This window comes from Ischnura elegans, chromosome 1 (assembly GCF_921293095.1).
Source record: "Ischnura elegans chromosome 1, ioIscEleg1.1, whole genome shotgun sequence".
NCBI lineage: Eukaryota > Metazoa > Arthropoda > Insecta > Odonata > Coenagrionidae > Ischnura > Ischnura elegans.
In genome coordinates this window covers 163,744,175-163,816,263 of record NC_060246.1, presented here as the reverse complement: position 1 = coordinate 163,816,263, position 72,089 = coordinate 163,744,175, and the positions used below count along the sequence as shown (strand labels likewise).

Sequence of the window (72,089 nt, the reverse complement as noted above, 5' to 3'; positions counted from 1 at the left end):
GTCAAACGGATGCTATTATTGACAGTTAATTTCATAGTTAGAATGGATAGATACCATAGACACGGATGGTAACGAGGAGAAAAAAATCAATATCTTACCGAGGAGTGTAAGAGAGAAATTCACAAATGACGTTTGCACTAAAAATATTTATAAAGAACAGTTAGCTGTGTATGAAAGTCGAAATTGCTCATAAGAGCAGCAATTAAAAACCTCTCTTGGACTAACTACGTGAATAACATCAGACACTGGGTTGATAAATATTACCTAATTCTGGCTCATTCTACGAGTGGACAGCAAATATTGTCCTGCACACCGATAACCAAGGAAAGGCCCGGGACAGAATTTGGTTGAAATTACCATGACAAGCTGCACAAACCAAACGATACCACACAAAGCTTTCATTTACTCTAAACGTCCAATAAACAGTATTTTGTACCTGAATGACCCTGACTGTTCGCCATGAACTGATATTTTGAAATGCTGTTTTTACTGAACAGGTTCAAAGTGAACGGTTCATCAAAATGAACAGTTTAACCCACCCTTATAAGCAACATTGCTCATCTTGACCAGTCTCCTCCGTGAGATATCAGCCAGTAATCCCTATAAATTGGCCCGTACCCCCTCGTTAACCCTCACCACGGGTGTAGCCACTTCTTTCTCATCACCTCTCGTTCATTCTATCATCTGTAGCCTAACTACCGCCACAGGAGTCCTCTCCTCTTGAAAGCAACACTACGTTGAATTAAGTCTCATAATCGGGAATCGGAATCTTCTAGCGCAGTGTTTCCCAAACTCTTTTGAGCCACCGCCCCCTTGGATCCATAAACCTATACTCAACGCCCCCCTAATCGATATCTTTAAAATAATAATCAGAATCATATACTAACTAACCAAATGAGGAACATTGATAACTATATTAACAATAATGACTAATTAAATGTTTATTTAGAATCCAATGGATGTATAGTATTTTTAATCATTTATCCTAATGATTTAATACACAATAAAAGGAACTTAACTGAGAATATACTTTTACATAAAAATAATTAATTTTAGGAAAACTTTTTTTAGAATTTTACCTTTCATTTTTTTACTTAAATTAAGCAATTATATAGCATGAAAATTTTCAATTTACAGTAATGGAATGACCAATCATGTTTTGCTTAAATTATTTTAAAAATTAAGTGACTTTTTATTATAGCTGTTCATAGTTTAGAAGTCATTTAAGAAGATTCTATTGCTAAAATTAATTACATATTTCTATCAAATAAAATGTTAATGAGAAGGTTGAGCCATGGAGTTGAGCTTGATGACATGATACAAATTTTCCAATGTTCGGTTTAATTTCACTTAGCAGAAGTCTTAAGTCACCGCGTTTGCAAACCTTTCAAGTCTTAAATGCGATGGTGGTTGGCGTAACATGGTGAAACTCCTTCATGATGCACAAAGGTTAAGAAAAGACTTAGCTGTTTCACAAAATAAAATATATTTGTGACCGGTTTCGATACATCGTATCATCATCTGGCCAGATTAAGTTTCTTTGCTTGGAATTAAGATGAGTGACTGCACTAAGACCACTTCCACCAAATATGAAGTCGGAAATGCAAGAAGGAGTTTTTTAACCACCATCCATAATGCAGGATAACGATTGGAAATCTCCTTCTGATGCCAAAACTCTTGACAATTTATCTTTAACTTTGGTTTCAATTCAATGCCATTTGGTAGTCCAATTAATTCTTCCTCTAATGCCCCAACTTCCACAATATCTACAAATGGATTAATCACCCAGTCTGGAATTTCCAACAAAAGAAGATCTTCAAATCTTTGCGTCACATTTTTATAAAAGGTAGCTAAATGGTCGCTAAAGAAGCTCAAATCATCATCACATAAACCAGCTTGCCCTTCTAGCTCAAGCAGGGAAGGAAATTGATAAAGCTCTCGGTGACCTATGTAATTGTGCTTAAATAAAATCAACTTGGAAATAAACACAGTCACCACAGATTTTGCCTTTATAAGATTTGTGTCGTTTCCCTGCAATTGTAAATTCATTTCATTAAAATTTCCAAAAGTTCAGCAAAAAATGCAATGTCACTCCTAATCTCTCGAAGGTTGTTGCTGAGAAAATCATATTTCTCCTCAAAAAACGGCACGACGGTGTCAAAAAGTTTATAGAAGCACCTTATACAATTGCCTTTTGACAGCCAGCCAACGAACTTCTGTATGTAGTAACAAACGTTTAAAATCTTCTTCATTCTCATCACACAACTCTCAAAAGAGTCGATCATTAAGAGCATGGGCTTCAGTTTTGTTAACTGCTGTAATTACAATGTTTAAGGACTTGTGAAGGCGATCACTCAGTTTTCAACTCTGGGCAGAACTAACAAAACATCATCTATTCCTTTGACTTTTGGTGGGCATCCTCTCAGAGTTCTGCTATTTAATCCTTGCGTTATATTCGCTTTTCCTATTGTATCCCGAATATGCTCTATGAATGAAGATCTCTTCGCTTTACCAACTCACGGTTCCGAGTAGTAGTTCCGAGCAAGTGCTTCAACGTGAGCAAAAGAAATACTTAAAAACTCTGCCTGTTTTTTTAAAGAATGGTTCTACAATTCACTACAATAATTTTTAAATTTCTCGCCTCATTAAATACCTTTGTATCTGAGCCACTTATTCTATGGTGCTTCCGTTTTTTAGGAGCTGGATTCGCCTCAAGTATTCCATTAAAATGGCTAATTAACTTTGAAGGCTCTTGTATTTCATAATTATTTTTGTTGGTGGCTATATTTTTTCCTTAGCTGATCAAGGCACTATTCCTTTTGTCGATGGGTTCGATTTCTTGAATTATTTACTATGCATTCTTTTTATTCAAAGAATTATTGTGAATATTACCCATTGTTTGAAAAAGCTATGCTCCAAGGAAATGCACAATATCAGAAAAATTGTGACAGGGTGACTTAGATCAGTAAACCGGGAATTTATTGAATTGTTATCCAACCAGCAAAGGGGAAATTTAACCTTATGTATACGAAGTATGAGAGAAAAGTTCCTCGTTTTGAACAATTTAGTACCATTTCATGAAAACGTAAACAATATACTGGCCGTTTATTTTTTAATGTACTTTTCGATCATAAAGTAATACAAAATATTATATCATATGTAGTACTATTACAATATCATCTGAAGAATGAAAAATCATAAACCATAATAGCCTCAATAATATCCCTGGAACCGACTTCTTTGGAAAATGATTATTCTGATACTTATTTGGTGTAAAACTACCAAATCTAGATTCCCTGATTCCTCTCCACATTCACTACCGTTTTATTCACACTGAACTTAACTGCCGAAGTTCTTTGTGTTGTGAAGTTGTACCAACGATAGACCAAATGACACTAAACCCCTTCAAACGTTTCCCTTGGGCAAGAAAGGCTTGTAAATATTTTTCAACCGTTCTTACTATAAAATGTTAGAAAACACATGGTTTAAATTACTTTCAGATGCGGGAAAAAAAGTAAACTTTAAAAACGAAGCATAAATGAAGGTTAGGGATCCTTTGCATTTGTCACATTGTCAGGACCATCCCGGGTACCCCCCTGCCACCCCCATAGACTACAGCAACGGCCCACTTTGGGAACCACTGACCTAGCGGATAGTTGAACAACAAGAGCTTTAAGAATAAGGCAAGAATAGGCACTATTGTGAAAAATAAGACTAAGTTAAAGGAGGAGAATATAAAAAAACAGTATTCTGAAACAAAACAAATTTCATTTCGTCGTGAGTCAAATGTCGCTGACTCATGCCCCAATAGAGCGGCATTCTGTCCCAGTAAGTGGAGGAAATGCAAGGATATTCTTCTATTGGTAGCTGTCCTTCAAGATCTGCCCCAATTAAGCAGTCTGCTTCGCAGACTGCTTCTGCCCGGCCTTGGTCGTGCCTCTTAGTCTCTAATATTTGCCTGAGTGTAAGGTGGTGCTAGCCGACGTTATTAAGGTGGTGTTGTTGGTATTCTTCTGGTGGTTTTGGTGGTATTCTTTGGTGTTCTTCAAAATGCCTGCCTGTTCCCAATGCAGCCAAGTTCTTAAGCGCACGCAGAAAACTGTAACCTGCCGCACTTGTGAAAAAGTGTTCCACCCTGCTTGTGCCTCGCTCAACGACCCGGATTTGCAGCTGCTGGAGGACACTAGTCGTGCCTGGAACTGCGCCACCTGCATAGTGAAGTGTCGCTCCACCCGCGGTGATGACACCCCGATCAAAGCCCTAGACCCTGGATCTCTCTATGACAAGAGTCAACATGAGGTTTCCAATCCCATATTGAAGGAGTTATTGGATCGTGTCAAGGTAATCCAAGAAAACCAAAGTGAGTTTGTGAATTCTATAAAAAACGACATAAGTGAACTAAAGGAAGTTATATCAACCTGGGAAAGCTTAATCAACGAACATAGCAAAACTATTTCTCTAATTAGCGAGTCACTATCAAATATAAGTGGTAAATTCGACGGTATGGTGGCTGAAAATGAAATTTTGTTGAAGCGAGTCGCTAACCTTGAAGCTCAGTTGAACACATGGGAGCAGGACTCTCTACGGAATGTCGTAGAAATTCACGGGATCCCATTTAAGTCTGGTGAGGTATTGGAGACCCTTGTCTGTCAAGTTGGGCTGGGCCTTAAGGTCAAGTTAGATGCCAGTGATGTCGATTATGCATATAGACTGAAGGCCCGTTCAAACTTACCTAACAACAGACCCCCTTCCATCCAGGTTCGGTTCATGAGATCGAATTTAGCACGAGAAATACTGGAAGCTCGAAAAGCAAAAAGGAGTTTCTCAACAAGAGATATTGGATTGAGTGATTCCCCTAACTACCCCATCTATGTCAATGAATCACTCAGTGCTTTGAATCGTAAAGTTTATGCTAAGGCAAGAGAGCTTAAAAAGAACGGTAAACTTAAATACTTATGGATAAGAGGGGGGAAAATATTTGCAAGGGAATGCGATGGGAGTGAGCGACTTCTTTTACGCACCGAAGGCGATCTCCATGCCCTTCAATGACATAAAATTGAAGGTTCAGGAGGTAGAGTGCCCGCATGCAATAATGTTGACAATTCCAACTCGACTCCTGTATCCTCTAATACTCATGGTAGTATCGTATACCAAACCCTGAATATATGTCATGTCAACGCAAAGTCGTTACCAGCTCATATTGATGAATTTCGTAACCACTTTGTTTGTGGTGATTATCATGTGATAGCAATTTCTGAATCCTGGTTGAAACCATCTGTGCCCACTGAATATGTTAATTTGGATAATTATATATTGTTACGAAACGACAGGTTGGAACGAAGTGGTAGAGGTGTGTGTGTATATATCAAAGAGAATCTCAATGGAAAGATACTGTCCTGTGTCAAAGAAAACTTCAAGCCTGAATTTATGTTTGTTGAAATAACATGTCCCCTTGGAAAGATTTTACTCTGTGTTGTATACAGACCTCCTAAGGTTGGTTACTTGAGTGAATGTTTTGAATGTACGCTGGCAAGCTTCCTTCCGTCATATAATAACATACTTACATGTGGTGACTTTAACTCGGATCTTTTAAAGATTACGCAAGACAGTAACTACATAAGAGACCTATGTTTCAGGTTCAATCTGTCTTTAGTACCATCTCATCCAACTCATCATCGGCTCACATCAAGTACTCTATTAGACAGTGGCGGCTGGTGGTAATTTATCTAGGGTGTGCATTAGAGCAGATATGGGATGATTTAATTATATTATGTTAATCCTAATCCATGAGCGTCACATTTCGTCATAATAGAATACATAGCAAGAAAAACATATCACTGGTACACTCTACACTTAAAATTGCATGAACAGAAATAATATTAGCATGTATGAAAATAATTATTCTCAACACACCTTTACAAGTGACGGTAGTTGAAATTCATTCTCTTTTCCTTACACCCTATGAGGAAGTAGGGTAGAAAACGGCCATACAGATGGCTCTGTAGACGGACTAGGATCCTGGGCGCAGGTAGTGTAGGTGGCGGCTACACCACAACACTACCTGCTAGTCAGTCACCAAAAACATGCGCGTGCGCATTCGCATGGTTTTGAGTCTGCTCCCATCACCCATTCGAACTGTTCATACCCCCCCCGCTTACCTCGTCCCGCCAGAGCTCCCTCAAGCGATCGCACAGACCGAAAATGCGCCCGGCATGATGCCACGGGATCGCACACTTGTAGAGCGGTGAATTTGAAAAGGAGATAGCTGTAGCGTTTGGAGGCTCATGTTTCTTGCATATGCAGACAGTACTTTTATCCTTCGCGTTGCAAAGGAATAGTTTTCTTTTATAATTCATTCATCTTTGGGTGTGCACTTGCTAACATGCGTATACGCACGCGCCGCCACTGCTATTAGATATATTTATTATAAATGACCTTTCTAAAATAAAGGAACATGGCCAATATCCAGTTCCTTTCTTATCTGACCATGATTTAATATAGGTACATAAAATTTAATCTTAAGGTGCCAAAAATGAAAGAGAAGGTAATTTGCTACCGTGATTTCAGTAAATTTGTTCTCCGTAATTTTCAATAAGAATTTGATAATATGCCATGGGCTGACTTCATGTCCACCAATTCTGTAGATACCAAGGTATCAACCCTTATGATTAATTTAAATCAATTATTACAGTAAACTCTTGATTTTACGAAGCAGGATTTTACGAAGTTTTCGATTATACGAAGTGATATTGCGGTCCCGGTGAAAAGCCTATGCTAAATACATGGCGCTATTCGATTATACGAAGTTTCGATTATACGAAATGTTTTGAATTTACGAACCTCGGCTCGGTCCCTAGGAGCAAATGGCATTCGTTTATACGAACTACGGCGAAAAATTTGTCAACAAAACTAGTTACGCCGGCGTAAGTAGCTAAAAAATCAGCGCTTCCAACTGTGGTCCATCAAAAGTGCGAAATCGTAAATGATAATGCAACTTTGGAGAGAAATGGGTCGCCAAAAACCTCACTGTGGGAATTTAGGGGAAGTAGGAGTTCGGTAAAAATATCGCGGCTGACATTATGCCCCTATTTACGTGCCCGTTCGTAAACATAGCATCGACAATAATTCGTAGTTTAGCATGTCAGGAAGGTCGCGCGGAGTATTTCGTACCCCCCTAATTAACCCTTTGCACTGCTGTGAACGTACTTCGAAGACTACTTGGCTACTTTTCGCCGAAGCACTTCGAAGGGTCCCTAATCCGGGACCCTTTCCTCGACGAGCTCACCCTCGCTGGTCCCTGAAACAGGGCTATTTTTTAAAGCATTACCTGACGCAACCCTGGGTTTCAAAGGGTAAAGGTGCCATGGGGGGAAAAAGAGTAAAGTGCGTGTTACTGTGGGGCTGTGCGTCAACCAAACGGGCACGGAAAAAATCAAGCCCGTTGTCATTGGGAAATTTGAAAGGCCACGGTGCTTAAAACATGTAAAATTGGAAGCCCTCCCAGTTTTTTACCATGCAAATAAAAACAGCTGGATGACCCGAGAAATTTCCAGCAAACGGTTATACGTCTACAGAGAAAAATTGCTGGAGAGAACCGCAAAATTGTTTTAATAATGGATAATGCCACCGTCCATAAATACGTGGAAGATCTAAAATTGGCTTATGTTCGAGTCCTTTTTCTACCCCCGAACTCGACTAGCAAGTCCCAGCCCTTGGACCAAGGCATTATCCAGAATTTTAAAGTCCTGTACCGGAAGAAGCTTGAGCGGTATTACTTGCGATGGATCGGTATGTATATATTCATCTATTTTGCTCATGTGCGTTTGGATATCGATTTAGATATTTTTATTCATGATTATCATTCTTACAAATCTATTTGCTACTTTTAGAAATGGGAACAGAAATTAATAACATCCCGAAATGGACGTTGATACATGCAATCCGCGCCATAGCCGAGTCCTGGAGGGAGATTTCCTCCACTACCATCGCAAATTGCTGGAAATCGGCCGGATTCCCTCCGATAGCGCATCATGAGGATGTTCCCGAGGTTGATATTTGATACAACTAACCTCATAGTAATTTTACTGATTTAATATCACGGCGCTGGTTGAATCGTTACGTTGTACCTTCAGGAAGCTGCGGCAGATGAAATCGCGGAGGAGATTAGTGGCTTAAAAGAAGATTTAAAAAAATATTTGGAAAAAGCAGGAGGAGCACAGCGCGCAACATCAAGCGATTATATTGCGCTGGATGATGATCTCCAGGCTTGCGACGATTCGACGCCGGTGCCTGTGTCGGAAGAAGCAGCGGCCGGGCCTAGTCAGAATAGCAGTGACGACGATGATGAAAGTGAGGAAGTAATTCCACCTAATAAAAAAGAAGTAAACGCTGCCTTCCAAACATTAAGACATTTTGATCTGGCTAACGATTTGGACCCCCAATTTAATTACCACTTATGCAAGTTAGAAACCATGGTGGAAGCGGCGATGAAGAAGGGAAAAAGGCAAAAAAAAAAAAGTTTTTTTTTGGTAATATAATTTCGTGTATATATTGACCTTTGTGAATAAACAACTTAAATATCTTAAGTATTGGGCTCTATTTACCGCCAATTTATATTTCAGGCTTCTCGTAATGAAGACGCACTTCCAATTCTAACCATGAACTTTCTTCTCACGCGCTTCCCAGTTCTCCCATGCTGAGAGTTTTTTCTTTCCAAAGCCAATTGTTTACTCCCTCCTGCCGCCTTTGGCTGATCTTGCTGACACCCACCTTAAGCATCCCAAACCCCTCCTTCCCCAGCATTTCCCATTCATTCCCTTCCTAAGGTCACTGAGCTTGCGTGCGTCGTAACAAAATACGGCCCCCAAACGTGGTCTGAGGCAGAGCTGAAGGACCTTTCCCCACCCTTCTTTCTCCTGCCCCCTTCACCACTCCTTATGCTGACCACACTTCTTTCCTCAGGCAATCCCTATCCCACTCTTTATTCACCCCACCCACTGGGAATGTTCTCCGACTGTGGAGAAGGGCATGGTTCATCTTTACCGGCAACGGGGGTAAGTTTTTAACCGGAGAGAGGCTGGAGAAGTATCTTCCACTATCGGGGAAATGGTGCCGTGCTTATAAAATTCTCTCTTCTTCCCTGCTGACTTTAAAATTGAAATTTAATTATTTTCTCTTCGCTGTCCACTCTATATTTATTTACGATTATGGCACGCCTATTTTTTAGTGCTAAAACTAAGAAAATCTTCGCTCTATGTCAATGATCCTTTGCATAACTTTCAATACGGCGGAAAAAGAAACACGAAAACTAAATGAGGTGAAGGTACAGGTTTTTGCGTATCATTTTTGGGAATTCACGCAAGTGAACCAATACGTTACCACGTTGAGAAATGATAAAACGTCTCTTGTCGGAAAACAATCAATGTGGATAATAATGTTTCTCTCTCTATTTCTCCGATACTGTAAGATGTTTCTCCTGTCGTTTTCCGGTTGGAACCTTGCTCCTGTCGGCATAAAAGGAGAGAAACATACTATATGAACAGGTCACCTCACACCCGGTATGAAGAATATGGTCCTGGTGAAGAATTGAGTCTTTTATGGCAACGTCTGCAAAGATGATGGAACACAGTAGTCGGACGGAGAACAGAATTTACTTCAAATATTCGCCAGAAGATAATCACATCCTACTTTATTTATGATCGTAATTGAATCTCAGTGAAAATAGAGCACATTCTGCTGAAAATACGAAGTAACTCGAAATATTAACTTACAAAGGTTATTTTGGAAACGGGCTAAGACCCTCGTTTTTCTTTTTTTCTCGTCACTGAGCGATAGAGGGCGACGTAAATGGCGGTTAGGCCGGCGGCAGCTAAAATTCCGTGGGTGTCAGAAACAAAAATCTATCTTCAGCATACTTAATAGTTGCTATTCGCTTCTAACCAAAAATTTATAACATTACTTTCTTATAATAAACATTGCAATTCACTATTTGATTACGTTTTCTAGACTGGTCGGGAATTTCTTTAGCGATCGTTGCTGTTGAAGTATGAACAAGAAATGGGAATTTTATGGTGGAATAATTATTTAACGATTTTTCACATCATAAATCGAAAAAAAAAGCCTTTTCTATGAATTATACCAAGAATAACCACCGAAAACATTTAAATAAGACCGCTAAAGACAAAAAACGGCGGAAGAAACATAAGCGAACATTTTTTTCGTGACTTATGAAAAAGGTTTGAATTTACGAAACTCGATTTTACGAAGTGCCAATTTTCCGGTCCCACTGACTTCGTAAAATCAAGAGTTTACTGTAGATATTCATGCCCCACTAAAAAGCTTTACTCCGAAACGAAACCAACTTCCATGGATAACCCCGGAAATAAAAAATATTATCAATAAAAGGGACATAATTCGCTGCAGTTACACAAAGAGTAAATCTAAAAAACTTTTTCTGGAGTATAAAAAACTGAGAAATGAGGCCCAAAGTATTATGAAAAAGGTTAAGGAAGACTATTATAACCAATGTTTTATGGACAAGTGGGATTCTAAAACAATATGGAACGAAATTCGAAGACTTGGACTGATTAAGTCTCGAAATCAGGGTACAACACTCGATGTTCCAATTGACACATTAAATGATTATTTTATCAGTTTATCAGCCAATATCACCCCCGGGACATCAGTAAGTCCAGCCACAGGTCGAAATAGTGCACTAGGAGTCAACCTGCACAAAGTTAATGAATTTGGAAATGATACGTTTTACTTTCCGAATCTAACTCCCGAGATCATGCTAAAATATTTCCAATGCATCAAGTCTAATGCTGCTGGAAATGATGGCATTAATAATAAAACACTGAAAGAGGTTATGAGTGTGATATTTCCAGCATTGCTTGATATTTATAATTGCTCACTGAACTACTCTGTTTTCCCCGTTGCTTGGAAGAGAGCCATTGTAAAGCCTATTAAGAAAATCCAAAACCCTACACAACTCTCTCATTATCGCCCTATTTCACTGCTGCCTATCGCCTCTAAACCACTTGAGAGATTCGTCTACAACTCTGTGTTAGATTTCCTTCCGTTAATAATTTGCTGGATAACTATCAGTCTGGTTTTCGTAAGGGACATAGTACACAAACGACCCTCATTAGAGTTACCGAAGACATTCGCTTCTCAATAGATCAAAAGAGAGTTACCATTCTTGTACTTTTTGATTTTTCGAAGGCTTTTGATTGTGTTAATCACGATTTGTTGCTGGATAAAATGAACCAATTAGGATTTTCTACCCCAGTGATTAATTGGTTCCGTTCTTACTTGTTCCAGAGAATTCAAGCAGTAAAGGGAGATGACGGAGTACTGTCTAGCTTCTCGGTAGTATCATGTGGTGTGCCCCAGGGTTCAATATTAGGTCCCCTCTTATTCTCAATTTTCATAAAAGATCTACCACTTTCAATTACCCATTCGAAATATCACCTCTACGCAGATGATTTACAAATTTACCTTGACTGTCACCCAACAAACATTGATAATGCCATTGAAAAATTAAATGAAGATGTTAATCATGTTTGTGATTGGGCCAGAATGAATTTACTAAAACTTAACCCCCACAAAACTCAAGCTATTATTATTGGTACTCCAATGAATGTCAGGAAACTCAACTATGACAGAATACCGAAAATAAAAGTTGAAGGCGTTGATATTGGCTATTCAAGCACGGTAAAAAACTTAGGGGTCATTATGAACAATACGCTAACGTGGAACGAACATGTATCAACTATTTCTAACAAGGTACATAAAATATTGGCACAGATCAAACATTTCAAACGCCTAATCCCGATAGAAGTACGAAAAAAATTGGCGAATACCTTGCTGGTTCCACATATGGACTATTGTTCCCTTGTTTTTTCCGATCTAACTGGTGAATTATATCAGAAGTTACAAACACTGTTAAATTCTGCCATTAGATATATATATGATATAAATATCCGGGAGCATGTCACTCCTTACTACATAAAGCTGCAGTGGTTGAAACCCCAACAGAAAACTAAATTCCTGCTATCTGTTTTTGTTTATAAAATATTGTCATCCAAAACACCTGACTATCTTTACAATATGATTATATGTAACCAGAGTGAAACCAGTAGAATAGCACGAGCTAGAAGGCGTTTTAAAATACCAAATTGCCGAACTACGGCGTTCCAGTTGTCCACTTTAAACTCTGCTATAAGATTTTGGAATGAAATACCGGATGATATTGTTAATTGTAAAACTGTTAATCAATTCAAAATGAAAATGTTTATTTACTTGAAAAATATGATTGTAATTAAAATACTGTAATATATTTGTCATTAATACTGTTAAATTGTATTTTCACTCTTTTCTATGTTGTTCACTGCTGAGACTTAACTGTAAAATTTGATATGTTCCATAGGACAAGGTCCTAGGACAATAAATTTATTATTATTTTAAGCGGCTGTCCCAAGTGACCAGTGGACCCATCAACCAGAGTCTACCGAATATAAATTTTTTTTCAACTTCATGAGAAGTTTTAGAAACTAGAGAAAAATGCTTCTGCAGGAAATTTTTTTGATGCAATTTGACAAATCGACACAAAAGAACATGCACAGCATATTCTCCTCTCACCTAATTTTTAACACACGTGGCTATGACACCCCATCATAACTTAAGCAATCATTGCCACCAGCAATACATAGGAATTATTGCACAATGAGTTGCAATAAATAGGATCAAGTGATTTATAAGTTACCAACATCATCAATACCTATGTTCACCATGATGCATTAAAATTGAATTCGAAACTCCTTTACGAACAGAAGTATTTGGTGCTCAACAGAAAAATTTGCTGAGTGACATCATAATCTCTCCAGGGTTGTAATCCAAACTTAATATGAAGCGGTGTGATCTCTCCTGTTGCATCTTTTAGACTTGTTAATTTCATAGTAACAAAGACTATAACACCTTTTTGTGTTAAATATGAAATAAGATTAATATTATTCTAGGCACGCATGGATATGTCCCACATCTAAATGAGGGTTTGTAGGGCTAACTCCAAAGTAACTGGCTCCCAATGGGTATTCTATATTGTCCAAACACTGGCTGTTGGAGCCACAAGTCCACCAAAGCATCCATCTGATCACAAGTCATGCCAATGAAAAAATTGCATATGTAACAATATATATTTAATGTCTCATTACATCAATGTAGATGTAAATAATGAAAGTACAAGAACATATCAATATACACATCAGCAAACAATTGAGCTGATTCAGGTATGTATGTACATCTGTCTAAAATTTCAAAACTGCAACAAGGTTTGTATCATGCATGCAACCTCCCAGGCCATTTGCCCAAACACACCGTCAGCACTCCTCATTCACAGCAGCCGCGACAACAAGACAATGACTAATATATATATATAACAAACATATAGATACATGCATATATAATTGTATACATATAAAATAACTGAGGTGGCTGATTAAAAGGAAAAATAAACAACGTTTTACACTCAAGGCTGAGTCAAACAGGTACAGATTCACCATTTCCATCACTGGCATTGATACAAAATGAGCAAAGTACATACTTCCATTGGTGAGGATGCTATCAAAACAGACTACAAACATTGAAATTGCTGCAGAGCTCACTGACACCAGTGCAAAACGCAAATGAGTCGCGCACGGTACACATGCTGTGTGGATGCCTCAGCCTCAGTCACCATCTACGCGCACACTGGCGCAATGACTTTCTCAAAACAACAAGGGAATTCGAAAGGTGACACAGGGAATGCAAAATGAGGAGAGGATTTTATAATATTTGAGAATGCTATTCCAACGCACCTGCAAGAGATTCGAGTTCAGCCAATGCGCAAAATACCAAAGCAAGTGAGCACACTTCGTAGGCAACGGGTGAGCACTCTTCGATCCACCAATCGGTAAGACATAGAAATTGAAGAAGTCCTCTCCCCAAAATTACCATCACATAGTCAACAATGTATTGCTCCTTGTTCCATGACATGTGAACATATTTTAGAAGCAAAAATATTATTAGGGAGACTGAAATGCTTTCTCAGGAAGAACTGAAACCATTCGACTAAGAAATTTGACTAGCAAGGTGAATCCACATTCTGGGAAAACAAATCCATGCTAAACTCTTTTATATATATATACATTTTTTATTTTTTTTACTTTCAGTTTTGCTAATTATTTAACAATGACCACAGGGCCTTCAACTTTGGTAGAGCAATCAATTTACAGCAATAATTATATAAGGACAAACAGTCAGAGCAAATTCATATGAAAAGAGGGCCTTCAAAATTGAGACACTGACCAGAAGCAAAACAGGTGAGGCAATGTGAAAAAAATTTACATGGCGGCTACTATAGTGGAAATAGAAGTAAAATTTTAAATTACAGCCCCAAAAGGAGTTTCACTCAATACCTTGAAAACAGAAAGGAATGTATCACAGGAAAAAATAAACTATAGTCATCGAATGTGTGACATCATATTTGACCCAATGGTGACGTTAAGGAAACGGTAGCAAGAAGTCAAAAATATTTTTTTTTCTCGAGAATGACGTGGCGGCAGTTGCAACATTGTCAAACCAAGACGGAAACATTCCAATTGGATTCCCAAATCAACATGAAGAGGTTTGAAAAGGAGGGTAAAAGGGTCCTCACGAATACCAACCCACAAACGTACACGAGAAAAACTAAAAGAATGTTCAACATTCTTTTGCTCCAAATGAATTATTATATTTGGAGATAAGTTTCCGATAAAGTGAGCGGTGTCCACTGGAAATCCCAAAAGTCATTTATTCACAACAAAATGTTGAGTCACATTTGGTCAAGAGACAAGCATAGCAAGAGACAGTGAAGGTCATGTAGATATAAATAAGAATTTCTTCTAATTGACTTATGAAATGAGAAAATTCATGAAATTTCAAATAAAGACCGTTACCCTTAAAATACCATTTACATTTGAATGATTGGAACTCAAGCATTCAGGGTCTTGCACCACTGTAATACAGAGTGATATTTCAAGTATTTTTTACCAAAGATTTAAAATTTTCACTTGAAATTGAGAAAGCAGCAGAGGGAAATCTTTATCACGTCACTTCACATCTACCTTTAATCTCTTACTAGACAAAGAGATAAAATATTCTCTCAACGAAGTGATATTTACCAGTTCAATCATTTGGTCTGACACAGGCATCATTCCGTAATTTCTGATATCAGCCACCGTACACTGCTATGAAAAATATCATCTGGCCAACGTTTATTTGCAATTTTGATATTTTATTGGCATCAATTTTTCACTAATAGGGATGATATCAAATTTTTAACTTAGGGGTTATTTTTTTAATCACAATTTTATCATTTGCAGCATTATCAAGTTTTAGTATTTGAAGTGATATTTAATGATATCATATCAGCCAAGGGTTGTAAACAAACGTAAGAGAGAAATTGTTGACGTAAAAATGACACGAGATGCTGCTTGGGTTAATACAGTCCACAACATTCACCCTCGTGAACCCATGAACAGAGACAAAATGTGAGCAACAAATGCAGTCTTTGAAGGGAACACGAGATTGCGAAACAGAATTGCAGTATGCTTCGTGGGGCTAAGTGTAGTGGTAGATTTCAGGAGCAAATACGCATTGCAAGAGCGATGCCACTCACGTTGGTCACACATTCATTCCAAGTTCTCATCAGTGGCCATGAATTTAAATAAACGTCTAATAATGAAAACTGCACTGGCTGATTAGGCAAGCATTCACTCCACAGCTCCAAGTAATAACACACTCGAATTTATTATGATCCATATTAACCAACCCAGCTTTTAACAAACCATGTCATTATCAATGTATTGGCCATTTGACAAGGTCATTAAATGATGTGACATGACCAAGTCAAGATTTGTCAGAACCTGGGTACTGGGTAAATATCCTTGGACCTTAAAAATGTTTGCCTGTGATATAACTAAATTTCCAAAAAATATCGCCATTTGCCCAAAAGATGGTTGATTCAAAAACTCTAAAAAACAGAAAATCATGGATAGCCAGAGAAAAACCTTAAGGCATTTGCGACAAGCAGTCATCACAAGGCATTCTAAGGGCTTCTGTGAATTGCCCAGGCATCTATTTGTTGCTGCAACATTCAATGATGAGCAAAACACGCAAGAGTCAGCGTAGAACCACAAAAGCCAACTGATATCCCAATGTTTATTGGCTTTATCAGCTCCCAACTGATAAAGCCAATAAACATTGGGATATATGAAATCTGCAGACCTCCCTTCTCTCAACTGCGAAGAATTAACAAAACACAGGCACACATCTGGAAAAGAATATCCACAAGTCATACACATCCAGTGAAGAACACAATGTCAACGCAATGACCTAACCAAAGTGCTATGGCCTAGATAAAGTCATTATGAACGTACTGAGTAGAAGGGTAAAAGGACAATTTGATAAGATATTTCTAAGTCTGGGAAACAAAGTGCGCACCACAGAATACTGGAGGAGCTCCGCATTCAGATGTCATCCGACACTCCTTCCCTATAGATCAGACAAGAGGGGCGGAGAGGAATTTTCTCCAGGAGTGAGATATTGTTTGCTGAAGCCAATGGCAGATGACGGAAGCCAAAAGCGGTCGACACCACTCAACAGCCACCCCACCAACAACATCGCCAGCCACACAGCATCTGATGGTCCTCGATTTCGACTGACAGTCTGCACGCAGAGAATAAATATGTGCAGCAAGGTCACGCCTGATAGAAGGTTCACTCATGTGACATGACAATCACGCTCAATTCTTGCGGTGCAGCATGGAAGAAAAACTGGGAGAGAACTGACCAATGGAGGCAATTAAATTAAACAGTTCAGCTATAATAAAATAATTAACATATACCGTTGCATTTCTTATGAGAGGAAGAAAATTTGAAGAAACCATTCAACAATAGAAGCTGCATACGTGATAAAGTGGCTAACTATTGATAAAATTCATGCAGCCAACAGTACATATGTAGACACCGTATGAAACAAAATGTCTCCAAATATTGCCTCCTGCAATGGACAAGCATTGCACATCGGAAGAGAGAGCCTTGAGCCGTAGTAATTGATCCAAAAGCTCTTCACTGAGACTGCACTTCATGAACAAATCTATTACTCACACAAATCCATAAATATTCAAAATTCATGTGATATAGCTATTATTTAAATTCTCTTCTTTATAATCTCCACAGCACTGGAATAGTATAAAAATACCCAATGCACTTTCCAATGGAAAACCAAATACCACATCTGTTTCTGACAATCTGAAAATTTCCTTTTATAAATATTGATTAAAAATGAGGTTTGAAAAATCCCATCTCATTAAATTGGAATTACTCGTGTAAAGATTTAAATCTCTTGAAAATATCAAGTCACAAACACGGCACTGTAAGAAATGCCGTCGAGGAAAATGAAGGAAAAAGGCATGCAACCTATTGGTGGAGTGACTAAGTGACAATGAGCGCCAGCGAGTGCAAAACGCCTCTGCAACACAACACGCAAGGAGTCAGTGACGAGATGTGCAATCCCCCCAATGTGTGGAAGGCAGAGACCATATGCGCACACAAGAACGGCCTACAATGCACAATATCAGTAAGACGTCTCATTCGAGGCAGCCTTGGGAGATATACACGAGGGCAGCCGAGGAACAATGAGGCACATTCCCACGCTGCTGCACACATGCACACTTGATTTCAGCATCAGCCTTATAAAAATGATAAAACCATCACATCGTCTCAGAAAAACCTACAAAGGTCATTTAAAAAAGCATTTAATAATCTCCAGAACCAGAGAAGACCTTTACAATTTGATCATAAAAAATAATAACATTGTGGATGATGAGGAGCGCACCGACAACAGTGCGGCAATTAAGGCATCTTTGGAGGCCTATCTCACTACGATCGAGAGAGAGAGGAAATGTACTTTGGGTTGGGGGGAGAGTGAGGGCATGCGCGCTTTGTTGCGTGCCACCGAGGAAGGAGGGGAGGGGAAAGACCAAAAATGCACCAACAACGCACACAACTTCAGCTGCAATTCAAATTGCCGCCAGGGGGAATGACGTGCGCACAGTCACAATATCACAGGCCTCCAATCACACAACGCAGTGAGAGGAGAGGAATTATTATTCGCATATTTACGCATTGGCCATTGACCAGAAAAACACTTGCGTTGAACGCCAGGCGCCACGCAAGGACGCCACTGAGCAATTCCCATGGGAGATGGCATTGTCCGTCCACCACCACGTCGCTACACGCTTGACTCGGCAATCACGCTGGAAGACTCGTCACTGGGTGTGTCCGTGGCAGGAGGGGGGGAAGGTGGTTCTCCGAGGTCGTCCTGGGTCGTACCTTCGGTCGTCACGTGCACAATCAGAGGGCTGGAGGCTGAAGACTGGAGCGCAGGCTGCAAGGATAGAGCGATTGGGCAAGAGTGAGCAAGGGACGAGAGGCGAGTGCGAAAGATGAACAAGGATTTGGAGCACCATGCATGAGAGGCAACCCACCACTTCTGATGACTCCTTTAAGAAGAGAGATAGAATCTTTCACAACTTGTGACACTAATTAACAACGAAAGGGGAGATACCTCAAATCATCAATGAACCCTCAAACAGGCTGTACTGACTGATATGAGAGGGGTGAGTATATGAGATTTCAAGAGATTGAAAATTTCCTGTAAAAAATCTACACACAAGATTACAAATCCTTTTTAGAAAGAAGTCAGAGTGTGGGCTCAAGTTAGGAAAATGAGGTAGAAACTATGATTTTAAAATGCGTTTATGCACACATTCACTTTAACACTCATTATTTATTATTGCACATATTTCACTTCCAAATTCCAAATTCTGGATCTCCTTATTGTGACCTATAGGCTTCATTCCATGTATTTACATAATTGGGTGAACATCGGAGACCTACGCAAGAATTACTGAGAGTCAAAGGAAAAAGAAGTATGGCTTGAACTATGCCTAAATTTACAGAGGTTGGGATGTTTGGGTGGTGGGTATCTGTACGGTGGCAAGGTCTTGAGGGGAGGGTTGGGAAAACACATTAAGAATGGGGGAATTCCAGGAGTGTAATTGTTAGTTGACTGATGGAGCTAAGCTGGATGTTTGGCCCTAAAGAATTTCCAACTGCTCCATGGCATATGAAATCAAATCTAGTATCTCTTTAAATATTTTTATTGTTAAGTCTAAGTAATTTAGAGTAAGGATGAGTCGGTTCTTAAATTTTTTGGTTCTTGGTACCAGTCCAGTTCTCCCCCATCGGTTCTCGATACTCGGTTCCAAGGATGAACTCCACAAATGACAAAACGACTTTGTTTTCTTTCATGGATTTATTTTCTCAACGCAACATGTTTCAAGTACTTGACCTCTTGAGGTTGAAACATGTCGTACCGAGAAAATAAATCCGTGGAAGAAAACAAAGTCGTTTTGTCATTTGTGAACTTCAACTTCCACCAAATTGAGCCTGAAACCATTGAATGACTTCAGATCATCTCCATAATTTTATTTGCCAAGTAAAAAAGTTTCAGTATCACGCTGTTAAAGAATGCATGATCAATCAATATGTCACATTACATTAGTGCATCAGCCACTGCTTCTCTCTTCAGGTTTTGATTGTAAAAAAATCCAACATTTTTACCTCATCTGGGTCTAATCTATTCCTTTTTTGACAGAAATATTGCCTGAAGTGCTGAAAACAGTAGTGGTCGAAGTAAATTTTGAAAGGCCGCGTGAAATATGCTTGGATCACAGTTTACACACTGCATCGAATCAGGATCAATTGTGAAACTCCTCCAATTCTGATGACATCTGTCAATTTGTTGCAATTTGTGAGTCCCTTCTAAATCTATCTGTATTCTGCAATGTAGCTTGAATTGTTACTTTAATTGACTACTCATTCGCATGCTTCACTGTCATAGTTCTTATAACCTCAACAATAAACTGCTCAACTCAGCTAATGCAAAATTGTAAAGCGGTGTTGCATTCTAAAGGGTAACTCCAATTTTCGATGCCTTGCATAGGTTCATCAACTTACGAACAAGTTCTCAGAAGGTAACTTGCTCGTATGTCAAAGAATTACTGTATATTTACATGATTCAATCATAAGACCACTTTCGGACAAAACGATTTTCTGCCGGCCATTCACGGCACAGCACACGGCATTGCAGAGAGTCTGAAAGCCACCTGAAATTCAGGTGAACAGCAGCTGGCGAAAAGTCATTTCATCTGAAAGCGGCCTCACCGTAGAATTGTGCCTATTTCCTACCGCAGACAGTGCATTACCGGGCTGGATTGAAATGGGTGCCGTGCCGTCAACAGTGCAATTTGCTTAAAGACATCCGTAGGGACCTATGGTAAGTTGAAACAATGGTGCCGTGCCGTGAACGGAGGAAGGCGAAAAGTCAGCTCGTTTGAAAGCAGCCGTGGCTACAGAAATGTTACGATGTTGGCGAGAGCAACAAACTGATGAACACTTAAATGCACGTGTCAGCAAGCAACTCTCAAAAGAAAAAAAACATGGATGCCATGCAATCAGAAACAATGAATGCATTTAAAAAATCATTTTTCCACTTTTTGGCCTTGAATACACAGCAGACCATTTAGGCTTTGGGCACCAAATTCAAATCCTCGCCACTGTTCCAAGCACCGACTTTTATGCGATCGGTTCTCGATACTGGTTCCACAGGCCAAGAACCAGCAGTACCGAGAACCGGGTCTGGAACCGACCCATCTCTAGTTTAGAGGGCCTTCTGCCTCGTTTTACAAGTGAATTTGATATTATGGTCTACTATATTTAAAAATGCCACCAAAATCTTCATTTTGGATTGAGTAAACAGCATTTGAGAACTAAATTAAGAACTGCAGCCAAGAACAAAACCAAAACATAACCGACCCATCCCTAGTAAAAAGCAATCCTACTTTAACATTTTGCCAGTAACCATGCATTATTCCCAGGTGATTCGGTCACATCGGTAAAAAAAAATTAGATGTCACTTCTTAAATGGCAGGTCAGCAATACCGTGGGAAGTAAACAGATGAGTACATTCAGCGGAAAAAAAGTCACAGAAGCAAAGAAGAAGAGGGAATGGCTTTCAAGAATAGCAAACCATTTGTTTGTTGTGTTGTGCCATGGCGAGGGGCACTTCGTCGTCCGAGTGGTGCTCGTCTGTGCCTCTCCTCACTTCATGACGGCAGCTGGGCTGCAGCGTAGAGTAGCCCAGACAGTGACGTGGAAATGGCTCCTGCAGCTTCTTCACTGCAGTCAGAGGAGAGAGAGAGATTGAATCAAAAAGATGTTCACAAAAATAGATGAGGGGTGGGTGATATGTGAGATGCAATGCACCAAGATTGCCGATAATGCTCACAGAACAGCAAAAAACGTTGCATTTAATAAGCCAAGTTTCATCATTTGAATGTGATTCTGGTATTTTTTCCCAAATTCTTAGTCTTAATCATCTTAATTTTTAAGTACACTTTTTCTGCTCCACAGCATGTTGTCCATTTTTCACATTTTATGAATGCTCAAAGAGTAAAACTTAAATACCTGAACCTTACCCTAACCCAAGGAAAGCCATTCTCTGCAAAAAATTTTTACCTCTAATGAAACAACACTTATGAAGAACAGAATCCATTATCCACAATTAGAGTCATCATTTCCGTCAGTATACTGAGACTAGCTACCGAGATAACTTCATGGAGTGACGTGCAATGCACAAATTGCACGAAAATTCCACAGAGAAAAAGGCATTTGTGTTGACAGTAATTCAAATCAGGATTCCCCAGCATACTGAAATTAGTCAAGAGCGAACACCTTTAGTGTTCAAAGTTTGGACTTGCTCTCTCACTGTGGTGCGGTGCGCATGACTTGGGCTGCTAGTCCTGTATGCTCAGCAGTTCAGAAAATCTTGCCAGGTATAATCCACACATTTCCACTGAGGGGAATGGGACTTTAGTACCTTAATTGGCTGAAGCACTCAACCAGAAATTTGGGAATCGAAATGGTTTATTTAATTCGCACAGTAAAGTCCTTATGTTTATACTGAGATCTATGAAATGGAAATCGATTTGTAACATATGATAAATTCAAATTACAAGACGCTCAAAACAAGAACCAAACATTCCAAAAGAACCACTTCAAGAGGTACAACAAAAGAGAAGAGAACTAAATACTCATTGGAATCAAATTGCAAATAACAAAAGGGATTTTTAAAACAAAAAATACTACTATCCAGATGGATTTGTTATGGCTTATCATTGTTTATCTGTTGGCTGGTGAGGAGGAAGACTAGTAGAAATGAAAAGAACTCTAGCAGTGGGAGGGGAGCCCATCACTGACATTGTGTCTGCACCGATTCCATTCCCTCCAACAATGAGGAGAGGGAATGGACTAAATGGACACTTTCCCCGATCCACTCCATATCCCATGGGTTTTCCCCAATTTCCCCGATTGCCCATTTAAAATCCAATGACTATTCCCTGAATTGCATTGCACTTGAATCTTGGCCTAGCAAACTTCCTCTCCAACACCCGATGCAGACTGATGAGAGAGGGGAAAGCCCTCTCTACAGGAGAATGCACAGGATGAGGAGAGCAGCTTTGCCCACCCCCCCCCACCTCCCAACACAAGCATGCATCAATTCACTACGTTGAACAGGAGTATCAAAACATTTACAGGCACATTGAGGACAGGGATTCTAGCATACAAAAACAATAAAAAATAGTGCTGCAATTTGGCAATTGAGCAAACGACCCTTCAATTGTTCCAGCAGGAACTAATTCTTATTTATTCAAACCCAATTTGTCATGCAGTGGCCGCAGTGTCCACCTTCCAGAGATAGATCTTGGTGCACAGTTCATTTTAAACCAATTTCAAACGCTAGATGAGCTGTGATTGTGCACTTGGGTCATTTGCTCAATCTGGCAAGCCTTAGAGTAGCACAACAGAGGAGAGAGGGGAAGCAAGCAGACCGAGCGAGTGCCGGGACCCACCCTCGTGGAGGAAGCCGCCACTGGAAGGTGGCACGCCACTACTGCCAAGCACCTCCTGCGACTTGCTACCTTTGGCCGACGCTGGACAGAACTCAAAGGCCGGCATGCGATACACCCAGTGGTCCGTGGTGCCGGAGGATGTCGATGCTGACGACTGCTGGCCGCTGCTGCCGTTGTTGTTGCTTGTGGGCGTCGTGGCACCCCCACCTGATGACGAGGTCGTCGACCCACTGGTGCTGCTAGCGCCGCTGCCCAGGCTGCGATGCTGGTAGAAGAGGATGTAGGCGGCAGGCGTGACCAGCGCCTCCTCACCAATGCGCTCCACCCTAGTGTCATCAAAGGCATACCACTGGCCATCATACGGGTTGCGGCAGTATGCTGCGGGGAGAGAATGGACGCAATTCTGTTCAAGCTTGGGAGGCATGTCCAAAAGAGCAGAGAAAATCATTCGATAAGATGCCAACGAGGATGTACCCAAAAGCAATCAGAATAGACCTATGGTTGTCGGACCTCATGTAGATCACATTTCTCCTGCTAGGAGAAAACTCCTTCCAACTGTGGCTGTGAGAGGCCACCTTGGTGCGAGGCTATGAGCACTACTATGATGCAGGCTGCTAGCAGGTAGCAGAGTACCCAGCTAGCAGGTAGTGCTTGGCTTCAATAAGGATTATTATCCCCCTATCAAACGAAGGAAACTTTCCGAACATAGGCAATTTTAATAGGTGATTATTAAGGCATGTTTCCCTGAGCTCTGTGCCTCATGCATGCATTGGTAATTTCAGAAAATGTAAAACTCCTATCTACTCGTATATAAACTAGGTCCCTGTGACGTCACGTGGAATGGCATCGCATGGGTGCCAATCTGGCCTTTTTCAAATAAGGTTAAAATTGGCCATTAACATTCGTCTAAACTGGGATTTGTAAAATCAAATAATTTGCATACCATAAATTCACTAATGGTGGGTAATGAATCGCAATCAATGCCTTTTATCTTCTTTGATGAAGGAAACTACCCTATTCCACTTGAGACCCATTTTGGAAATCAGATCTCTACCTCTTTGCTTGGGATTCAAAATTGTGAACAGAGCTGACACTGAAGTATGAGAGCCATTAAACATACCAAGGGACAGGTACATATTAATATGGATGTGGATACTAAGCTTCCTAATGAGCACTGACTGTGACAATGGAGAACAACACAACAGATGAACATGAAGTCATGAGAAATAACATTTTTGAATTCGGACAGTCCAAATAACCTAGAGACAGAGCATATTGCTTCAGAAGACCAAAATTCCCCATTAGATGACAGAGCGACACCAGTGATCCATCCATAACCATTTTGATAGCTGTTTTTCAAAGCACTGAGGTTCACTCAAGAATCATTTCATGCCCACCATTCCACAGTTACCATTTTGGTAGTAATAGACAACCTATAGTTAAGTAACAGTTCAACCACCTTTGTATCTGGTCACCTCTACCAAAATTTGTTAACATCTGGCCTGTAAACTAAATTATTGTTGAAAATCAAATTCCAAAAGTGTAATCCTTTCAACCTTAAACAGGGCTGTTACAAGATACCTAAATTCAAATTGCCATTCCAAAATCTCTACTTCCCCTTTTACTTGCCTGCACTCTCATTTCAACCAATACATAACATTTTTTTAAAAACTTCACCAATCACAGCCCCCTTTACCAGAGATTCCAGTTTGATTGGGAATACAAATCGCAGTTCTTACAGCTTCCCCAGAATAGTTCACATTGCAGTCAACTTTTCTATGAAAGAAACATGTTGAAGCTGAGTGCTGAGCGGAGGAATTCTTTTCCAGAATTTCTTGGGAGCTCAGATATTCAAATAAAAATTTGGGGAAAAGGTATAATGTAACTAAACAATGCAATGTGGCATTGTCATTAGCGTAATTTTTCCTAAAACAATGGTTAACATGATTTTACATCAAAGTGATGCATTTCCAAAGATGAAGTCCTCAGCCAGCAGACAGTATCAAGGTTATTTTGATTTACTTGTCATGACATCAATTTTTCCACACGCCATGAATGACATTCCTGACTTATGACAACCCTGCTAAATAGACAAAGCTCTGTTGGTTGCAATGGTGCAATTCGCAAGCAAACAAAAATAATCGAAAACAATCTTCTTACCTGTGTAATGTCCTCCTTGCAGGTCTTGGCCGTGGTGGTTGCAGATGGCATACAGGTCGTACACGTTGTCTTCATCATCGCGGCGTTGCGCGTGCCGACTGCGTGGCCGCTTCCATGGCGACCAGCCCAGACCTCCCAGGGGTCCCTGCTCCCCGTTGAGACCACCCCCGACCACTACGCCATTGGCCGATGATGGCAGCCGATCTGCCAGGTGAGGGCCCATGTCAAATCCGTGCAGCGGAAAGTCCACCAGCGTGGTCAACTTGGCTGTGGAGCGCTGCTTTGATGACTGAGAGAGATTGTGAGAGAGAGATAGAGAGGGGGGGAGGGGGAGGAATGTTAGAAGACTTTACTACGTACCCAGAGGTAATGCCATCTGGTAGTCAATATATGAACCTGTAGTCTCCGACGACCCCAAAAAGTTCATTCCTTTTTTTTCATTACCCACAAAGATGACATTTACAGCCACTTTTGTGCGTACATACTTGGGCAAGCCATTTTTGAACTATGTAAAAATTCAGTTACCAATGTGTGGGGTGTATCCCACCTGGTTAAGATATTTTATTTTCTCAAAATTTCCTCCTAATATTTGTTTCAATTGAGGTACCTCAGGAGATGGCACTGTAGTCAGTAACTCATAGAATCCCTACCCTTGGAATGACTCAGGTGGGGTCAAACATAAGGCATACATGCAACAAGATGCCCTTTCCATTGGTTGCAATCATCCTTCTCATGGCGAGAACAAAAGAAACTCTCACTCAAAGCTCTTCTGGACATCATGCACACAGACAGCACAAGGCCCTTTGGTATTTGTCCAAGGACCCTCACAAAAACTTTAACAATCGTTGAGGGAGCAGAATAAGAGTCGTTGCGTAGGCTTTGACAGTGTGGTGAGGATTCAGCATGGAGGTTTTTGGGGTTACTGCCGCATAGATTCATCTCTGCAGACAAAAGTTTCGCCGGCATTGCAGCAGGCTTCTTCAGGTCAATGAAGTGGTGATCCATGGTATCGCCCGTCTCTTATACACCTCGTCGCAGGCCAGTGTTTTCTCATTGGCTGGTTCAGGAGGCCCGGGTGGCTTCTAATTGGCCCGCACCTTCCGGCTCTTTCCTGTCTCTCTGGGTTTACTCTTGAGGACTCTTCTCCATGTGTTAGGGAGCTGGTATCCATTCTCCCTATTGAGGTTTTTCGGTGTCTTCATAATCTCTATAGCTTCCCTAATGATCCGAGGGAAGTATCTCTTTTCATTGGCAATTACTTTTGCATTGTCATAGTCAAGATTGTGATTCGGCCCACTCCATGTGTGCTCTGCTATGGCCGAGAGGCGCAGTTGTTGATTCCTTGTGGCTCTTTGGCGTTCTTGGAGCTGATGTCGCGAGGACATTGTAGCCGCGTCAGCGTCACCCGACCCGCTGCGCCGTCTGAGGGCGGCTTAGGATAAAATGTTGCGGAAAGCATATACCGCATATACTGTTGCAAGGGACATATAATGTTGCATTGGCGACGGCCGACCCACCGTCTGGAGGGGTATATAAATCCTGTGAGTCCCTCGCTCAGCCCCACTCGTTCAGGGCCTCAGAGTCAACCGGATCGGTTCGCCTGTGTCACCGCTGCCCAGCGCAGACCGACGGCCGACTCGACCTGATAGACCCAGCCCTCTGGGCTTGCATTGTGAGTGTGCCGCAAAACTGTGTCCTTATAATACTTTGTGATTTCTCTGTACTTGTGATTATTGCCATATTAAAACTACCAAAAGTAACACCAACTGCTTCTTGCTTATTGGTTATTTTTAGGCATGGCGTGCCTAAGTACTTATTGACTGATCGAGGATCAAATTTTACTTCTCAGCTCATAAACAAGGTTTGTTCCTTGCTAAACGTAAAGTCGATTTTTACCTCCCCTTATAACCCGTCCGCCAATGGCAGATCAGAAAGAGCGCACCAATCATTTGCAGCTGTCATTTCGCATTATGTGTCGCAGGACCACTCAGATTGGGATGAACATCTCAATTTTGCCCTTTTTGTGTACAGAAATAGTAAGCATAGAATAACAGGGTATTGTCCAGCTTATCTTGTACATGGAAGAGAATTAAATATGCCATGGGAGGATGTTTGAAAACCCATCCGACCGTCATACTCCGAAGACACACCTTATGATTACACCCATGTCTCGTATAGCGCAATTTCGATTAGCGCAATTTCGATATAGCGCAAATTCGTTCCTCGGGGAAACATTGCAACGCAGTGTAGCCTAATCAAAAATCTTAAACGCTCTCGTGATAAAACGTGAACTTGCGCTAAGTACACACGAAATTTCTATCAATTTACGCATATTAATATTATTTCTTGCCTCAAATCTTCTTTTTTGTTTATATATTAATCGAAATTCATTGCTGCGCAATTGCCAAAAGTATTACTCGTCATTGGGTCTAGATAGCCGGCCTACCGAAGATTTATCTCGTCTCCTTAACAGAATGATAATAAATAATTTAGATCGTTAATTAAGCGTGGGGCTAGTGGAAAAGAGTTTTTTTTCAGCAATACGGTTTGAGACGTATTTTTGCCGTCGTAGGTTATAAAAAAAAAATACCGGGCGATTGCCTTCCAGGTAGAGAGTCTACGCTAAAGCCTTCAAGCCACCAATCGGTATTCACGGGGGAGAAATGGAGCGGTGACCGAGTTGCGCATGAATAGCATCAACACATAAAAGGGTCCGCTATAGTGTCTCAAACACAATGGCTTCGTTCCCTCCCCGCAGTCATAGCCCTTCTGCGTCTCAGGAATACAGTTCAGCAGAAGAAGGTGATTTAGATAGAGCCATACAGGGTAAAAACCAAGAGAATATGGCAAAAAATAGGAATGCGTGTAGAAAATTCAAGAATTTATCAAGAAAAACCATTAACCTAGAAGAGGACTTGAGAGAGGTCAATTGCTTTGAAAATGGAGAGCGTCAAAGCGATATTGCGCGGAAGTTTAAACTCACGATGCCTTATTCTGAATAAAGACGAAGCTAAAATATCAGTGACCTCAGCCGCACCAACTTCAACCAAGCGGTCTACACATACGGAAAGTTCATGGTGAATCAGTACAAAAAGACGAGAGTGGTAATCGCTCCGAGACATTAAGTGAAAGCTCCGGTTGGTTCTAGAATTTAAACGGCAAGCAGGTATTTTCAGTGCGGCGATATCAGGTGAATCTGCAAGTGTTGATAGCGCAGCCACCACAACATTTTCTGATGAACTCCAAGCTGTTATTGAAAGTGGCTCCTTTCCCCCTCAACTAGTTTTTAGTGTTGATGAGACGATATTCTTTTGGAAAAGAATGCATTCTCGTTCATTCATTTTCAGGGAAGGAAAACCTGGGTCAGGTTTCAAGGCATTTAAAGACTGTTTCACGTAGCTGCTAATGACTCGGAGGACTTCAAATTAAAATGATTTATCATTCATAAACTCCGCTAGCTATGAAATGGCATTTAAAGTAGCATTTTCCTGTCATTTCGATGAGCGACAAAAGGGCCTGGGTGACACAATAGTTGTTTTTAGACTAGTTTGAAAAATCATCAACTGCCGGCAACGCATTACGATCCCCTGAGATAGCAGATGTTAGCCTACCCGCACGACAGGACGGAATTTCGAAAGCACGTAAGAATTTTTTTTAACGTGAATAAAAGTCTTTGAATGCGTGAATACTATCTTTAAAGATGTTTTAAACTATAAATATTTATAGAAATAATGTTTTCTAAGGCTTTTTATGGGAATATAGATGTTTTAGAGGAAATTCAATACCCAAGACCTATGCTACCAGGAACGCATCCCTATCTTCCCTATGTTAAAACGCTCTCGTATAACGCAAATTCGTATAGCGCAAAGACCCCAAGGAACGCATCCCTTGCGCTATACGAGACATGGGTGTATATCCTTCAGCGTAGATTGCAGATTGCCCATGCCCAAGGTGCTGAATATAATGCAAATAATACTGCTATCGAGCATGAGAGAGACAATGCAAAGTTGGTATTGCCTTGCATCGACGTTGGAGAGTTAGTATTACTTAGGAATATGTCATTATCTCAAGGGCAAGCCAAGAAACTTGTTTCCAGGTGGATAGGTCCATACAAAGTCATTAAGGTGAGAAGCCCTGTAACCTTTGACATTGAAAATATTCAAGAACCTAAAAGAAAGCACGCAAAAAGAAAATTCAGGAGAGCCTCCGTCTCAAAATGTAAATAACTCGTATGAGACCGAATATTCACCCCCAATCCCAGAACGGGATATCACCCCTTTGACAATTGAACATAGGTACAACTTGAGGCCATTAACGGGTAGAAATATAAAATAGTATTTTCCCTCTCTCTCCTTCAGCAATTTTTTCAGAATGGCACGAGTGATGACGTATAAAAAACTCCAGAGAATGAGGCAACTGTTCGGGAGCCCCCTGTCATCGCTTGAGGAGTCGCTTCAAAAGTCGGCCATAGCCCGACGGTTGACTATTGAATTTTGATAAGTAATCAGGGTGAGACGCTCCCACTTCAGACCATCAATGGCAATGGTATAATGTAAGTGGCAATTGTATAATGTAAATGGTAATGGTATAATGTAAATGACAATGGTATAATGTAAATGACAATGGTATAAAGGTATATGGTGAAAATAACTGACGAATTTGTTATTTTTGTGGCACCAGCTATGAGTGTTTGAATATTTTCCAGTGAACTATGTATAAAGTGAACTGCGTATAAAGTGGACTGTGTATAAATAGCACTGTGTATCAACTGCGCTGTGTTTAAACTGAACTGTTTCTGAACTGTTTTTTGAGAAGGACAACTTTCGTAGCCCCAAGTGATTGTGAACACAGACAAACATCACACAACTCATACCGCAGTGAGTACAGTGAGTGAACAATATGTGGAATGAGGTGAACAAAACAAAAAAAATATTATGGCACATGTGAAGCCAGAAGTGATATGAAAATGAAGAAATATGACAAGTGAGAGTGAGAACACTATAAATATGATGTGAATGATTTTTAATATGTGATACATTTTTGGTAATATGTCAACACCGAGATTAATTTGATGCTGTAGGATAGGGGTTCCCAAACTTTTTTGTACCACGTCCCCCCCCCCCCCCCCCCCCCCCCCGCTACACATATCAGCTTTCCATTTTGCAATACCCTATTTCCACGGTGCCATACATACCAACTCCTACTTGCACAAGTACTTGTACTCGTACAAGTATGTGCCTACTTGATACAGTGAGTAGGTAGATTTTTTGTTCACTGTTGAATGCAGGAAACGCAGAATGGAAAGATTACAATTATGAAAACTTAGAAAGACTTTATTTCAAAGATCTGAGGAAATTATTTTTGTAATTTTTTTATTTATTTCATTTGTGTGTCACGCCCCCCCTGGACTTACTCCACGCCCCCCAGTTTGGGAACCCCTGCTCTAGGACATGGATTGAGTTATTTAGAGGGCACAGCAACCAATGAGCAAGTTGAATAATTTGGATAGTGCAAGCGAAACAGTATTATCGGGCCCTCGCACCACATTCGTGAACTTCGGATTGAAGTTATTTATAAAAAAAGGGTATTATTGCAGATCTTGGCCAGTTAACGACACCTATACTCCCACGTGATCAACTCCTGAGGGTTATAGAAATAATCTCTCGAAAACTAACGCCAGATACGGCACATAGGCAGTAGCCTAATCTCATGATATGATAGAGCCAGAGTGGAACTGGTGAAGCAACGCATTATCTTGGTCTTGTATACTATTTACTTCATTGTCGGAAAGGGATGAATCATGATCCTGATAGATAAACCTTTTTCCTTCCAGTAGCAGTGGCGGTACGCCATGAAATGTAAACATGATTTGCCGTACCAGCAGTGTCGGCAATGCAAGACCATTTTGTGCTTTTACCTGTGGGGTAGAGTAGCAATGCGTGAAAAGGAGCGTGACAATATCCTCTCGTGCATATCCTATCCCAACTAACCGTGTCAACTCCTGCAACATATCCTTGTTCTTAATAAAACTAAAGCAAAAGGTGGGATCAACTAGCACAACAATCTCGCAGAATGTTGTTAAAGGCCAGAACGCCGGCCAGTCAAGTAAGCCTAGATTCCCACAAAATCCGGTTAGTTGCCCATCCACGGGCAAGGTGATCTGAAGCTCGCTCCTGGTTGCTTCCCAAGTAATGGTAATCATATCCTAGAGAAAATTAGTTAATTCAGAAATTGAATGTGTCCACTTCCCTCCACTCACTGGTTGAACATTATCTGTTTTTAGTAAAAATTTTACTGATATTATGTATCTTGATTTAGCCAATTGTTTAAAAAAAAACTTAAGAAATAACTTTTTATTGTCAGTTAGGAAATTGGATGTTCACCATGTCTAAAAATAATGTGGAACATAGTGTTCAAGTGTATTATTCCATTAAATTTTGTTTTCAACGATTTTGATATGAAAATTATTCATTGCACAAGGAGTGTATTTTGTTTTTGTGTTGTAGTACTTTATATGGTTGGGTTCAGTATGTATTGAATGTTTAAATGTTGAATATTTGTGTCTGCAAACTTGACTTGAACCAAGGTTTCAGTATTTATTTGATAATTTTTCCGTTAATAGTTCACATTATTTTCCTTGCTATGTGTAATTTTGTGTAATAGCAAAAGTATAATTGCAAACGTAGGATATCCCGGTGGGTTTCCCCATGTTGCCACCTAATTGCCCCCTCTCTTTGAAAACCCGGGATGATGTCGCGAGGACATTGTAGCCGCGTCAGCGTCACCCGACCCACTGCACCGTCTGAGAGCGGCGTAGGATAAAATGTTGCGGAAAGCATATACCGCATATACTGTTGCAAGGGACATACTATGTTGCATTGGCGACGGCCGACCCACCGTCTGGAGGGGTATATAAATCCTGTGAGTCCCTCGCTCAGCCCCACTCGTTCAGGGCCTCAGAGTCAACCGGATCGGTTCGCCTGTGTCACCGCTGCCCAGCGCAGACCGACGACCGACCGGTAAGACCAAGTATCCCCTCACCATCGGCTCGTCTGTGCCACCGCTGCCCAGCGCCGACCGACGGCCGACCTGAGCTCTCCTAAGTGTCTCCTCATCCCGGATCGGCTCGCCTGTGTCACCGCTGCCCAGCGCAGACCGACGGCCGACTCGACCTGATAGACCCAGCCCTCTGGGCTTGCATTGTGAGTGTGCCACAAAACTGTGTCCTTATAATACTTGTGATTTCTCTGCACTTGTGATTATTGTCACATTAAAACTACCAAAAGTAACACCAACTGCTTCTTGCTTATTGAACCCTCCTATGTCCCGTGCGACACTGCACCTTGAGGGGTCTGCAATAGGGTCTTACGTGTATAAGAGACGGATCTCCACTTCATTGACCTGAAGAAGCCTGCTGCAATGCTGGCAAAATTGTCGTCAGCTGAGATAAATCTACCCAGTAGTAACCCCGAAAATCTCTACACTGAGCAGAACAGGAGGGACTAGTGCACATATCTTCAGTCAAAACAGAAACTGATTGTAGTCCAAAAGCTGTTTTGTCCGTCAGTTTCTGGAGAAAAGTAGAAAAGGGGGTCTTAAAGCCAAGAGCAAATGACTAGAGTGCATTATTTGGCATGTGGCATATTATTGTCAAGGTGTACATAGTTGTGGACATTTTTATTCACTCTCTGTCATTTTTAAAGTCTATTTTTTATGATTTTTATTGTAGCTTGACTCCAAGGTCAAATCCTGTCATGTCAACCCTTTAACAGCGGAGTTTTTTTTTCGGAGTTTTATTTTGTTTTTCTGTAAAAAACCGCTTAATTACTGCCCAAGCATCCAGATAAACACTTAAGTTTTAAAATTCTGTTGATTCGTTCTTGCTAGAGGGGGTGTGCCCATATGGGCACGCTAGCCGTTCCAGCCACCGGTCTGCATTCTGCAGAAGAATCGCTCGAACCATCACAATTCTCATTTTTATTGTGTGATACGCCATATGTTTTTGCATTTACCTATTATACTTTTTTATTTGGCAATTTGAATTAATTCCATAATACTTAATTTCTTCGGTTTAAAAATTTTTTTGACTGTCCAAAGAACTTAACAGTATAAAACTCGGTTTTGAAAACAGTTATTGAATGAAAAAAACACGTTATCAATGAGTTTATTAACAAAATTAGTCCTATTGAATACTATTAATTGGGTTTTCAATTGCCGAGTACGATTGTCTGAATTTCATTGAAGGCAAAGACCTGGGCACTTAGCACATTCTGAGCGCACGCGGGAAGAATATTCTTCATAAGTACATTGGCGTCTGTCAAACGGGACAAATCGGTTATGTCTTCTTACAACCTTATGTCTTCAGACTTTCTATGATTGGTTGCACTTGATAGGGAATGTTAAATATGACTACCAGGTCTGGGAAAGGTACATCTTTGTTGCAAAAACACTTGTGCAATCTCTCGCCTAAAGGCTTACAACGGTATATTTGAACCAGAATTTTCCATACATATCCAGGCATTTCCAATGATAGCATCAAGGAGATACCTTCATGTGGACCATCACCATTTTTTCCTCTGATAACATTTCTGTCCCTATTGATATTTTGATCCGTGAGATCAGTTCCGCCCATCTAAATACTGTAGCTAGAGACATTTTTGAGGTAACACGTGGGAATCTCGTGACCTTTGTGAGTGGGTGTACACATTGGCAAGGTGACTTAACAGTCACTACAGTCACTACTGAATAGCCATTCTATCTAACAACAACAATATTCTCTTTTTTCTCCCGTGCGAAAGCATGGGGTTGGCACATAGTTGTCTGAACAAACGTACTTTATCATATTTATGAATGGCCTAAGAGTACACATTTTGCCGTGGTTCATTCAGCAAACAGCTATCATTAACTTATCATGTAATCCCAATGGTTTAGCATTAGCATAAATTTCAAAGAATTTATATCTGATAAGGACATTGAGGAAGTTCAATAAATTCTCATTGTGCGTTTATTACAGTAAAATCAAACCTATTCTAGCGTTTGAAAGGAATGACGGAGGGGGGTTGGAGGCCCAGAAATCCTCTTTAGCTTACTCGGGCATTTTCAAGGGCTGAGAAGCCATTTTCGGCACCAGTATCCATACAATATTCTGTCCCTGCGGTGGGCACTTTAATCGGTAGAATACTATAATAAATAAAAAAGGGGTGTTATGGAGGGCCAGAGCATAGAGCCAAATTGCCAAAATCTCATATTTTTAATTGCATTTTTCGCGATGTTCCGCCACCTAAAAGTTATATTTTCAATACGCCAGCCGAAAGGTATTAAAAAACACCTTCAGAAAACATTTTTTTCTTTTTGGCCCTCTCAAGCATATTTTATGAAAATATGCATTAGAAATTTTCAAATCGACGCCATATCTTCTTGTCCAGCTCGAAGTTCTTGAAAACAATTGGAAATCTGCTCCATTAAATAAGGTTTCAAATGCCGCAAACTGCATTTAAAAATATGCATTCTTGACCGAGGTATTTAAAAAAGAGTGAAAATCGTATTTTCGATCTAGCCGGCCCTGGTGGGCCTCTAGCAGGATAGAAATGTGGGGAGGTTTGTCCTATTTGATCCCAAATCGCATACCCCGAGTACGGGAAAAATCCCGGAGGGGAGACTTTTCACCCTCTTTATCCGGCTATGCCAGTAAAGTAATTTAGATTAGAGTAAGGGGCAATTCCATGTATGAAATGATGGTAGTTGGAAAGCATTTACCTAATAACAATACATGATTTCTATCTCGAATAAAACTAAAATAGCTGAGAAACCACTATGATATGAAGCACATTCACCATGGTTTCCACTCAAACTAAAATATAAACTTCACGGTTATTTCCAGGTTTTCACGGTCTGAATGTTGTCAAATTCACGGTTTGTAGATAAACCATTTTAGGCAGAAATATTGATTATGTAACAATCACCACCCTCATGGTAACTAAAAATTTAACAAACACGACAGATGCCGTGCATGCAAATGCAGCAATGAAAGTGCTCTCAAACCTGATGTTGCATATCATTAGCAAAATTCAGCTCCTGCAATGTGAGCAGGAAAATGGAGGGACCAGGGTGCCAGGGAAATTAAGAAGTGCCTGAATTTTCGCAAGGGTTAATGAACACTTTGGTTTCCAGTCTTCCAGGTTTGGTGCAGGTTTTAGGTCAAATTATCATCACGGCACACGGACCAATAATTGCACTTTGAATATACGTGTGCAGATAAATCCGTGGCCATGTCTGCGCATGGCTGACCTTGAAACATGATCAAAATATCAATTTTTCTTTTGCTCTTTCAATCGTAGTTTTAAAATCAAGTTTGAGAGATTTTTTTAAAGGTTTTATGACGAAATTCACGGCTTATTCACGGTTTTAAGGTTTTCACGGTTGAGTGGGAACCCTGATTCAGGTACATCTATCCTTTTGATCCAACGACTATCAACAGTTGTAATTCAATTAGAAATATTAGCAATTTATTACTCTGATATTACAAGCTTCTAAACAAAGTCTTGCATGTCATTCCTAAGTTCCCAGTGACACATTGAAGGCCAAGCAATTGATAAGCATGTTACTACCATGATGCTACCTCACCAACATGGTAGCAATTGCTGCAGTAATGCCTTCTATGTTATACCTCAATCCACAATGCTTTAATTCATTCCTTGACAGTGATGTACAGGCTGCCTAATTTGCCACTATTGTGGCTACTATTGTGCTAATATATTCCTCCTAAAATCCTCTTTCTCTTCAAGATTTTACAATAAAAGGAGTTTATATACCCTTGAGATGAACAATAGTTCAACTACCTCTTCAGAGACACTTTGGAAATATTTTTTGTAAATTAGCAACAGAAATTTTCTACTCACTAGTACACAGGGTCACTACCATTGACGGCATTTGTTGACCACTTCACTCAATGTCAAATAAATTCGACTAATGCCACAGCGGCACTTGCTTACCTGTCGGAATCTTTTCAGGTGAATGACGAGAATATCGGGCAAAGACCAGAGGCCCAGCTTCTTCACCACCTCCTGCTTGCGGTTGCAGTACGGACAATGCCACGCATCCTCCGCTCCAAGAATCTCTGCACGAGTGTACAACTGGAACGACATCAAGACAAAATGCCTTACACCACTGCCCTTAATTCATTTGGCATCAAAATACGAAGTTGGTGAGAATGAAATCAAGAAGGTAAAACTTCCATCGTTGAGGAGAGTGCAGAGGTCAAACAAGGATCCAAATGGCACATGAGATACAAAATGAGAGCTTGAGAAACTTCCACACAATTTTTATTCAGCCTACCAGGGTTTTGTCACTTTATGCACCATTTCCACCATGGAACATACCACCTATAGCATTTTGAGAGACACACAAGCAAAAATCAAGAATTATTTAGACAAAGGGGTGTAATTTCCCATTAAATGTCATTTGGCTCAGCCGGAATTAATACCCAGAGATCCCAATTGTTAATCAGGTAAATCAAGGCCATGATAAAAGGCCAATTTCAGCATGCGTCTCCCAAACAAGGTGCTTGTGTCTGTGCTAGTGTAAATTGATCAAGCACCACCAACTTTAGGATACTTCCGCCTTAGACATAAAATTTGAGAGCACAAGTAAGTTCTCCTAGCACAGTATGATAAAGAAGAAATGTATGTGGATATAACAACTAACAGCCTCCTTTGCCACCCTTTCTGATCGGATGAAGATGAAATTAATGTCAAGGCATTACGAGTGGAGCACTCCTGCCACCAACTGCCACGCCCCTTTGAATACGGGAACTGCAAAGAATTAGTTTGTCGTAATTAAAACTTCCTCTGACCCTCTCCCTCATGGAAAGGATATGTAATCAACATCATATCATTGCAGAAACCCTTTGGAATCACCTTACGAGTGGACATTACACCAAACCAAAAGCCACAGTCTAAACATATGTCTACACTGAGCAAAACCCATACCCCTGTGAAACAGACAAAATAGTATTTTCATCAGAAAAATGGCAATTTTTGTGTTCCTGATTCCCAGCCTCTAGATGTTGCCCTATTGAGCCCAGATATTTTTTTGTGTTCAAGTTTGGACCAGATTGGAACCAAGATCACAGACTGATAAAATTTTTAATGAAGTGATTTTGTAATCGCCCTAAAGGCACACAATATATGCCATCGCGACTAAGCTTTCAAAAAGTCATCCTTGTTCCTGTGATTCAAATCATATTCATGAGAAACTCCATTCATGGCCAGCAACCACATTTGTTGGAGGACTTGAGCAATGCCATAATGTTCTGAGCAAGAATAAAAATGTTTCGATTGTGGCATACTCAGTGTGGGTGTGTTTGCAGCAGCCGTGAGCACAAGCAGCAAGTGAGACGCAATCACAGTCACGAATGATATTTGTCCACGTCACGACTCACTCAGTCACTCACCTCAAAGCATTCCTCGAGCGAGACAGCACCGGCACTCTCGGGGCTGTTCTTCATCTGTTTCACGCTCGCCAGTTCCTCAATTTGATCTCCATCATCAGCTATCGTTCTGGAAAGGAGCAAAAGAATCCTTCCTCAATCAGTTCAACACAGCCACTCAGACAATCACCTGAGTCTCACATCTCCCCACGTTTTCAAAAGCAAAGAAATGAGAGGCTTAAACACTATTGTGAAATTCTATTTTTCATCAATTTTATCTCACTCTGCATTCATTTTGTGTTTATTTAATTTTTGCAAGTGTACATCATTGTAAACTTGAAGAGGCTGTTCGATATTGTCATGTGATAAACTAATGTTTGTGCAGAGTATTTCAATTTTTCAGCACACAATGGTCTTTGTCTGTATGTGGCTTGCCAAAGAACGTAAATAAATGTATTAATTCTATTATAGCTCAGAGTATTGAAAATGAGGCAACCTCACTCCGAATCAAGGTCATTCTCTCCTTCTGTTTCTAGAAGCTAGAAAACAGCAATCCAGAGCTTGCATGGAAGCATATACCCTGCAGTAATACTATGATCATTGCCTAGCAAATGGATGCCAACATACCACTTCCTCTTGAAGTTCAGGAAAACAGGATTTTTCTGATACATCAAGTCTTTGAAATTACAGCAGAATCCTGATTTAAGGTTTTTCAGTGAAGGACAAAATTTTGAACACTACATGAGGACCTGTCACTCGTTTGAGGTTTAAGAGTCTGCAATGGTTACAACAGGTTTTTATAAACAGAAAATATACTTTTTAAGCCATTAAAATGAGTCATATGCAACAGAAAAAAATGTCATCAATTTAATGTGCTCTTCACAAAGGTCAGAAAACCTTAGAAAGATAGGTTAAGTTAGCCAGCCAACTTCCTCAGGTAACCTTCTGCATCTGTTGTTCAATGTCCTTCAATGTTTCGACAACAGAGTATACCAGTCAAAATGTTGGAGGAGATGGAATAATTTAGCCAGGATATTCTGTGAGAAATATTTATGAACATTATCCAACAGAGAAGCCTGAGAGCATTCAAGAATACGAGCGATGATTTGATTGTTGGAAAGGACGGAGGGGAGAGGTATAAAGAGAAGAAGAACGTACGCTTCCTTGGCATGGAGGTCCCACTCGAGGACGAGCTTGACGTGGGGAGGTGCTCCCTCAGTGCACAACGCTAGGGCCTGCTCCACGGCTTCCATGTACAAGGGGTGGTCGAGCGTGGGGTCCAGGTACGTGGGGCCTCCCTCCAGCTTGCAGCTGCTGCTGTCTGCCACCATAGCACTGATGCCGTCCAGCACACGCATTCGGAAGAGGGGGATCTGGAACAAAAATGGACATTCAATGATCCACGGTTTGCCACAAGGAGAAAGGGATCCGACAATTCAATCAGCCCAGTTCAAGAGCGAAGCCACAACTTGCGATAATGCCCCTTTTGTCCATGCAAAAATTATATCTTTTTCTATACTTCAAATTCATACTTAATGTAAGTGAAACAATATTTCAGGGCATGAAGATTAAACCCTTATCCACATCAGCTAATTTCTTTTCAACTATACAAATTTTAGAAGATGAAAAAATGAGACTATCAAGATGGCAGCCAAAGTTGTACACAAGCGATATGTCTCAAGAAAAAATTGATCTGATGTAGCCTAATGACAAGATGGTGAATGGTGAGGCAGAGGCTCAGGCTTGAGACCACAGTTAAAACCAGTACACTAATTGATTTGTCTGCTGTATATTTTGTCCACAAGGTCTTCTTAAATGGAATACTATGGCCAGAGTGATTCAAGGGGTGGCAAGGAATTACAGATCACCAATGACCACATGGCCTGATATAATATCGTTTCACACTCTTCCACCTGAGCTGCATTAGGATCAGCTTTATAGCAAATTTCCTAGGTCTGATAAATAGAAAAAAATACAATCATAGGGATGCACAGTTTTGAACACAATACTGATCATTTCATAAAGGAGACCGTCACCCTCCATGTTCGCATTATGCCCATTTTAACTCAAATACTGGCCATAAAATGTGAATGGTGTGGCTTTTTTAGGGTAACCACATGCATACTGGTGCACTGACAGCCTCCCATTTACAAACCCTCTGGATTTAAAACATGGGGAAGTTTTGGGCCCCTTGTAAATTAGATGTTCATGAGAATGCAGTGGCTCACACTCCGTTAAGAGGGTGTGAAACAACAATAGGGTGGTTTCCTATTATTTTTTTATTGCCTAAATCGAAAGATTATTACTCCTGGAGTACGTATTTCACGCTTTTAGATTTTTAAATGACGATATCTATTTTTCGCGATTAAATGAAAAGTGAAAATTTTCAAGCGCGCGAAAACGTGACGCTTAAGTATGAATGTCGGGAAGTCTCTCCGCGTGACGTATTTCTGGTTCCCCCTCCCGCCCTGCGAGGTGACCTTGAGGCGAGGCTTAGCGCTGATACGACGCAGGCTGCTAGCGGCTAGCCTAGTACCCTGCTGACTGGTAGCGCTTGGCTTAAATAAGGAATATTAATACCTTATCAAACGAGGAAAACTTTCCGACCTTAGCCAGTTTTAATAAGTGATTGTTAAGACATGTTTCCCTGAGCTCTGCGCCTCATGCATGCAATGGTAACCTCAGACTACGTATAACTCCTATCTTCTCGTATAGAAACTAGGTCCCTGTGACGTCACGTGGAGTGGCATCGCATGGGCGCCAATCTGGCCCTTTTCAAATGAGGATAAAAATGGACCATTGCCATTCGTCTAACCCGGTATTTCTAAAACAAAATAATTTGTATATTATGAATACACTAATGGTGGGTAACGAATCGCAATCAATGCCTTTCGTTTTCTTTGATGAAGGAAACCACCCTATTATTATATTTTTTCTTGCAATTTAAGCCTAGAGTGATTATATCAATGATAATATTAGTGATTGATACATAAATTTGAGATTTCAGCCAACACATGCAAGAAGAAAGCAAGAAAGCACTTACGTCTTGGGCATTGACGAGAACGTCGTCGTGGAGCACAGTGTTCATTTCCTTGAGAATCAGCTTCTGCAAGTCTTCATACGATGTTTCACGCCCCACCTGCATCGTGTATGGACTGCCAAACCTGTGGAAAACAATGAGATAATGGAATCGACAGTGACATTGGCCAGGTCGAAACACATGAAGGACCACAAAAAGGCTTCCCTCTCCATCTCACTCACTCACTATTCACTTGAGTATGAGCTGGTGGTGAGCAGAGGTTAGCCTTGGCACAAAAAATTGATAAGCAGCAAGCAAATCATTCCTTTCTCCTTCAGAATGAACTATGACAAATGTTATTCAGCATCTCCTACGGTTTTTATCTCAACTGATTAGATTGGAAAGAAGTCATTGCCTAACAAGTTTCATTGCTATTCATGCTATTGCTGACAATAGAAATCAATGCACAAAACATGTCGCAGGAGACAAGTATTTCTGAGCTTTTCCCTCATAAAGATGAGAAAAAGTCCAATGGCAAAGTTCATCCTTCACAGGACTCAATTTTTGAAAATACACAGCTCCAAGTCAATTGAAATGCAATGCCATGGGGCACTGAATGCACCACAGGCTGTGACCGAGACTGGCGCTGCAGTCGAGATGAATGAAAGAGTGGCACACCTGGCGACGTGGTCATCGAGCACAAGGACGTTGACCCAGACAAGCAGCAAGTACGCCCCACTCTCCTCACTCGCATCACGCAACTGCGGAAGCTCAATGCAGTACAAGGGGTCCTGCTCCGTCACTATGGAAATACTCTGCGAGTCTGCAAAATAGCAATAGGAAATGATTAGCCAACATTCCAAGGTATCATAGGTCAGAATGAATCACTCTCGTGATTGAAACTGCACAGCAACTGAAATTCATGGCCAAACAGAAAATGAGGGCCATTCCAATTCCATTCAGACAAGTGCGCTAATTGGTTCATATAACACAAGGCCAAAAGTGCAGAAACCCACAAAAACCTACATTAGGTCCTCAAATTTCTGTTGTGACACACGTTACTCTCCAAGTAAAAGACATTTGCCTATGATCACATCTTCACCTAACTGTCAATTGTTGAGCTTGTAAATTACAGCTATTAGCTCGTAAAACTGTTTCTCGGTCTTTGCACCTGGTGGTGCTTCGAAATAGTGCTGACCACTTGATAGACTGGCATGTCTGACAGACCCATGACATGTTTTCTTGTCTTCTCTTACATTTTGAGATTACAATGGTCAGAGGGACACGCCTGTCTATCACATGGTTGCTGGGCATAGAAATGGTTTCTTTCAATTGATGAGAATCCTTAGAGAGCACAGAGAACAAGTCTTGACGTTGACAAATGAGTTATTTTTCGAAACATCCACAATAAAGCATCACCAGTAAAAGCTTGATTAACATTTCAATGTTCTCATTTATAAAGAATATAGTATACAGAACTTCAATTATGCGTCCCTCAGAAATGGAAAGCCCAAAAAATTTATCTGAAAAAAACAAAAAATCCATTCACGATCAACTTCTTTTCCAGGCAATATTACTTCATTACTTTCAACTAACAACAATTCATGATGCTAAAAAATCATAACTTGTTATTTTCCACAGCATTTCATTCAGACTCATGCAATAAGTTTCACCACACTCCATTTCACAGTAGAACAAAAGTTTCACAGTGTGCCAAAATGCACTCTGAAAGTTCAAAGAAAATTTTGTGGAAAATATAAAGTTTTGATGATTCAAGCATGAACGAATACAAAGTTATTTCTGTGGACAATTGCACCTTGTTACTCCCACACCGACAAATTCCAATCAATCTGAATAGTCTTCGGATTTTATGATATCAATCACAATGCAAGGAAATGAGAGCAGTTGGAACCGTAGATTCCGTTTAATGGGTCCACCGGTTACTTGGGGCAGCCGCTTAATTGGGGCAGATCTTGAAGAACAGAACCCAATAGAGGGATATCCCAGAGTATTCTCTGCTTATTTGGTATAGCATGCCGCTTTATTGGGCCATGAGTCAGCAACATAGACTCTATACTCGCGACAAAATCAAAATTTTTCGTTTTCAGAATACTATATTTTTATATTTTCCTCCTTTTATTTACTCTTATTTTTCACAAATTTTCCTATTCTTGCCCTATTTTGAAAGCTCTTGTTGTTATACTATCCGCAAGAGGATAGGACTTTTCTTTAATGGGACTTAATAAAAGAGATTCAATCAGCGTCGCCCGAGGCTGTGAAAAATATTTTTAACAAAAATGTTATTATTCTTAAAAATGATAATAAATTAACAAAACTCACTAATTTATGGATCAAATTAATAGTTAAATAAACTTATGTTGCATTATAAACATTCTTTAGTCTTCTTTCTACAATTTAAAAGTTTTTTATGCCCATATACAAGAGTTCCCTTAATTGGGGCAAAGTGCACAAGTCCCGATATGTCCCAATTAACCGGAATCTACTTTATTTCCTCAAACGACCCCTTGTGTCCACTGGTGTGGAGCACGCACTGCCTGAGGAGAGCACTCACCAGCAAAGGTGCGGTGGAAGCCGAGGTCATCCACTTCGGTGAGCAGCATATGAGGTGGCTCAATGCCCGTGTCTGACGAGAGGGCGTCTCGCAGTTCCCGCACCTCCGCTTGCACAGGCAGGGCAAGACCAAGTCGCACCTGCAAGAGACGATCACTCGAGTAAAGTAAAGCCCCTGCAATTATCATCACAAACTTCGTGCTTTACCATGAATGGCAATCATTACATGAGCCATCTTTTTCACCCAACCAAAAATTCTTGAAACTTTACACAAGCAACATTTTTCACACAAAAACATGGGTACCTAGGGATACCATCATTACCTAAAGGAAGTCTTCAACTTCAATAAATGTAGGACATAATTATCATAAAAGGTAAGACCAAAATCCTCAGCAATGAAAGCAATATCTCAAAATGACTACCAGCAAAAAATATATTTGCATATGGGTCAGTTCCACCTTCATCCCAGTTCTTGCATTGCTTCATAGCATTGATTCTCCGTTTCTGTTTTATATTCAGCACTTATTTAAATAGCTCAATATTCAATAGCAAAAAAAGTTTTTCATCTGATTAATATGCTCATCTGGGATTTCAGCCATACGAAAAATTAATCAGAAACACATATTTCTAAAATATTAGAGAATCCAGACTGCTGATAGCAAACTTATGAAAGAAAAGTTAGCTTCTAAAATGGAGCAGTTAAAATTACCATCTAGTAAGCAAAGAGTGCCACAAAACAAGCAAGAAATTAATTGCAGAGGGAGATTAATCAATTGCACCCACCTGCCGAGGCTGCTGAGACAAGTAGAGGACAGTGGCAAAGATGGATCGCCGCTGCGTTTGCGGCACGGGCACTGATGCACACAGGAACGGATCAAACGTGTTGCTCTGTCGGAGGCACTTCGGGCACGTCAGCGACGAACGGAACTGAGCTTGGAACAGGTCGTGCACGAAGCTGTTGTTGCAGCGCTTGTGGTTGGCCAGTGTCTCTTCAGCGACAGCCTCGTCTGGCCGACCAAAGGAATTCTGGGAAGAAAAGACAGATATGCTGAACACAGAGAGGAAAGTCAACAACCTTCACCCTAGGCACTCACTTGAACACTGAAGAAATATTATACGTATAACAATAATCAGTAATACCAGGTTTTCAAAACTGTATTTTCTTAAATTTCACACTCATAATGCCATGGTTTTTTTTTAAAAAAACAAGGTGATTTTTTCAAGATTTAAACTGAATAGACAATTTATATCTTAGAAAGAGAAAAAAGTTTTATAATTCTGGGACAAAGTCCATTGAAGCATAAATTTTCAAAAACATGCTATACATATTTATTTAAATGCATTTACAAAACCTTGCATCATGGGGAGTAACGTCCTTGAAAGGTCTCAGACCATTATTCACGTATAATAATTAGAGATATATATATCAGGGGTGAAGCAAAATAATAGAAAATGGAAGCTTAAAGGAAAATAGTTAAGTTTAATAGCAAAGACAAAGAGCCTGAGTCATATAAAACAGAGATAATCTGCGGGAAAATTTGGCTAAATTCTTCAATAAATTGATGGAAAAATGTCCAGAGACAATCTTTTTAATGCAAGCATCAGTAAAAGCACTTTTTGAAGTTATCCCTCAAGTTTCAATACGCTCAACTATCCCTTTGCACCAGCCCACATGTGATTAAACCATCAAATATGACATTTTTACTACTTCAGAATGATGAATAGACTTGGAAACCGGTGGTGAAATAAAAGTAATAGGGGAACATCGGCAGTGTGTTTCAATTGCGAGAATGTTTCAGCCCATGGTTAACGTACGTCAAAGACAGTGAAACCATTACAAGTCATGCATAGTAACCACGCAACCACTATGTCATGATTTTAATGGTGAAATTTATTTATGATAAGAAGATGTTTATTGTGCAATGCCACTGGGAGGACATGCACCTCTTGTCATGAAGAATTTTGGAAAACGATTGCCCCAGCTATTTTTGTAATTTGACTATGTCGGACCAGCGCATATAGACAAGGGAAACATTAAAAATCAGGCGAACTACAAAAAGTTCTTCCCAACAAAACTACTATTATGCTACTGTTTCAACAAAAGCTTCAAAGCCACACCTGGCAGCCTTAAGCCCAAAGGGTGGGAGTGTATAAACCCCCTCTGGAAATTTTTCTACAGGCATCCCTGGTCTTGAAATACATTTTCATTGCCAACTCAAGAATAGAAATTCACGAATGATCATTTCACAAGCATTTCCTGGTGTTTGAAAACTCACAGAAACTATTGGGGTTTCCCACATTTCCATCCCTGTGCACATCCTGCCTTATGTTTGAGAAGGATAGCTTTAAGAACAGCCACAGGAGCTTCAATTCATTTCACAGATCTTGTTTCACTAAGAGGCAGGCCTCAGTTTTTGGGGAGGTGAGGGAGGAGGGCACATGACTTCCTGAAAACAAACTAGAATGCGATAGGCGGATATCCAATCACCTCCGGGAAATTCAGTCTCTTTCAGACCTCCGTGGGGCACACTTTATGAGTAAGTTTGCAGTGCTGTCAAGTGGGAAGAGGGTTTTTGAGACAGTCTTTCGTTCTATGCCTTGGAAAAGACTTTGAGAAAAACGCCCACCTCTCTCTCCCCATTCAAAATCCTTTCAGTTGTACATCCCACCGCCTGCCACAAATTCAGACCAAACACTTGAATCCTTTACCATAACAGTTCTCCTGATTCACTCCCAAATATGAGCTCTCAAGTATTTGAATAAGTGAAGGATACTTATTAAGCAAATATTCGAACAAAGAATTATTTTGATGGGAAGTAAAGAGAAGAGAAGCTTTCATTGATGTGATCAAGGTTTCTGGAATAATTATAACAAAAATTCCAAAAATCAAATTTATTTTTTGCAATACTTAGGGTGCAAAGTGAGAATTCAATGCATTTGGTTAGGTGCGCAATGCAATGCATTAGTCGCTGTATTTATCACAAACAGCTTTATCCAGGACACACTCGCCATATCCCTCAATTATTTCCAGCAGATCAAAAGTTCCCAGAGCATTTCTGGTTTCCCAGGCTTGTAAACACCTCAATTAAGCAAAACTGTTGAGTATCACATCTAAAGAATTGAATGCAATAAATACCTAAGCCAGTAAAAGGAAAGAATTCAGATTTTTGAGAAAAAATAGCAAAACGACTTCATTTTCTTCTATGGATTTATTTTATAGGTACACCATGTTTCCACCTCAAGAGGTCATTTTTAAGCACAAAAATGTTTAGCATGAAGTGCAAATTTATACCCAGAAGAGACTTGAAGGTATAAATTTACACGACATGCTAAAAATTTTTGTACTTAAAAATGACCTCTTGAGGTGGAAACGTGTGTGCCAAAAAAATAAATCCGTGGTAGAAAACGAAGTCGTTTTGTCATTTGTGAACTTCAACTTCAAAAAAGTTGAGCTGGAAACCATAGAACGAATTTTTGAGCACATTACCGTCTTAAATGAGAGGTATACTACTATAAATAAATTGTAGTACTTAATGGTTGTATTAACCATTGTGAGCCTTTTACTTCCAGTCCAGATTGTGATTGTTTTCCTTTGATTGCATAATATCAGCAAGAACTATCATTTAAGCATGTGTTATAATTCAATTTACTGTCATCCAGCACATTAATTATGGCAGCGTACTTTATGGTGTATGGCTGTGGCTCATCGTACACTCAAAAGAAAAAGAAAGGGGAGCTGAATCTCTCAATTCATAGATGCACTAACATTCACATAACCAGAGTATTAATATATATACTTACGAATAAGGTACATGTAATTAACATCATGGATAATTTTCAGCTTCCCTGAGAAAGAAGACCACAGAAACTTTTGTATTCAAGCTCTTAGGTGTGTAAATTGGTCACCCAATGACTTTCTCTGGAAATTGCTCTACGTACTTTTGCCCAGAAGACTGATCTAACAAGACCTCTCAGAGCTGGAGCCTTAGAATGAATTTTCTTCCCATATCCCAATCATTTGTACGCAGCCGTTACACCTAGAAAGCCTCTCAAAACTTGGAAAATATCACAGGACGATGCATCGCTTAAAGGTTTCAGGGGCACCTTGCATTTGGCCATCTGAAAATGTGCCTACCAAATTAAAAGCCTGTCCCTGTTGGCGAAGTGTTGGTGTCACCACGCAAGAGAAAAATGACTGATCTACCATGTGAAAAGAGTGAGCAATCAAGTAGTGCTCAGAAAGGCATTTCAGTTTTGCAACAAAAATTCAGAAGGCAACAAAATGACATAAAACATGATAAGGAAGTAATCAGTTTGCTACCACAGAAGAGATCAATTTCCAATCGAAATGCAGAAATGTTATGCAAAACATTACCAAGAGATGCCAGCTGCATTTTGCATCAAGCATATTGAAAGGCAAGATGGAAATTTACAGGGCATTTGAGCTTGGCTTGCAGTCATTTGCTATTAAACTCCATTAATATTTCTACGAAGGTCTATGAATTCATACGATCTAAGTTTAATGAAGCTTTTACCTCCACTCATATGATTAGTAGTTGTATTCAACTCTGGTTAACTGTGCCTCAGCTTTCAGTGATGAATAATTTTCAGAAATAAAAACTCAAGTTCAGAAAGCTGAGGTTTTATAGCCATAATTTTTTTCTCCATCACTGAAATGAGTATTAAGGAACACTTACCTATACGATGAGGAGAGAGGGTTGGGCCATGTAGATTTGGGAACAGGGATTATGAGTCATAACATGGGACACACGCAGAGGGCACACAGTAATTTAGAGTTGTGCTCTCAATGAAAACTGGAAAATGACATTAGTTTACTTTTTATTGGCTCATACTAAGTGGGGGATGGAAAGGGCACACTTAATTAGGATTACAGTTGAAAAATTGAAAGCGATGGGCGTACCTCATTCAATGAAGCAGAGAGCAACTTCAATAAGACCACAAAGCCAATCTGAGAATTCCAAATGGCCTCCGAGTTTACTCCACATCTACCAATATCCAGAAAAAAAATATATGTTCTCCTTCATGCATGTCATGTGGTTAAGTCTTCAGAAATTGTTTAGGGGAGTCTAAATTTACTTATACAAAGACAGGAGTAGTTCACGGGTCTGCGTGGAAAAGCTATATCATCTGCACAAACACTGAGGGCTTAAAGACTTGCCAACAAAGGTAACACCACCCATCTGGATTCTTTACATTCTTTTAGCCTGCTGGCAAAAAACGCAAAGTTTCTCTTTAAACGAGGAAGAATGGAATCTATTCATGTAATATCCACAGTCAAATAGACTTGAGTCCCTAACACTCTGCAAAGCACAGAAAACATCAATTTGCAATCCAAAAAAAAGTTGGTTTCCTTGGTTAAAGGTCTGTTGGATGAGAGTAGAAGTTCTATACGACAAATGCGCATCTTTAATCAGAATGAGATACCTAAAAACATAAAAACTTTGGAAGACCACCTTGAAATCTTTTATGGTTCAATTAGAATAAGGGGTGGATTAATAACAATTTGTCTTGCACGCAATAAAATTCTGCATGTAAAAATTATGAGCACGAAACGATGAAGTAGAACAACCAAAACCGAAGCACTTAACCTTGTTTGTACATTTTTAAGTGCTGGACAAATGAGAAAAATAATCCTCGTCTGATTCCATTAAGTTCAACCACACATAAGCACTCTCCTACAACATGTATGCATTGAGGTGGTTATAATTAACAATTTATCCCCTGCCCAGCATAAGCCACACATGATGACGCATCATCCATTGTCCAAAATCAAGTTTCTTACAAATACCAAAGCCGCAGCCAGAATATTTTTTAGGGGGCTTCACTTAAGGCAAGGGTACATTACAGAGATGAGAGAGGCTCTCTTAATACGGTACTTATTAGGGTGGGGAGATCTGAACCCCTTATACACCCCCACGCTAGCTACGCCCTTGAACCTTCCCGTTATGTTTACAAAATTATTTAAATCAACAAACTATTGCTGAATAAGGTTGTTACCGCTTAAAATAATATTTTTCTGATCGAATTTAAGAAATGACAGATACTTAATAACTTGAGTTTGTATTATACCTTAATGCATTAAGTACAAATTGTGTAAGATGCATGCAGTTTGTATTTGCTTTCATCGCATAGTTCTACGTCTAGTTTCTCCACCAATTGAATAGCGAAAAATATTATCACGATTTCATAAGCTCCCAACAAAACACGAGGAGCGACAACGTCTGGATATCTGCCATGAGTCATCGTGTAAGATGCGGGCGGATGCCCGGCGAGTGGTCCACGCCCCCTCCCTCCTACGTCACCTCGGCAACACACGAACAAGCAAAATGTTGGCCACACATCATTATTCCCACTTCGAGGTGACAAAGTATCGACACTAACTGTTTGTTGACGCTCAAAATTCACTTTTTTAAACGATATTCGACCCAAACTATTTCATTAACTAGAACCAAGGTGTAACGCCATGGGTATGACACATCTACAGCGTTCTCACACACAACGAACACCGACGAAATTGGAAATTATTATGAAACTAGTACAATAAGAATCACTTCTATGAACCAATTGAGGGCTGCAGCAATCTTAATCAATGAGCGAATATCAATGTCAAAACATCAATAATTACATCACCAAATTAGATACTTAATAGTAAGACGGTAATCATGTGAAACAACCCAACTTACGTGGCTAGGTACTACTATTGCTATCACATACCTTAATAATTTTATATTTCTTTTTGGTGGCTGTATTCAAGTCTTCGTGCACTTTATCCAATAACCACAGAAGGAATTCCTGAGCGTCGTGCTGATTTCCACCTCGGTACTGACTACCATACTTGTCCACTACATTCTTAAATTGATTTGATATTTCTGGGTCATACTGACAAGACCAAATTGATTTTAAAAGCATCGCTAGCTGCTCCGTCACTTCTCCTTTGGTCCCGTACTTCTTGGAATTAAGCTTATTGCGACGGGAAAGATCAACTTTATATTGATCGAGTACAAAATACTCCGCCAAAATATCAGTATGACTCAAACACTGAAGTACAGCATTAATAAAACACGTATTCCCATGGTTTCGAAGACCAATCACTCCAGGAACTTTGTCACTAAAGTTAATGTTATTAGGTCTAGTGGGAGGCACCCTAATATCCGATGACGAGAGAGATACCTCCGTTCTCCTTTTGTCGAAGCTGCGGAAGCTCCGATTATTTGGTACACTGACAGATGACACATGCTGAAACATTTTGTTCAAAAATTTCCTCCAGGAAGGTTTCCGAAAAAGTTTTTTATTACATTTTGGATCACCGTTCACTTCGGAAATAGTCTGAACGCTCGATCCCTTATTCACTGCTTCTGAAGAATCTTTATGTTTCGCTTTCCTCTTGCTCATTCTTGAAGACACAAATGGATTACGAGGCAATGTGAAAGTACGTTTCAGTTTAGATTCGGCATAACGGTTACTACCAATCCTCTGATCGAAGCACTCACAATCTGCGTTACTACTAATTAACCTTGTTTCGTCTCGCTCTAAGAGCTCACCTTCCGAAGAGGACTTCATGATGCCAGTCGAAGTCCTCTCTGTCATATTGCCTTCTCCAATTATTTCTACTCATTCGTAGACTTCTAAATAATCACTACGTTTCACGTCCATAAGTACTTGCGTAACATTACAACCACAGGCGGCCATTATCGCACTGAATTCTTGGGTAGTGCGATGCGTGACAACACCACTCATTTTGTCACATGCAAAAAATCACTTCAAGGCTATAGTCAAAGCAAGATCAAATGTAAATACCACATAAGAAGTCACTCGGTAATAACATACAATAATTAGGCCATAAAACTATAAAAACACTTATGGAATTTCGCTCATTGACAGTGACGCAATCAATTTACAAGAAACTTGGCCTCTCCACCAATGAGGAACCGCTGAAGTTAGAAACAGCGGAAACGAACGATGCCAGCAGTACCATCTCAAAACAAACTGAAAAACAACAGACGGTAGTAATAGCGCTATAATGACCGCGGGCAGTACGAAAATGCACTTTCGAACCTTGTTGACATGAAAATTTCGTCGGTATTTAAGACATTTTTATAAATATCTGCAAAATTATTTTCATGGTATTTTCATACTTATCTCCAGCAATTTCCCTATCACTACGGGATTTTAAGACTCGGAAACATCGAAAACAAAATTCGAAAATGTCTACGTTAGAGTAAAGTGACAGTAGTGACCCGTACATAGATCGGCAGTTTGGATCGTTTTGGTTTTTGTTTACCTGAAAATAGGACAAAATGATCAGGCATGAACAAACCGCACTATTTTAACCATCCTTACGGGCCCTTCCCATGGAATACCTTTCCGGATTACTGTTATCCGCGAATACGCTTGCAAATTTTACTAAAATGTGTTCGCGAAAATAGTTTTACAAAAACCTGTACAGATGGCGTAAATTCCTCAGAAACTCCCCCAGGCCCTCTATTGACTCTTCATTGAACTTCACTGCCTATCTGTGGCGGTTACGATTCTGTAATACAAATAATAATTCTTTATGGAATAGGGGATCGAGCAAGAAATGGCAGGTAAATATAAAATAAAATAAAAAAGTTATCCAGAAACCTTTAATTTTTAAAATATGAAACATCCATTGAATGTGTATATAAGATTGCAGAAGATAAATAACCCAGCCGGAAGATTCACCAACTCAAAATGGGACACGTCATCGCAAATAAAGCAAACATGGGACATGGGCGTACCCTCAGGGGACATGGGCGTACCCCAAGGTGGTAAAGGAGAGGTGGTCTCAGTTCCCTTGCCGAAGTCCTGTGACGTCACGGCAGACACCGGCCATTTTCGACGGATGAACCGCATGGGAATTCAGTTTCTTCAGCAACGAATATTGCGCTCCCTGACTAATACTGCCGATTTACTACTCTTTTTGCGTGGTAAAAGCATCATAAAGAATGCGTTGTACGGTGGCTACTTGTGGTAATAGCTCTAACAAAGCTAAGAAGAGCGGACTTCAAATATCCTTCCATAGGTATGTAAATCGTTGCGTTGTTGTGATTATATTATTTGAGGCATTATTCCTATTATTAATCTATTTATCTTGAATAGTTGTGCTGGATGCTCTTCTATGCCAGATGAACTATGTCTTCTTCATGGATTTCTTGCATAAATGCTTTTCAGGTCTTAAGCTGAAGAAGGGAAGAGGCCAGGGAAAGACTCTGTTGGCAGAAAGATCACCATCTTCGCATTATTACACTGGCAGAATGTTTTCTGCAAATTGATATTGCCCAACCTTAGTTTTCCTGTAGCACAGACTGTGAATGATGAAATAGACACTCGAGTAATAGCATGTTTGATACAAATCAAGAGGTTTTATAACGTTTGATGAGACTGAAAATTTGGTGTACTCTGGTGCTATTCATTGAAATTGTTGAATGGTTCATTTTTTAGTTCCTCTAGTAAAGGTCACCAATTTATACACATTTTTAATTACAGGTTCAGCTATTCCAGTAACAATGGAAGATTTGTGGTGGCTTTCATCACGTATTCATGATTCTTTTACTAATTTGAAACTATATCAATAGATATGTTCCATCAATTACACTTGAGATTTATTTTTAATTTGCATACTTTGCATTGGTAGTTTCAATAGCATTCTTAAATCTGAATTCTGGAAATGTAAAATTTGCTGTTTTATGTATATATTACATAAATTTGAAATATGTGTATTGTTTTCTTTTTTAATTCCTCCGTCTGTGATTTTATTTGATGCAGCTTTTATCCATGCTCCAAATCTCTTGAAAAGCACTTATACTGCATATTAGCTTGTTGTTTGCATACCTGTTTCTGTCTTAATTTGGGTAATGATATAGTAATGGTTAACCTTCAAATTGACCACATTTGTATCAAAATTCCTCGAATTATGTTTATTGTACTATCTTAATGGAAGTTTCCCTGAAAATTGTGTGTGGAAACCCTTCGATCTTGTTCCTCAGCTAATACTTTACCAAGTTCAAATTATTCCATATTAAGCATTGCTACTTCAGAGCCATGAAGGTAATATTAGTACTTCTAGAAAAGATTTACTCTGTTAACTATTCAAATATGTACGGAAAAACGTCCTGTAAAAACTTGACTGAAGCACGCTTATAGTTTTCCCTTCATTACCTTTTCCTAAGGAAGGAACTACTATTGGTGATTCAAATGACTCCTAAAAGAAATACTCACCGTTTGCACAAATGCATATTAATAATTAACACAAATTTTACTCTTTACAATGTTAATTGCGTTAAAGTTCTACATGGTATTATGGCTAGATGGTTATAGTTAACGACAATGGTGCAGAAAATTGAAGACAGTATATAAGAATTCACTCTGGTAGGCGAGAGGGGAAGAGTTGGACTCAACAAATGCTAGTTTTTAGAAACAACTCTTAGTAGTTACGAAATTTTATCTTCACGAGTTTCTAGGATTACTTTTCAAAATGGCATTTTCAGTTGTTCTTCGGAAATCCCGCTTTTTCAGTTCGGTTCGTAAATTCAAAAATAGCAGCCGTTCGGCATCGTCCTTTATTTATTCACTTTAAAAAAATACCTTTCGTTCATGACAAGCTATTCTATTGAACGCATTCAAATGTCATACATATAAATTCCACCACCCCACAGCCTTTTCATCGACATATCTAGCCCAAAGGCGAGAATGTGAATAAATATGACAGGAAAACCCGGGCATAGCATGTTAATCCTGCCAGGCGGCTGAGCGAGGTGTCGGCCGTGACGTCACCGCCGAAACGTAAACAGCGAAGTGAGACCACCTTACTTTCTATCACCTTGGGCGTACCCAGCGGGGGGCAGGAGGGGCCAGCAGCAACAAAAATAAATTTAGTTGAAATCGAAAGTTTCGAACAAATTTTCTTTTAAAGAAAACTGATATAATTCTCTGCGTCGGGGAACTGAATTAAAAATCATTATTTTTCAAGCAAATAATTATAAAAAAACTAATTTTACCAACATTTTACTTCCATGAACCCTTTCTGTGCTATTATTGTTACTACTCAAACGATCACGGCTTGGGCCCCCGGTTTTATTTTAGTGTAAGTTTTGATCCTGGGGACCCCCTTGAAGGTAAATATTAATGCAAAATTCAAAGATGAAATACCAAAAAAATTAAGGGAAACAGGAACGTCCGAGTGATTGTTTTTATCTTTAATAAGCCTTTTATGCAAAAATACAAGTTCTGAAATGCAACTTTGTGGAATTAAAGTGATAAAATGGACACAAAATGATGGATATACGGCACACGTGCTCCAATGAGTACTACGGGTCATTTTCCGGCATTTTCAGGAATTAATCCATTAGCATTTGAAGTACTGAAGGCTGGCTTGTCGTATTCACCATTTCTTTCTTTATCTTCTCGCAACCATTAACTGTCTTGAAATAAGTTTATACTCCAATAAATCGTATTGTGCAAAAGCGCAGTTCCCGAAGCGTTTTACCTGGCCGAGTAAATTTTTTTATAACGATCTCCGTATCCATTTTGGCTACGGTAAACACATTCACCATGAATAGAGAGCAGAAATTCAAATATTCTCATGAAAATTGGGAGAATAAAATTAGTAGTTACTGTTAGTGAACCTATGGAGCAAAAATATCCTCTCATACACATGTTAGAGACATCTTGTGAGATTTAAAATACAATGAGGCAATTTTCAGAGAGCTATCATACAACATTTACGAGAGAAGTAGAAACGTCTCCGATAGCAGGTTTGTAGGGGCAGGTTTGTAGGGAATACCCCTACAAACCTGCTATCGGTGGGGTTTCGGTCGCCCCTCCCCCGGAATTTTTCTCTTTCGGCGACTACATCCGATACTTCTGCTGAGGAGGTCACTAGCACGGGGATAAATGAGAAGACAATTTTTAAAATCATTATTGACACATTGAATTTAAAAAAACTTGTAAATTTCACGTAAATAATTTTAATATCAACCAGTTTTGTCGCTATGCGACAACGTCAGCTGCAAATACGGGAAGATGCCTGGATGTCGATATTAAAATCATTTGTGTGAAATTTACGAGCTTTTTTTATTCGGCATGAAGCAATTTCACCGATTCACGCCTCAAATTATCAATTTTATTTGCAGGTTATTAAAAAAAATGCACAATACGATGTAGTCAGCTGTTCATTATTTCACATGCGTAGACGTTGACATATCCAGATCGTATGCAATGTATGCTAGGCACGTGGATATTTTAATTTAAAGGCATATTCCATAAAATTGTGTAACTTAATGGAAGTATAATTATCATTTGCTGATCTAAGAACGACATTAATTAATATGTCATGTATTCATTATAATTGTTCACACTTTTAATGTTTAATTACGGTTAGTAATGTAAAAATTCACCAGAAATATTTCTTGGTCAATTCATGGAAGCCTTTTCCTCAATATGCTTTTCATTTATGCATTCATAATTTTTCTTTTTTTTTTGTAGTTAATTTAATTGTTGTAATGCTCCAACTTCCGCCCCTCACTCGGAATCCATTCCACCATTACGTGACCCTCAAGGGGCCGTTGAGTTTGTGTGCGCAAGTGACAGCCGTGCGAATAAACATGATCTATAATGGATTGAGGTAGATTAAGAAGCTTTGATGACTTCACTGATAATCACGGCGATAAATATGTTACCACGCACCGTTATAGTCAATCTAGAGGCAACGCATGTACAAGAGTCTCCATGGAGGACTGAATTAGCTCATTCTATTGTTTTTCTATTCTATTTTCTATTCCAATATCTATCCTATTTTCCTAGTTCCTCAATTATCACTATCGCCACAAAATCAGGTTTAATCTTGTAGGAGTTCAAGAAAACCTTTGTCATAAAATCTTCAGGCACTGAAGATGACGTCGCTCCGTCAAAACTATTTCTACGAGAAAATAGATAGGTGGAATATGGCAATGTTTTTCTTTTCATTTACCATTCGTAGTTCCGCTTGATCCCTTTCGCATGCAGCGTCACATGTCGTCCGTGAACTCAATAAAATACAAAAGAAAAGCCGCGCGATTCTAAAAAAAAACATATCTACGGGCGTAAAGAGCGTAACACTGATATCAAGCGAATTGATTTGGGAGCCGCTAAAGACTCCGAGTTTGCCCACTACGCTTAGATTGCTACGGCAATTACGAATAGGTATCTTTGAGAGCGACACAGAGAACATCTTATTAGGATCTCATTGTATTTCAAGTTCATTGTATTTATCGACTGAGTCGATAAATGGAGAGAGATAGCTTTTTTCTCCCGAACAATAATGAATGCAAATGCTAAGCGGCAGTGGCGTAACTATGGGGGGTGGGGGGGGGGCGATGAGGGGATAGATCCCCCCCCAAATTATCAGAAAAATGAAAAATTTATTAAAAAATATTGCCTAGTTTTGAAATATAATAACTGCATCTGTTTAAATTTAAATTTTTAGTCCCAAAATGATGCAAAATGTATATCCACGCAGGGGCTTAGCTAAGAATTAAGGCTGAGGGGATTTCAGGCGCAACTAATGAGACGCAACTAAATATAATAATAACAACTAAGGGTGTGGGGGTATTGCATACTCGCCAGGGTTAGCGGGATTTGCAGGGGCTCTCCTCCAGAAAAATTTTAAGATTAATCGTTCAAAATGGCGAGTCTTACGGCTTTCTGAGGTATATTTGATTAGGCCTAACACCATTCTATAAGGAATCCCAATCCAATTAAGTAAAATGGATTACATATACTTAAATATTTCTCTGAGTTCTGGGGGCGGGGTTTATCCTTAAAACCCCCCTCGCTGCGCCACTGCATCCAGGCATGCCATTTTTCCAAAATTTTCCCGCCTCAGGCCATTAATGGAATTCCCCCCCTATATTTTCATATTATTTTATGGATTTGTAGTTTTCATATTAGTCCTACCCTTCCTTTACCCCTCATTGAGAATGGCCCAACCATTCATCTACCTTTACCCTACACTCCAGGAAGGATATATAGGGCCTACCCGCCAATGTTCTAAAATACGCTCCGTCTATCCTTGCTAAAAGGTATAGGAAGGGTAGTCCAAGGAAGGGTAGTTTAAAGAATCAGAAATAAAAAGATAACTGAGAGAGATTTATATGTAGCGAGCCAGATATAATTGCAATAACAATAAAAAGCAATTTTTTAAGATGGATATCATCATCATCTGGAGTTTTGCCTGTTGGCAGGTCCCTTGCGCCAACGCTGTCACCATTATTTCCTGTTTCTGGCCATTTCTTTTTAGTCGCTATATTTTCCCATCTTTAAATTGTCAACTAACAGCCGGTATGATAAAACAGCCTGTTAACCGTAGTCCAATTGATAAGACAAGTGACTGACCAAGACTGCGTTTGTGAGATCAAGCGCCAAAGGATGTAAGGAGATATGGACTGGAAATAGAAATGACAGAAGAGTGAATGCGGTTCATTTGCGAGGCCAAAAACCATCGTGGGTTCACATGGCCACACGAGTGAGTAAGTTATGTGGGAATCCATAAGCTCCTCAGGCTAGAGATGGAACAAGAAAGAGAAAATAACAGTTACATAAATACTTGTAAAAAGTAAGAAAAGCTTACTTTTTTGTTTTGTCTATTTAATGCATCTTACACTCCCAACAGGTATGAGGCCAGCAATTTTCTCCTGGGGAGCTTAGCAATTCCTACACTGGAAAATCGTACACATCATTTAACCAGTTACACATATTTTTCATTGGAATCTTGCTGAAAGTTAAATTCGAAGTTTTTTTGCGGACATTAGATATGGAATATAACTAATGAGGCGATGGCAAAACTACACATAGGCCTAAAGGCTACCGATTGTGACAAACGGCAATGACTGAGTTTATGCCTAATAGCAATTGCTAAGTAGGCCAAAGTATCAGAATTCTATATAGAGTTTAATTTCACTAATTTAATTTTCTTTATTTCGCTTGTTCTAAATTAATTACTTTCAATGCTGTACAGTTATTGACTTTAAATAAAATATGGAATATTGTATGGATTTTGTTGTTTTATTGTGTACTATATACTTTAAAATGTGCACATGAAAGCATTATTATACTGTGCTTAGCACCTAAATATTAAAGAAAATAACTATACTGTAAATAAAAAAGTCAATTTCTTTGAAAATATTTTGTCTTAGAGCTGTTTGCATTAAGCAGATGTCTGGGTTACATGTGTCTGTATTAGCTGGACTCCAATGTATTTGGAAAAATGGAGTATTCGTGGATGGATTGCCCTGGGCTAGTGGTTTTCTCAACAGATGTATCAACGGCAGTTGCTATAAAGGATAAAATTTTGGTGGAGAGTGAAACCCCCAATGCTCTTCCCTCGCCTGACATTCAGTTGCAAGAGTTAAGGCTACTCCATGTTCATCGCAAACTTCTCCAAAAAAATCAGCTCATTTTCGAGAGCTCATGTTCATTTCCTATGCGGTCTTTCAGTCAGACCCAATAGTACAATTCTACCAGGCAATTCTGTAAGTGGATGGAAAATATAAGTTATGGCAAAAAAGGTATTTCTCATTCAGTCATTTTCTCATAACTTTTAAGTGAAAAAATGCAAAATATACCACATTTTTTTCATGAGTTGGTGATGTTGTTAAGTTCTGATTCATTAATTCATTTATACAAAGAGGTAGATTTCACTGTTCATTTTCATCCTTTTCAGTAAACAGAGCAATTCTTGATGAACCTTCCCAGCATATTACAGTTGAGGACCTCAAATCCGGAATCCAGAAATCCAGAACATTTGAAAATTCCTCTGCGTAGTGTTTTGACTTGCCACTCCAAGTGGCTTCAATTTATGACCATCAAATGATTCTAATATTAATGACGTGGGTTTCAATTCCACCTTCATCAAATTATCACTTTTACAATGTGTCAGTATTCTGTAAGGCAGAACATTCACTTGAGCTCCGGTATCTAGTTTAAATTTGACGTTTACACCATTAATAATCTCAGACTAGACGTTCGAATCATCTGTATACTTAAACTGCTCACAACACTTTCAATTACAAAATCATTAAGATCGTGTTCAACAATTACGTCTTGGGCAGATAAGTCAACTGATTTTACTTTAGTATCATTATACAATTTTCTAACTTTACATGCAATTGCAAAATGATTTTGCTTTCCACAATTATTGAAAATTTTACCAAATGCTCGACATTCTCCTTTTTTATGCTTATAATTGCACGTTTTACACAAATTCACTACTGCCTCAGGTAGGTACTTATCAGTATGCCTCACTGAATCCTTCAATGCTTCAGCTCTCGTTCTTTTCCAGCTGACTGTATCCACGGGTTTGGTTCCTTGCAGGGTCTCAGCCTGATGTTTCCCCATCTCAGCTGCCTTGCAGATCTCTTTTATGCACCCTGTAAATTCCAAGTTGGTACATGAGTTTTAAGCTAGTAATCCGTCACATAAAAGACCGATTGAGCACGAGGTATGCGTCCTCTTAAAAACTAACACTAAATATCAGCGCTGATGTTGGGCACTAAGTGATAGTTTTTGTATGAGCACATTTTTTTCGCATAATAAATCGAAGCGGTTAACTAGGGCTGGAAACTGATAAGCAACGGAGCTGTGGCAAGGCGACGTCACTGAAAATGAGTTCTAAGAGGTGTGTAAGGAGTTGTAGAAGACCGTAGCTGCTTTGCAAGAGTTACGCAATGAAAACAAACATGTCTAGAGACAAAATAAAAACCAAAGCTTAAAATATAGGAGTTATTCGAAGATAAGATCCTAGCTTAGGCTGAGAAGTTCATTCCTTGTCCTGGTTGGTTTGTGCAGGCCGAAGCAAGGACAAGAGGCGGGAGCTTGAAGGTTAGGAGGTAGAATGGTATGTATTGTTATATGGACACTTTACTCGAGCAGAGAGGTTCAGATTCAGTTGAGTCTACAGGCCCTGACTCGCCCCAAAAAGAGGTAATGCGAAGTTGGGTCTAACCGGTCATATCAACGTGTGGAAAATAGTTGGATACTGATTGTGAGTGGTAAATAGGTCTAACGCCTCAGTAGATGAAAGTTAATAGGAAATAAGTTACATTTATGCAAACCGAAGGTTTTTATTGAAGAAAATTGGCCACACCATTCCCCTGCAGTTAATTTCATACCCTAGAGAAATATTTCCGCCCCTCAGCATTTACGGTAATGGCAATTAATATACCATGAATTTTTGTCGGACTTCCGACATACTGTTAGTGAGACGCGTCCATCGAAACGTCGGCAGAAATCGGGGAGCCCAACCCGGACGGAAACCCAGAGAGAAGAAGCCATCGCTGCAGCTCAACGGGAAAGCAGCAGCAGAAAAAAATACTTCTCAGGCACTATAAATTTCATCGTTTAGCCCAACTAGTTGAAATCGTTGCGGTCTCGAAAATATTCACGCAAATGCCAGAAAATAATCATCAAGATGGACAGAGAATTTTGAATGATTTTTGGAATGTTATGTGAATTGGCACAGAAAATAGAGTAATTCGACACTCGAATAAACACTTGAAGAGGCATAGCATTGGTGCTAGCCATGTGTGAGTGTTACCATATTATCTTTACCGTTATTCAAATCAAGGCCGCAGTCGTAACGTAGTGGGGATAGAACTACCCACGTAATTTCTGAGAAAATTGAAAATATTGCAATTGCTTTTAGGTGGCTTACCAATGAAAATTTTCGTGTGAACAGATTAATGAACAATGTTTAAAAATAATTTATGAAAACCACAAAGTCTCTCGTCAACGTATATCAGGCCTCATACGTAATATCACTGACAAGTATTGTACAACAAGGTGGTATGGAAGTTTATGAACCCCCTAAACAACGATGTACAACGACTGCGCCTGCCATACACAGAAAATGTCCGGGTAGGAGGGGTCCATTATGAGAGATTTCGCACATGATCATTCTCTCTAGAATTTCGATAGGAAGAGGAATTGAGACCGCCCTGACTTTCCCACCGCTACCACGCCAATTACCCTAAGCTATTACCATTATTTCATTGAAAAAACATTAGGAAAATGCATGCTCGCAAATGCGGATGAGTTGATCTTTACCATTTAGTTCTTAATGTACTATGTGGAACTTCCGAAACCGTAAATATATGGAAAGTGATAAGCAACACATAAACAGCAATCCGATTGAATCTTAACGTACAACTCAACCACCCACTTAAAAGTGCAGCAAATTATCTCATTTAAATAGTAATAATTTTGATGCTTTCAACACTGTCATTGAGATCAGTGAGCGACCGATGTTTGCGTCCTTTAATTGCACTGCCGTTTTAATGAAAAAATCACATCTCAAATGCGAGATTTTACAAATGCCTATTACTTTTTTTCGATTCTTCCCACCCTACTGATACAACCAGTTAAAAATTACGAAATTATCATAAAATAGCCCGCATGACTTATTCAAAGTAAGTTTATCCTATGAATTGTTCTATCGCTAGTAAAACATTTTCGTACTCACGTAAATGGCCATCCGAAGAGTTTTAATGTTTCTTTCGTAGTCTCCTTCGCACTGTCTTCTTACACCAACTCCGTAACTGCTGAGAAAGAAGGTGATCTTGACGAAGAGGGTTGGTTTGTTTATCAGCTGTCTAATCAAGAAATAAGTTGCTTGAAATGACACCAAGGTTCGTGACGGTTAGACTAGAGGGGGGTATGACTTGATAGGAGGCGGGGTAGGGCAGTTACTGAGGCCGTCGAATTAAGGCAGGCGCGACGTCAAACAGCCATGACTACTGCCCAATTTTACGTCGCGGAGCAGACTGTTACGAGAGGCAATGGAATAATGCAATACTTGCGTGGAATGATGATAATCTTGCGGATGACGTCTATGAATGACCTTTGAAGGAGATTTTCCCCCTCCCACTATGGGATGATTTTTCTAGAGGGTCTATGCGCGAAAAAGGTTGGAAAAATTGTATCGTGACCCTCGCGTAAGGATACTGTTTTCCGCTAAAGTTATTCCGCGAAGACTTAAAATTAAATTCGTTCTTCCGCGTAACGAATCAATTTTCTAATCGCACCTAAATGTATTATTAAACTAATAAGCAACATCAAATATTACAATTAATAGATTTAAATATTTTATAAGTTATTTATGTTATGCTGTCGCTTGCTTTTTACTGTTTTTTTATTTAATTTATCGGAACTATTTATTGTGAGGGCTAGTTGTCACGTGACACTCGAAGAGGCCCACAATGCTTCTCCTGAAAATCTTTCATCAGTCTGGCGGCAACTTGCATTGAGTTAAGAGGTGAGTACGGGAGTGTTCCCAAAAAGTTAACAGCTTGCTTATTCTACATTCCTCTCCGGTGTTGATGGTGTGTGATTTCGACTTTAGGCATGTGAAAATAATTGTTGTAGCGAGTGACTATGGAACCCGTAAAATAAATTAATTTTGCGGAAAATCGTGTTCAACGAAGTGCTGAGAACCAGTGACCTCGTAGAGTTTTCAAGTTTATCAAGAGTAATTCTCATAATTTATTCGATGTTTGAGGCTACGTAATGTAATCGTTATCGATGTGATGGTCGTGAATATATTTTTCGGAGGGAAGTTTCCATCGTTCGTTTCCATGAACCGTTCCTGCTTGGTCATGTTTTGGGACTTGCAAAATACTCTCAAATTATAAATTCACTATTTATCGGCAAGCGTGAACCAAGGTCGTAAGACGTGCTCCAGTAATTTTTTGACCGGGGTTTAGATGTAAGCTTTTGAATAGGCGATTCTCGGGACTGTACATTGCTCTATACCGTCATAATCTGTTGGTACTGAAGTTGCCTTTTGAAGTTTTCACCTGTGTATTATATTGGTTGCGTCAAAAATTGTCAATCAAGTATTCGTATATTCCATAACTATGCAGTGATGTGAATCAGAATCTGTAACATCATATCTTTTGTCAATCTTCATTGGTATATTCCACCTTGCAGCCACTTATTCTACGGATTGGTCTAGGAAATGAGTACATTGATACATAATATGAAACGCCTCTTTAAAACTAAGGTTGGACCATAATTCTGAGGGAGTTGGAAATAAGAATTAGAAATTAGACAACAATAAGTTAGAAATTCTTTCCCTGCACGATTGGTTCCACCTGAACGGTTAAATTTACCGGAGCTGTAATGACGTCATCAACTGGTGAAATGTGGGCGTTGCCTTCGCATGTTTTTCATTTTAAACTGAGAATGGCTGAGTTGTGAAGATTATTTTCCCTCGTAACTTAATAATCTTAGGACTTTCCTCGTAACTAGTACAATGTCCCCACTTCCATCTACCGAATACGTATAATGAATTGCGGTTTCGGGTCTGAAAAATCTACCCTACTGTGGCATTTTGCCTCCTAAACACTGCAGCGATATACATGATAGCGTGGGTGACTACTGGCGACTACTAGTAGCGCTTGGTTCACTATTAGGCACGAATTTTTTAAAAATTCTCAGTCGGTAGGGATCCAATTCCAATAACTTTATTTAATTCTGTTTATTTCTATTTGAAAAATGTATCAATATGGCTCAATCAGATATTCTCGCATATTTTAATCTTCTTTCTAATGATAATATTTATAGTGTGACTGGAGGTTTACCAAGGATAGTAATCGTTTTAATCGAGCACTAAGTCGAGGCGAAATTTAATTTGTTATTTTTCTTTCTTTATAGCTATGCAAATCCGTTGTCGCTGTCGATTGCGTAAAGTGAAATCAGATTTCGCAGGAAATCCTTACAAGGTTACATGGGAGAGGTGTGCTGATAAAGAAATGGTAAGTCAGTCAAATTTTCGTTCATTTTAATTTTATATATCCATGGTGGTTCATTCGCTTCCTTTAGCATTTGCTTAATGTATATTCTGCTTTTACTTCACATTGTCTCAATACACTCGCAAAGTAGAACTATTTAACGACGTAGTGACCATTCATTTGTTGATTCACGGGCATTGTAAACTTTTTCTCGACGTAGATTTCTCTGTCTGCTTTGTTCCTCCGTGAGGGAGGCTCCCAGGAAAAAAAATCCAAAATGTAGTCAAAAATTTTATGCAATGAGGTGGCATTAGGTGGGGTCATGTATCATGAGAACATTCAAGAAACCTTTTTAGAATTATGTTTCAATCATCAACGAATGAAACGCATGTTTCAGTTTCACAGTGATAAGTTAATAGTCGTCATGTTAATCCATTGCGAGGGTTTACAGTTTTGTTCAGCTTCATTCAGGTGAATAGGTTTACCTAAAACCATGAATAATCATCATTATAGCTTAATTTGAATGACTTACGTACTGCGATTTACCCAGCTTACTTGCCCCCTTTGCATCCTATGCACCATTCTTACTTCGATCTATTTATCATCTCGAGTGATACGTCTTTATTTGAGCTCATACTTGCTTTTGACACAATAGACCAGTTCAGGACTTCCTTTTATCGTCGATTTTGATAACAGCACTGACAATTTTTTCCGTTTACAACCCGTCGTCCACTTATCGAGAAGTTCTCGGTGAAAAATCGAAGGTGTCGAGACTTTGGAAGAAAATTTGATACCGTCATGAATTAATGCGGAGCGAGTCAACGCCCCTAGATACTCCCAAGCATCTACCGCGTAACAAGCGAAGTTAATTGCCGCTTATTTTATTTATTTGTTCCGATGATAACACTTTTATTACAAGAATGAAAACAGTAGAAATGTAGTAAGATGCGGATCAGCAGTGGCGGATCCAGAATAGGGAAAAGGGGGGGTAAGCCGACCAGCAGTAGTGGGGGTCCGAAAAAAATTACTATTCTATCTAGTGTGAATTGGACACCCGAGGGATTGGGGGGGGGGGGGTGATGGCCCTCTTAGCCCCCCCATAGATTCGCCACTGTGCGTAAAATTAAAAAATAACTGCTTACAAAATAAATACAACAATTATTAGTCTAGGAAGGTTAGGATATTATTATAAGAGAGCAACTAGACGGTTCTCTAGTAAGAAATGCTTTCCCTCTCTAATCGGTTCTGATTTATCAGAGATGTAATGGCATCATCAACTCATGATATGTGGGCGGTACCTTCTCGTATCTTTTCATTTTAAACATAGAATGGCAGAATGAAGAAGATCATTTTTCCTCGTAACTAATCTTCCCACGTCATCAACCGAATTCTCATAATGAATTGCGGTTTCTTGTCTGAGTAATCGACCTTATTGTGAAATTTTGCCTTCTAAGGGCCGCAGCCAAATACTTAGCGGCGTGGGTCTATAGTCCTTGGTTCACTGTTGGGCAGTCCAGGCTCTCCTTTCACTTCGTGATAAATTTTTCAATTTCTCAATCGGTAGGCATTGAAGTCAAATAAGTGTCTTAAGAGCCGTTTATTTTTACTTGCCCAATGCATGATTTTAGCTTACTTCGACTGACTTGCGCACTACGACCCGGCCTGTTCTCGTATTTCTCATCATGGCTAAAACTTACTTCCTTGTTATCATACACATGAGTAGGGTTCCTTTCCCCCAGATTAGGCGTGAAAATGCTTAAGACCTCTTATCTCTGCTGCCTTAGGGAATAGGAGGCAATCTATAAGGATATCTGTAAGAAAAAGAAATTCTTGATACTGATATAAATTCATTGATCTAGTACACAAAATACCAAGTACAATTCTTCAACATTTATGCAAGGATGCACAATAGTTTCCACTCATTATGAGCATGTTTCAGTCAATTACAGACCAACATTGACTAATGATAATGACTCGTCATTTTCATTTGTTACAAAATATGATTTTTTTAAATTTTTTATTTATATTATCTCGGATGTCTGAAGTTATAATTATGCCGAACCAACCGCAACTCAAATTTCGTTCTTTCAATAAATGCTCGCATAAATGTAGTTTTGAAAGACATATCAAATGAATGTAGTTTCAAAATCTCGAAGGGGAAGTTCCATTACTTAAGGGATGTAATATGAAATGTGAGCTGAGGGTTGGTGGTGTGATGACAGGGGAGACCTTAGAGGTCTGGGTTTGATCCTGTGAAAACAATCAGGAGTTTTCCTGTGAAAACATTTGTGTTGGTAGATCGGTTACTTTGAAAATTTTTTCAATTGACCTCCCACGTAGGGTCTAGACTACGAGCAGACTTTTATGCACAATATATTTGGCGCAGCTTCCCCCTTTTACTTCTTCTCAGTACCTACTCTTCTACATGTGTATACTACGCAGCAACCCGCGTCAATAAGCGTGTGGCAGGGGGTGTTAGGAAACCAGCCGTTAACGAATAAAAAGGAAAGGCTGTAACGAAGTTCTACCCAGAATTTATTAAATTCTTTTATCGTGCGGGAGGAAAAAAAATTCAATTATTTATCCATTCGAAAAAAATATCTCTTATTATCGATTCTGAGGGAACTGGAAATATAGTGTTGCTCTAATACGATTTTCTCCGAGTCTTCCTCTTCTTGTCGTGCCTGTTTTCCAAAGCGGAAAAATGTCAAGCGAATTATGCCTACTATCTGTGGCCTGTCGCAACTAGACATTTACTTTTGAAGCCCATTTTACAATAGCGAGTCGATTATTCAGTCATCTTTTTCTCCTACGGTTTTATTCATACCTGTCGCCATATTAATGCAAGCGTATAAAACCCAAATTTAATAAAACGTTTTCATCGTTTTAAGTTTCCCGTCGATTTTAACCATTGGCTTTGACTTGCAATGGTGAAATGCCTACCTTTTATTTTTATCATCAGTCCTCCATTATAGTTACATGTATTTCTCCTTAAACAATTTAAAAAGTTAAATATCATACATACATAAATAATTTTGGAGCTATTGTTGACCTCAGAGTCTATTGTCTGTTGGAGGGATCACCTTCAGAAATACAATCGTAATTTTATGCATATTGCTGAGAAACAAGGAATGCCTTCCAGATGAACTTTTGATACATTAGAAACACACAATAAATATGAACTAAAAATGGAATTAACAATAAAAAAGGAATATGATTTGAAAATACTTCTATTAGATATCCCCTATAATATTTTTTTAGTATACAGCCAGGTTCATTTGTTTAAGGATGGTATTTATGTTGTTACTCTCGTAGTCGTATACATGATGTTACTCTCTTTGATTGTTTTTCGCAAGCTAGTGAAAATTTTTGGTCCCAAGAAAAGAAATCTGCCTTTTAAAAAATAACATTGGGTTTGGGCAATGCATATGAAGTATTTGCTCGTAGATAGTATCATTGGGGCTTATCCAAGACTTTTGGACTACCTCCACCACCACGAAGGTAGAAAACCTTAGCAGCTTATAGATTTAGCTGTGTCTCAGGGGTAGTAGGTACCAGCAGTTTAACAATTATAGGAAAGGAGAGTGAAAGGCCATCTGCTCCGGCTGCAGGAGCAAGTGTGATTGCTCTTAGAGCTGTATGTGTACGTTTGAGCGAATTTTCAAATGCACTAGCCCAGCTCAACATGCCATAATTACCCTAGAATATACGAAAGCATAATAAATATTGTAAATTACAGTTAATGAACACTTATTACGAATCATGTAGTGTTTCATTCTACAATTTTTCAAACTATTTGCAATATTATTTGCATAATGCTTCCATTTTAGATGCTCATCAATTTTTAAACCATGGTATTTGTATTCCTCAACTCGAACCAGTGTGAAACTGTCAGCATGTCATTTTAGTACGCTTGGAAGCACGTTACACAATATTAGTCAATGGAAAAGCTGATGTATAAATTTAAACATTATTTGTGTTTTCTCGCTTAATTTAAGTTTTTTCCATGCAAACCATTGGTTGATATCGTTTATATCACATTTTACGTATTGCTGTACATCAATCCAGTTCACACTTTTGTAAGACAGGACTAGGTTATCCGCAAAGGTGGTTAGTTTAACACTGAAATTTAGATTACACAGATGATTGATTTATAATAAAAATCATATTGGACCTAACGCTGATCCTTGAGCTACTCCAGAACAAATATTTTCGGAACCTCTATGGCTATTGTAGTACCTTAAAACCTTAAAGCGCGCAGTCAGGAAACTTTCAAAATGACTTCACAGAAATGCTACGAATTTCTGCCAGATGCGGTTTATCCAAAAACATCTTGTATTTTATTGTATCAAAGGCTTTTTTATAACTATGCATACAGCAGCGGTTTATTTATTACATTTAATGGACTGGAAAATTGGGTTGATAAAGTTTTTCAAGCGTCCTGTGTACTTTTACGTATCCTAATACGAGGTTCGTCCTATAAGTCCTTAAGGCCGTTTTACACGGTACACGGAATTGCACAGGTTAGAGCTGCATTAATTTCTAAAATGGCGCGGAATTGCGCGAATGCATGAACGAAATTAGAACAGGGGCTATTTTGCCGTCTCGCATCCACGCATTCTCGCATGTGTTCTAGCAATTCGCCGCTTTACACGACGCAATTTTGATTGCGCCTTCGCACGTACGTCAGATCGCGCAATTCCGTGTACCGTGTAAAACGGCCTTTAGAATTTCCGAAAAATTGCTCTCTTAGTTTCCAAAATCAATGTTTATCAGAAATTAGCACTTGTGACTCGTCAGCAGTTGAAGTTTGAGCTGTATCAATCCCATAGTTTCTTTGTTGTTACCGATTGTAGAGAACAACTTTTGCTTGCAAAATAGTATAGAGCTGAAAGGAGACTAAAATCAAGCATGTATAATAATTGGTCCAATACAATTTGTTTTTATACCTTTTTCTGAAGACGACCCTCGTATTATATTGACTGTGACAAAACTACTTCCTTTTCCGGAAAATTTACCAGTATTCTATTTACAAGTTTTTCAAGTACGTTAGAATAAATTTAGGGCAAAGAAATCGGACTGTAATTGTGAATACCACGTAGTTCGTTTTTTTATGAACGGGAACAATAATTTCTTACTTTAAGGATGCAGGGAACCTTACATTTGGCAGGCTTTGATTGAAGAAATGGCAGAGTACATCTGCAATGTCTTATATGATAATTTTATCACACCAGCATTTAGTTGATCCGGACGGGCACCTTTTTTAAAGATTGGCTATTGGCAATTTTTAATACATCAGGCGTGGTGACTGGTTCCAAAAAGGAGTTTAGGCTGTTAGATGATTTTTACGATTTGATGAATTATCAATCATTGAATTATTTTTTACAAATGGATGCAATTTAGGAGACTCAAATGTGCTTATGAACTCCTTTTTAAAGTCAATAACAATAATAACTGGGTCATTTAAGGTCTGATTTCCTTGTATTAGTTCATGCGCTGTTTCTTTTTATTTCGATTTACTTTGTCCAATTGTTCCATGTAATAGGAGGTAGTCCCATTACGTACACACGTACACAGTTTATTTCTTATCTTTAGGTACTCTTTTCTCAAGCGGTTATTATGCGAGTGATGACGTAGTTTTCGAAAAAGATTTTTTTACGCGCAACTTTGCTCATCGAGGAGTCAGTGATCCAGGGCTTTAATTTTACGGCACGTTCATTCCTGACCATACTTAAGATTCATTTACACATGTTAACAGTATGTTTGAAAATGTAGTAAAAGTTTAGGAAATTTCATGTTCTTCATACAATACTTCCCAAGAATACAGTCGAAAATTTTCACTTAATGATTTACGGAAGCAATACTAAAGCAAAGTGACATTATATGGTGTACTTTCGTTTTCTTCGCGAGCAGAAAGATTGGAGATTGGGTTGGACTCGAGAGTGATGCGTTATACCTATATGCATAACTTTGGCTTTGAGGTCTACATTAAATGTGTTGAAGAACCGAGTGATTACATGATCTGAACAAGTAGCTCATTGTCTAGTAATTCTGGTTGCTTCATTGGTTAAGGTAGTCAAGCCACATGAACTCATGAGATTTGTAAACTGCTTGGAATCGCAGCTGGGCATTAGTAACTGAACATTCATATCACCGACCATTACTAATTTTTGAGATATGCCCCTTGATAAGGGTTCAAAATCTAAAACAAATTGATCTATAGAAGTTTTTTGTCCCTGTAGACGACAAAGAGATCAAATATACAAAAATGGCATGAAACATTGATCAACAACCAATCAGTAGGGCTTATATGACAAGGTCTCAGTACGGTTGTTATGTCCTGTCTTATAAAAGCTAACACACCTCTTGCTCTTTCAGAAGTATTACAATTTCCATAAGAATAGCACCTACCCACTCACTTTAATATAATTCAATATACATTAATTTAATCAGATTGTATTCATATTTCATTCAAAGCTATAATATCGGGTAATTGAGACATGCTATTTAAATGTGAAAGTAGTAAATTAAAGTTGCGTCTAACACTTCGGATATTTTGATGGACGAATAATAGGGAATTCATTCCATTAAAGGCATTTACAGTAATATTTATATCCATAAAATTGGCTTAAAGTCTAGGTATACCTTCTAGATCATTGAATTATGAATCACAAAAGCAATGATCAAAGATGTTTTACATCATCCATGATGCTAACTACAATTGCTGGCTCCTTTTCTACTTTTCTCAAATAAATTTTACCTCCACGAATCCAAAGATGCTTACAGTGCTTATCATTCTGCGCCACTCCACCTTTCTACCAGCACAAAGGGTCTCATTGATGTAAAAAAGTATTATCGTTTTCAATAATATGCAGACACATACCAGTCCTATTTTATTGATGGGGCCGTATCGGTGACCACTTACAGGGTTGGCACTCAATACAAGCTGCTTCCTTTGCCTTTACGTCGCCGACGAGGTCGGACGCAGATGCAGCCTGGCTAGCGAAATGGGAGTCGAACTCGCGGGGCAAAAACCCTAGCGGTTGCAATGCACTGAGGAAACTCACGCACACGTTGGGCCGTCTGAGTTTTTTCTTTCGGGCTCAGCGGCAAGTACAAACTATGATGTGACTCACTTGAGGGGGTGTATATCGGCCACACTGGGAGGAACTTCTTTACTCGTGCGTCCGAACGCAAAAGGTGCTTGGAGAACCGTGACCCAACTTTTCAAAGCACCCATTGGCACACAAACATACATCAAATTTTCGATATTAAAATTATTCGGTTCCAAGTAAAAGGGCTTATTTTAGATGCGGCCGAAAAGTGGGAATTAGTGAAAAAGAAAAGGAAGAAAGAAATACTGAACGGAAATGAGTTTTTTAGTCACTCCCCCATCTTATATGTACTCCCCTGACTGCTACCTAACCCCACTTCCTTCCCCAAAACCTTTTTTACCTCGTGACATGACGCAAGTCCGGGTTTTAGGTTGTCTGTATGATGAACTCTTCTTGACTTACCGTCTGTGCCTCCTCCTACAACCCCACCACCTACTTCCTTCGCATCCTTCCCCCTCACTACTTTTCAGTAACGGATATAGAAAAAACTCAAGGGGGAGCTCAAAATATATTTTGAGCTACCTATACTTTAATCGTAATGAAGAATAATCAAGTCACATGCAAAGTTTAAGATAGTTTTATTCAAAATGATTATACGCATATACAAGACAATACTATCTTTAAAAAGTTATAATTTAGGTTCTGAAATATTAGGCGATGCGGGCGGTCCCGCAAGGGGGGGGGGCATATTTATTCGCCACTGCTACTTTTGAAGATTTCTGTCCGAAATAGTAATTTGTTTGTACCCGATTATGACTGTATAGAAATCGAAACACGTGCTGTGAGGAGTGGAATGAAATTAGTGGGCAGTACGATTCCTTTGCATCAATTCGATATTTTGTTCCGCGATATCTCCCCGGAAAAAGGTTGACTTCGCGGCATGGTATATCCTCTTTTCATATTTATACGTGACTCACCGTTTCTGACTTACGAAGTT

General features: G+C 39.4%; 1 protein-coding gene across 2 annotated transcripts; it reads right to left on the bottom strand.

The window, feature by feature from the left end:
* Nucleotides 1–13,182: 13,182 nt before the first annotated feature.
* Nucleotides 13,183–51,220, bottom strand: LOC124173037 (ubiquitin carboxyl-terminal hydrolase 43). Of its 2 annotated transcripts, none has more exons than XM_046552560.1 (12): nucleotides 49,969–51,220; nucleotides 44,017–44,259; nucleotides 43,235–43,373; nucleotides 41,341–41,485; nucleotides 40,687–40,807; nucleotides 38,802–39,016; nucleotides 37,668–37,773; nucleotides 36,208–36,348; nucleotides 25,217–25,505; nucleotides 23,057–23,434; nucleotides 21,175–21,323; nucleotides 13,183–18,468 (listed from the first exon to the last, which is right to left on the bottom strand). In XM_046552560.1, exons 1-12 carry the CDS (start codon nucleotides 50,839–50,841, stop codon nucleotides 18,313–18,315), a joined length of 2,955 nt encoding a protein of 984 aa, XP_046408516.1. In that variant the 5' UTR covers nucleotides 50,842–51,220; the 3' UTR covers nucleotides 13,183–18,312. The 2 variants fall into 2 exon arrangements, with proteins under 2 accessions (XP_046408516.1, XP_046408521.1); XM_046552565.1 differs by having other exon boundaries at nucleotides 23,126–23,434.
* Nucleotides 51,221–72,089: the final 20,869 nt, after the last annotated feature.

Coding starts and splice junctions, on each gene's coding strand:
- LOC124173037 (XM_046552560.1), bottom strand. CDS start 50,841: ATGACAGAGAGGACTTCGACTGGCATCATGAAGTCCTCTTCGGAAGGT. Junction 43,374..44,016: donor TGTCTCAGCAGCCTCGGCAG/GTGGGTGCAATT, acceptor CGTCTCTTGCAG/GTGCGACTTGGTCTTGCCCT. Junction 18,469..21,174: donor CACAACACAACAAACAAATG/GTTTGCTATTCT, acceptor CTATCCTTGCAG/CCTGCGCTCCAGTCTTCAGC.